At 34.3% G+C, this 60,948-nt stretch overlaps 6 protein-coding genes across 7 annotated transcripts in view; 2 read left to right on the top strand and 4 right to left on the bottom strand.

Annotated features, from left to right (window-relative positions):
* Window positions 1-1,996: 1,996 nt before the first annotated feature.
* On the bottom strand, window positions 1,997-10,335 carry LOC123669557 (general transcription factor 3C polypeptide 5). Its single transcript, XM_045603157.1, has 8 exons — window positions 9,935-10,335; window positions 8,892-9,099; window positions 7,548-7,662; window positions 7,180-7,477; window positions 5,711-5,921; window positions 4,691-4,869; window positions 3,220-3,402; window positions 1,997-2,133 (listed from the first exon to the last, which is right to left on the bottom strand). Exons 1-8 carry the CDS (start codon window positions 10,046-10,048, stop codon window positions 2,014-2,016), a joined length of 1,428 nt encoding a protein of 475 aa, XP_045459113.1. The 5' UTR covers window positions 10,049-10,335; the 3' UTR covers window positions 1,997-2,013.
* Window positions 10,336-11,624: 1,289 nt separating this feature from the next.
* Window positions 11,625-20,818, bottom strand: LOC123669555 (nuclear pore complex protein Nup93-like). Its single transcript, XM_045603155.1, has 15 exons — window positions 20,643-20,818; window positions 19,947-20,127; window positions 19,528-19,830; window positions 18,848-18,990; window positions 18,260-18,493; window positions 17,770-17,911; window positions 17,266-17,434; window positions 16,819-16,924; window positions 15,791-15,876; window positions 15,403-15,529; window positions 13,666-13,831; window positions 13,479-13,559; window positions 13,001-13,240; window positions 12,409-12,603; window positions 11,625-11,813 (listed from the first exon to the last, which is right to left on the bottom strand). Exons 1-15 carry the CDS (start codon window positions 20,810-20,812, stop codon window positions 11,694-11,696), a joined length of 2,463 nt encoding a protein of 820 aa, XP_045459111.1. The 5' UTR covers window positions 20,813-20,818; the 3' UTR covers window positions 11,625-11,693.
* A 2,149-nt stretch (window positions 20,819-22,967) lies between these two features.
* Window positions 22,968-34,971, bottom strand: LOC123669556 (regulator of nonsense transcripts 2). Its single transcript, XM_045603156.1, has 10 exons — window positions 34,109-34,971; window positions 28,693-28,905; window positions 28,282-28,533; window positions 27,863-28,005; window positions 27,437-27,731; window positions 25,930-26,145; window positions 24,811-25,857; window positions 24,344-24,493; window positions 23,741-23,886; window positions 22,968-23,325 (listed from the first exon to the last, which is right to left on the bottom strand). The coding sequence occupies exons 1-10, from the start codon at window positions 34,814-34,816 to the stop codon at window positions 23,151-23,153; spliced, it is 3,345 nt and encodes a 1,114-aa protein (XP_045459112.1). The 5' UTR covers window positions 34,817-34,971; the 3' UTR covers window positions 22,968-23,150.
* A 3,175-nt stretch (window positions 34,972-38,146) lies between these two features.
* LOC123667803 (asparagine synthetase domain-containing protein CG17486) lies at window positions 38,147-49,562 on the top strand. The gene is made up of 8 exons (XM_045601645.1): window positions 38,147-38,209; window positions 46,366-46,617; window positions 47,026-47,197; window positions 47,474-47,694; window positions 47,943-48,346; window positions 48,811-48,982; window positions 49,054-49,295; window positions 49,365-49,562. The coding sequence occupies exons 1-8, from the start codon at window positions 38,147-38,149 to the stop codon at window positions 49,540-49,542; spliced, it is 1,704 nt and encodes a 567-aa protein (XP_045457601.1). The 3' UTR covers window positions 49,543-49,562.
* Window positions 49,563-57,316: 7,754 nt separating this feature from the next.
* On the top strand, window positions 57,317-60,023 carry LOC123669551 (arf-GAP domain and FG repeat-containing protein 1). Its single transcript, XM_045603152.1, has 6 exons — window positions 57,317-57,548; window positions 57,621-58,127; window positions 58,207-58,352; window positions 58,627-58,692; window positions 58,844-58,974; window positions 59,613-60,023. The coding sequence occupies exons 1-6, from the start codon at window positions 57,385-57,387 to the stop codon at window positions 59,658-59,660; spliced, it is 1,062 nt and encodes a 353-aa protein (XP_045459108.1). The 5' UTR covers window positions 57,317-57,384; the 3' UTR covers window positions 59,661-60,023.
* A 714-nt stretch (window positions 60,024-60,737) lies between these two features.
* The window catches only part of LOC123669550 (cell division cycle protein 23 homolog), a 3,948-nt gene continuing 3,737 nt past the window's right edge, over window positions 60,738-60,948 (bottom strand). Inside the window, exons 7-8 of one of the 2 annotated variants that reach the window (XM_045603151.1) lie at window positions 60,945-60,948; window positions 60,738-60,828 (exon numbers count right to left, since the gene is read on the bottom strand). The exon at window positions 60,945-60,948 is cut by the window's right edge and continues 253 nt beyond it. The gene's annotated coding sequence lies outside the window, so the exon portion shown is untranslated. Of the gene's footprint in view, window positions 60,829-60,900 lie in introns of those variants that run through there. The other variant, XM_045603150.1, reaches the window with a different exon arrangement.

Raw genomic sequence — 60,948 nt, 5'->3', positions numbered from 1 at the left:
TTTGTATGAAAGTCCTATGTTTTTGAATGAAGAGACTTGAAATTTAAAATGTATGCTCTATAGATAGTGAGAAGGTGTTCAAATAATGTATCTTTAGAAATCAAGTCCCTTTTGGGGTTAAAACGGGGGATGGTAGGTTAATTCACTCATCACGAAATCTCCGAAACTATAACAGCTATAAACATGAAATTTGGCAGGTAGATTTCTTATAGGGTGTAGACGTTTGCTAAGAACTGATTTTATGATAGTTCACCCCTAAGGAGGTAAAATGGGGGTTAGAAGTTTGTATGAAAGTCCTATGTTTTTGAAGTAAGAAACTTTAAATTTAAAATGTATGCTCTATAGATGGCGAGGAAGTGTCCAAATAACACATCGTAATCTATATATATAAAAGAGAAAGGTCACTGACTCACTCATCACGAGAACTCAAAAACCGCTAGATGGTCCATCCATCCAAAATGGACAAAGATGAAACTTGGCAGGGAGGTAAATTATCGTTAGCAGACGTCCGCTAAGAACGGATTTTACGATATTCCACCGCTAACAGGATTTAATTGGGGTTGATAGTTTGTATGAAACATATACAGCCTGAAAATAAAACTAAAAATGTGGTGTATAGAGAGGTTTTATAAAAATAACTATTAATTATACTAAATTCTGCCTTTTAAAAAGTTACTCAGTTTGATAAACATTTCAAGTGACTGAAATAAAAAAAAATTGCGTTAAACATCTTAATAGTAATGACCATAACCACGCGGACGTAATCGCGGCCAACATTTAGTGTATTATAAAACAAAGTTCCCAAAAGTGTATGTGATCGATTCCTTCAAAATCTACTAAACAGATTTTCATGCGATTTCACAAATGGAGAGAGGGCTTCAAGAGGAAGGTTTGAGGAACGGCAAAGCCGATTTTGATGAGAACACTGGAAGTTTGCCGGGAAAACTTTGTGACAAACTGATTTCAACGCGGGCGAAGCTGCGGGCACAGCTAGTATATATATATATATATATACTAGCTATATTATATATATATATATATATATATATATTTTTTTTTTTTTTTTTTTAATAAAAAAGTAAATTTACGTGATTAAGCATCTGTTCTGTGGCCTACGATTTCAGAAGGAAACAGCCCGATTTTTCACAAGTTCAATTTATAAATGAAAAAGTTGACTGTTGTTGACTTGTCTTTTATTGTTGAAATTATTCTTATGAAAACATGTTACAGCAAAATGCATATGTATGGATGAGGCAAACATGTAGGCTAAAGGGTATGCGGGATGGAAACGTGCCAAGTAACTATACCATAGTAGTAGAACTTTTTTTAGTATTAAGTAAAAAAAGTTATATAGTTCAATAAACATTCTACTTATTGATGATGAAAATTTAACACGTCATTATTCTTGCGATCGTTCTGAACTATTAAGCAATGAGGTGACGGATAGTTCTACTAATTGTAAGTTATTTACGTTGTATTTCTTAAGTATAATCTTTACAAACACATAAAAGCGAGTATTTTATGTTTGTAAACACATAAAAAATACGTGAAAGTAAAACTTTTAACCATTTTGGATTTATAATCACATATAACTGATATAACGTAACCATCATTGCTCATTGTTGGCCTTTATTTAATATTTATATAGAATAAAAATAACACGACCTTTAAATAACAGTTGTACTAATTACTGCCTGAAAGACTGCGGGCATTCAGTCGTGCGTGCGTGCTTGCTAGCGTGCGTGCGTGCGTGTGCTTGTGTGGGTGTGGGTGCGTGTGCGTGTGCATGTGTGTGTGTGTGTGTGTGTGTGTGTGTGTGTGTGTGTGTGTGTGTGTGTGTGTGTGTGTGTAAAAGATGTAATAGGATTATTTAGTAATAATATAAATTAACTTTTGTTGCGATTCATTACATTAATACCCAGTCTTACCACTAACTACCTTAAACATTTTTCTATAGTACTTTGGAAATGAAATTGGTAAATAAAATACGTTAGGGTATTATATCACAGTATATTAATTATTTAAGTCATCCATTTCATCCATTTTGCCACTTGCTGACGATTCATCTAGATCCGCGACCGATTTGTTAGCGTCGTCTCCGTCTGATCCCGAATCATCTCCGCTGCTAGCGTCCTAGGTAATAAAACATTATTATGATAGCAGTCAAATTGAACATTTCAGTAACAATATATATATATATTTCTATTAATTGATTAGTGACGTGTTTCAGCTCTGGTGTAGTGGTGCAAGTAGTCACCTAAAGCACCGACGGTTTGCGGGTTCGATACCCGTTCGGGATAGATATTTGTACAAATATTTCTTTCCGGTATGATTTCGGTAGGACAGACGTCCTTGTGGGTCACCCCACCGTGCCTCGGAAAGCACATTAAGTCGTCGGTCCCGGTACAAATCACAAATACCTAATAGCGATTGTTACTAGTAGTAGGGAATATATCCGCCAACCCGCAATGGAGCAGCGTGATGAATTAAGCTCCCAACTTTCTCCTATATTGAGAAAAAGGCCTATGCCCAGCAGTGGGGGATGTTACAGGTTGGAAGCGATGCGACCCGTGTTTTAGCTAATAGCACAGCATGATAAAATATCTTAATAGCGTCTTTTATATTAACGTAAATAGAGCTGCGAGGCCAGTAAAAAAACAGTAAAATACTTTTAAAATACTTTTTTTTTTATAAAGTTAACCATCCATCTACCTAAAATATAAAAGATTAAACCGCACTTTTAGATCTAATTCATAAAATACGTTAGCAAATAAGTAGGAAAAGGGACGAGATATAATGAGGAAAGGTATTTTTTTTATACAACTAGGTTGGCAAACAAGAGTACGGCTCACCTGATGATAAGCGATTACATCACAAGACGCTTAGACGGTTAGATCACAAGCGCGTTGCCGAGCCTATTCCCTAGTCCCCCCCAGGAGCTCTGGTTACCTCACCCACCACAAGAACACAACACTACTTGAAAGCAGTATTATTTAGCTGTGATCTTCTGTAAGTCGAGGTACTTCCCCAGTCGGGCTACTCATTTGAGCAGGATATTTCCGACTGTACCCTACCGTAGTTAAAAGGTGCGTCCAGTTCTGTAAGCCTACGATTTAAAAAGGATTATACACCAACCAGTAAATTACCATAAAATTACCTATCATTAATAGCCCACAAAATGATACCATAAACGAGACGATTAAATTAAAAAAGGATTACCTCAAATTTAAGGTCAGCTTTGTGAGTAGCGAGTAGTGTCTGTTTGACGTAGCGGAAGATGTGGTCGCGGCACACGTTGTCTATGTCGGGTGGTAGCCAACCGCGTTTTTCATGACAGCGTGCTCCGGGAGCCGGTGGCCGAGATATCAGCTCCTGTACTTCAGGTATTTGCACGTCGTGGTACTGTGGACACATGGCACGTAACTTTTTAGTGTGGCTGACACATGGAGGTGCTTTTTGTCGATACTGTTGTTTTTAACGACGCGGTATTTTTTTTTTATATATACAACTAGGTCGGCAAACAAGCGTACGGCTCAGCTGATGGTAAGCAACTACCATAGCTTATAGACGTCTGCAAAACCCGAAGCATCGCAAGCGCGTGGTCGACCCTATCTCCAATTCCCCCAGGAGCTCTGGACACAATAGTAACACATCACTGCTTGAAAACAGTTTTATCTAGCTATGATCTTCTGTAAGATCTGGGGTACTACCCCCGTCGGGTTGCTCCCTATTTTGAGCAGAAAATTTCTTGCTGTGCCCTACCTCAGTAACTGTCAGTGACTATCACTGCACTGACTTTATAGCTGTTGCGCTGGCGGTCGCAGGCTCGATCCCCGCACACGATATACATTTTTATTCGCCATACAGGTGTTTGCCGAGTTCCGGACTATTGTGCTTGGGTATAGTGTCGTTCCGATCTCCGACGCAAGAGTAAATCCTAGTGGGCTTATGCCGTTGAGTATGAATCGTTTATTTATTTATTACTAGTTGTACCCTGCACGCGTTGGTACGTTTTTTTTTGGTCGTACCAACTCAGAAATCTTTGTGGGCTCATGCTTCACTTTGCTAAAGATCATGAAATGATCAAATGCATAGTTTACGGTTCTATAAAGGACATACAAACAAACATTCATTTATATATATATATTAACATTTACAATTCTTTTTAAGACGATAAATTAGCACAATCAAAAACTATTTTTACCACTGTTTACTTTTAAGTTTTTATTTATATTATAAGATTTAAATTAAAATCCAATTAATTTTAAGTTTGAAGAATTGGCTATAATAGGTATTTTTCCTCAATAGATGTAGTCTTTATACAACAATGAGGTATTTAAGGGCTATTATGGTAAACTCGAATATATTATTAAATATTCACTACTCTTGCAAAATTATTTGACATAAATTTAAATAATATTTTTTAATTTATACTTTATTGTACACCACAAATACATAAGAAACAAAGCACAAAGACAGTTACAGACAGTGAAGTACAACGGGTGGACTAATGACTAATTAGCCATTTCTTCCAGACAATCCACGATAATAATACTTTTAGATACAATATAGTGAAGTAAAAAAAAACTAGTCCAGAATTTTTTTTATTTCCTTTACCTTTACTGAGTAAATTCAATAAACAAAAATCACCATTATGATCCTAATCATCATAAATGTCACAAACATTTACCTGATAGTAAATCTGACGCTGAGATGGGACCATCCCTGGTCTAAAGCAAACTGCTCCCTCTAAAACTATGTCTTCCGGTGATAATTCATCTAATGGTGTTTTCTTAAAGCTACGAATACGATCCGTCTTCTTACAGTGTACAACTTGGTCACGAGTCATTACCATAGTATGCACCCCAGCTGTAAAAAGCACAAGGATGAAAATATTTTAGCGCCAATAGCCTTCCTCAATAAAGATACTTGGGGTCGTCTGTGGAATACGTTCGCAAATATGGGGACTCCCCGTCTTTACTTAGTATGACGATACGATAAAGGGAAGATTGTTTAAAAAAATACCAACAATTTATTTAATCTGTATGGTATTATTCATAATAAATCAAGAAATCATTTCTGGGTGGAGGATCTAGTTTTGTGACGTTAAAATTTGTTAAAGATTGCTGAAAGTGTGCTTTTGCATGACAAAATGGGAAGTAGAAGTCCACAATAGTCAAATTCCGCGTGACGTTTTTTAGGCGCAGCCCCTTTGATTGAAATTAATGCAATTATATTAACTGAACTGAAAAATAAAATGTTACAGTTACTCTCATACTATTACAATTCTGTAACCATAGTATCTTTTGAGTAATTCAAAATAATCAGGTATTTATTAAAATTTATATTTACATTAAAAATAAAATTAATACATCATAGGGTTTGTTTTAAATTTTTCAATTAAAATATTTTGTTTATTAATAATAATAAGGGCCCATTTCAACAGTTTTGAATAAAGTTAATAATGGAACTAAGTAAAAACAGACTTTAACAGCAGGAGGTAGAATAGGTCTTTAAGACCTGTTCCTCCTAAATTAATAGGCTACAACTTTTAAGATTCATATTTGCAATAACAAATATCTCATAAATATAGTTTAATTTGATAGTGAAAAAGAATAATATATACTTTTATCTGTTGGATACTATCATCCACAACAGGTGGAACGGGCTCTAAGAGTTAACTGTCAAAGTTTTTTTTTGTAAATCTCACCTGCATGTCTCATTCTAAAATCTAAAGTTTGATAAATCCTCGCTTCAGGATCCTTCCTAGGGTCATAGCCATATTTAACCCACATCATTCTCCAGGGTCCCTCTCGCATATAAATAGCGAGACAGGGTAAAATAATTCTCAATGATGACATCCTTATTTTTGTATGGAATTTGAGAAGATTTAGCGACCATATTGGCCTTTCTTCAAACAGCTAGAAAATTATGGAAATATAATATAAAATTATGAAAATATACTACAACTATTCCTAAATAATTATATATTCTTTATTGCACTTAAAAACAAATACAATAATTGTGTTTGCAGGCAAACCCGACTTCAATAATATCGACAAGTAATACAACGTAGATAGACGAAAAAATAGTTAAGTAAATACAAAATCCCATTACGAAAACGATGACCTTGAAATTAATTCCTGAAAACAATGAACGATACTAGCGTGCCAAACCTTCAACGTAAAGGGAAACGAACTTAAATTTTTAGCCTACATAAGATAAATCGTTACTGCAAAAAGTACATTCGGTTTAATAATAAACAAAACATCACTAACTGGGTTACAAAAAAAAAGTATTTTAATATTTCTGCAGGTAATATTTATTGCGTTTATAAAGTTTTTATGATAGTTTTATTTCATACTGAACGGTTCGCATTAACGATTTTTGGTTGTATAATTATATTTATTTATGTAAAAAATGTTATACGTAATTGTGTTTGCAGGCAAACGAAGAAAATCCGACTTCAATAATATCGACAAATAATACAACGTAGGTAGACGAAAAAATAGTCAAGTAAATACGCATTTTCAAAGATTACTCAAAAAATTGTAATCAGATCTCGATGATATTTAAATGTGACCACATGATAAACGTCGACTTTCGATTGAATTAAAAATCATCAAAATCGGTACACCTAGTAAAAAGCTTTGCGGATTTTTGAGTTACCCTCGATTTCTCTGGGATCCCATCATCAGATATTGGTTTCCTTATAATGGTACCAAACTAGGGACATCACCTTTCCAACAAAAAAAAGAATTATCAAAATCGGTTCATAAACGACAGAGTTATCCCCGAACATACATAATATATATATATATATATATATATATATATATATATATATATATATATACGGTCGAATTGGGTAACCTCCTCCTTTTTTTAAAGTCGGTTAAAAATATTAGTACAATGGCAGTTGGCAAAGACCAGCTTATCCCTCAAAGAGATCTCTACCAGTTTACCATTTAACTGAATGATGGTGTTGTCGCCGAGTACAGAAGTACAAGAGAACAAAAAAAATATAGTTCTTTTTTAAATGAAATATCTAAAACATACAACACACATGGTCATCTGTTCCTAAGGTGAGGAACTTAATACTTGTATTATAGAATACGTAATAAATAGTAATCTTATGTGAAATTATGTAATATATCATAAAAATAATAATCAAATTACCTTTGCAACCGTTTTGAATTCATTTTCTAACTGTGGATATATTGCGAGTCTATTTTTCTTCTGTTTCAAGTAATACTCATTTGGCTCTATGGGTAAATCATTCGACAAGTTGAAAAGATACCGAGGTATTGGTATACCTCTTTCACTTCTCGATTTATGAATGTCATCATTGATAACACTATCATATTCTTCTTTAACATATTCCTTTGTACTGTACCTCTTATCTGTGTAACAGTAAGCTATGGGTTTATCAGACCTTGTAAAATTGAATGGTGTTACAAATGACGGTGCTGGTTGCCTGAAATATTAATATAGTATGAACAATAAAGAATTATATGAAAATTTAAACAAATCATCAATCTACGTACAATAAAGTTTCTATACTATCAACGCCAGAAGGGATTATTTCTTCTAAAACACATTTGGTATCATCCGATTCTGACGAAGATGCACTTATAGGTAAATACTGGAAATCTGACATAGCTGAAAAATAAAAATAATCAAAATCAAAAACAACTTTATTCAAATAGGCTCTTGAGGCTCATGAGCACTTTCGAATCGTCATTTTACAAATTAAATCTTTACAAATGATTATTACTTTTTAACCGACTTCCAAAAAAGGAGGAGGTTCTCAATTCGACTGTATTTTTTTTTATGTATGTTACATCAGAACTTTTGACCGTGTGGACCGATTTCGATAAAAAATTTTAATCGACGAAACGAACGAAACTAGGATTGATGATGGGATCCCAGAGAAATCGAGGGAAAGTCTCGAAAATCCGCAATAACTTTCTACTGGATGTAACGATTTTGATAATTCTTTTTTTGTTGGAAAGGGAATATCCATAGTTTGATACCATGATAAAGAAACTAGGCACTGATGATGGGATCCCAGAAAAATCGAGGGAAACTCTCGAAAATCCGCAATAACTTTACGGGGTGTACCGATTTTGATAATTTAATCTATAGCTGATGTTTATCGTGTGGTCACATATAAATTTTATCGAGATCTGATAAATACTTTTTGAGTAATCTTTGATAACGCGTAGTTACTTGACTATTTTTTCGTCGATCTTCGTTGTATTACTCGTCGATATAATTGATGTCGGTTTTTTTTTTCGTTTGCAAGCAAACAAAATTATGTAAAAGTAAAGCTACCACCGATTTGGAACGTAGATTCTGCAGAGAAGAATCGGCAAGAAACCCCACAGTTACTCTTTTTAAAATAATAATTAAACCGTATTTTGGTACAAAATTAGTAATATCTTGCATGAAATACAGCATCACAAGTCCACACATCTTTATTAACTATATAATCCTGCACAGGATAATACGTTACGTCTATTAATTTTTTTTTTAAATAAAAACTTTAAATTTATGTTGAGATAATTCCAAAATTGTTATGGGATCTTATTATACATGCGAACACCATAACCTAGAAAGGAGACGTTTACTTTGCAGTCGGAACCTTGGGAGTTACAATTTTGTTATTCCTTCTCATGTTTACAATGTGATTATTACTATTTATTTCAAAACAATGAATATTCTGGTGAATATACATAATATTGTTATAAATTTGTTGCAACATAATTGTTAATGTCTACCTTTTGAAAACATCCCATAGGGAGACCAGAGCTCCAGATTTTAAGAGCCGGAAATAGCCCTTTTTTGCAAAATAAATACAGCCTTCGTGACGTTTAATTGATACTTACATTCAAATTTATTTATTCTTTTAACAGATCCTACAACTGATGTGGATAAAATTTCTCTTTTAACTTCATCGCCTGATTTTGTTTTTTTTACTTTGAGCTTCAATAGGACTCCGCTAGTTGGCTTTGCATCCGCATATATTTTTTTCATAAAAGGATTATCTGGCTGGAAACTTAGTCCTAATCTTTTTTTATTGGCCTGCATATATACCTTTAAAAATACAACATTATTATAATATATATATACTTCTTTAGGTAAAGCTTTAGATTAGGTAAAACCGAATTTCGGGACCGTGGGGGGAAGGGGGGGGAGAGGCTGGGGAACGCTACCCCTGGTACCACTGTCACACCTCAGAACCCCATGGTTATGGAGATATCCATGGTTAAAGTTTTGAGGTTAGAAGAAGAATTTCTAAAGTTAGAGGAACGCTTGGCTCCGGCGCTGCGGGAAGTGCAGCCCTTCCGCCCTTGCGTGCGAGGGCTGCCCTCCCTCCGCGCCTCCGCGGCACAAAAAAAACACTCTAGGGGTAGGACAGACCAAGACCACGTGGACAGTGGGGTGCTCCGATTCGGTTTTGGGTATTTTTCGAATTTCTAAACCTATATTCTAGCACGCAATGTTACTAATTTTATTAGAATATTATGTCTGACGCGTTATTTTGTTTAAAAGTGTCGATTTGTCACACAATGCAAACAGTACGAGCTCAAAGGTATTATAATAGCTTTAAATTCTTCTTCTAACCTCAAAACATTAACCATGGATATCTCCATAACCATGGGGTTTTGAGGTGTGACAGTGTTACCTTGTATAGATTCCCCTACACCCTCCACCCTCCACACCCAAAAACCCCATAATTCGGTTTTTCTAATTCGGTTTTACCTAGTAGTAGATCTTAGCCTAGATTCGCCTACACCTTCCACCCTCCACAACCAAAATCCCAATAATTCGGTTTTTCTAATTCGGTTTTACCTAGTCTAGATCTTAGCCCTTCTTTATTGCGTTCTTAAATAATTTAAATAATAACGTGAAAACAATATTAATTTACCTGTGATATAGCCCTTACACCGCCCAAACATTGTATAGCTTTATCGTCATTTTTAACGTTTCCAGGAAATAAGACACAAAATAATTCTTTATGTAAATTTTCCATATTATCCATTATAATTAGCTTTATTTGTTTACGTTTTAAATAATACAATATTATAACATAAAAATAATCACTTAAAATTTTTAAAATAGTAAACTAATACTAGTAACCTAAGTTTTAGCGTAGTTTGAGCAAAAATTTAACTTATAAAAATAGTTAGCATGATTAGTAATCAAATTAATAATACCGTATCTCTTCAACTTATACAAACTACAAATCAATAGGATCAAGTACCTATGCTCACACGATTTTACCACGATTTAACCACATTTGACATATTTATAGATTATAATTATGTCATTGGTCAATGACAAAGAGACAAGAGTATTGACATTGACTCAATGTTGCCATGTTTAACCATGTGTACTGAAAATTGGCGTCATCGGTATTTTTAAATATTAAAGACGTATTGCTATTGCTACTTGATACGCTTCGGTATTAATTTGTGTGTCGCTACGGTACGGTAGAATATAGCCACCCCCTCTTTACCGTGGGTGTCGTAAGAGGCGACTAAGGGATAACACAGTTCCACTACCACCTTGGAACTTAAAATGACGGCCGATGGCGGGATAACCATCCAACTGCTGGCTTTGGAACACAGGCCGAAGACGGGCAGCAGCGTCTTCGATGCGACAAAGCCAGCCCTGTGGTCACTAACCCGTCTGCCCTGCGTGGTGACTATGGGCAACACGAGTTCACGCCATTTTTGGCGCGAACTTGTGGAAGCCTATGTCCAGCAGTAGACTGCGATAGGCTGAAGTGATGATGATGATGATGATATGTAATTTTAGTTAACATTGTGCTACTTGTTCTTCAAGCAGATTTATTCTTTTTTATTAGGTAACGACTGCTCTGATGTCTGTGTGCCGTGGGTGCCATTTTTTGGCGCGAATTTGTGGAAGCCTATGTGCAGCAGTGGACTGTGATAGGCTAAAATGATCGGTATTCATTTATAAGTCAATAATCTTAAATTAAAAATCTAATGTCTCTTTTATACATTGTACGACCATAATAAAAAAAAATTAATTCACTTGGATTTAAAATTGTTCTTTACTATATATAATGAACTTACGCTTCAGCCTGTAATATCCCACTACTGGGCATAGGCCTCTTTCCCCATGTAGGAGAAGGATCAGAGCTTAATCCACCACGCTGCTCCAATGTGGGTTGGCGGATATATTCCCTACTATGAGTAACGATCGCTATCAGGTGTACATGATAACAACCGGGACCGACGGCTTAACGTGCTCTCCGAGGCACGGTGGGGAGACCCACAAGGACTGCACAAACACCCAGACCACGCCAAACACCTGTATGGCCAATACAAATGTTTGTCATGTGTGGGGATCGAACCCGCAACCGCCAGCGTAACGAGTACAATCCATGGCTGTAACCGTTGCGTCAACGCGACGTCATATATAATGAACTTGAAATTGAAAAACTGCGTTAACTTTCTGAACTTAGAGCTCAAGCTTGTCGCACTATATTGTTTAACAGTACATTTTTAATACTTTAAACTTGACATATTTTTAAATTAAATAATGTAATAAATCCTTGAATTAAATTTAAAAAATCAATAAAAGTGAAATTAAAATGCTTAATATGCTTTATTTTACTAAATTATCGACTGATTACAATAATAACTACGCATAATACATTAATGCATAAGAATCTGCATTTGTGCTAGTTGGCTGTAAGTGTCTCCTGGCATTCTGTACGCAATATTGCCTGCAAAAGTATTGAGAACCTCTGCTTGCTCTCTTAGCCACTCCAATTGCTGAAACATAATTTTGTGATAATTAACTTTATACTTATAATTGATATGATATAATTGAACAGAATGTTATAAAAAAAGTGAGTCCTTATTTTATTTGGTCGAACATGCTTATCGTCAGGAGGCATTTATTATGACTAAAATAATTCTATTTGTTTTGGAATTTAAATGTAAACGTATTTATTTAATTTAATATTAAAACATAATGTATGTTAAAATCCTCATAAAGGCAGTTTATAGTACCTCTATCTTAAGACATTAATTTTCATAGACATGAGCAAATGATAAATTGATTTTATATATTTTGTAGAAGAAAAATATAACTAGTTGCCCAGACAGACTTCGATCTATCAAAATTTGATAGTAAAAAGCTTTGTTGAATTTTTTTTTTTTTTTGTATAAAATCTTCCGTGGCTCTTAAGGAACATACAAAAAAAAATAAGCCGAATTAGTCGACCCATTCTCAAGTTATGCGCTTAGCAACATTCGTTTTTATTATATTGAAAAGAAGATATATAACTTCTGGTATAGAAATGTTTTTTACTTATCAAAATATTAAACTCTAGTTTTACTTACGATTTTATACGAAAACAAATACCTTATTAGCGGTATGCGCGGGGAGGGACGACTGTGCTGAGCGCAGTTTCTGTCTCTGAGCGACGAGGATGTGGCACAGCGCACGCAGCACTGCGGGCAGCGCGCGCAGCAGCTCGCCTCGCGCCGAGCGCGCGCCCGTCACGCGCGCCTCCACCTCGCCCGCGCTTAGCGGGACCAGCTCGCACGAGCGGATCGTCTGCGGACATTCGAGCCTTTTTATTATAGACTACGTTTAAAAAAAAATAGGCTGGTCTGAAAATTATTTTTTTGAAATTCAATTCTGTAAACAAAAATAAATCGTGAATTTGCATTTACACGCTTAGAAACGATTACACCCAATTGCATACTACTGTTTTTTCGTTTATTTAGAACAAAGTTTGTATATAAGAAACTTAAAAAAAAAAAACTAGTGTGCATTAGGTCTGAAACGCGACTGAGACTTGTTTAGTCCTTAAGAACAATTACCGTGATATTCAAAAATATATTTATCTCATTCTCGAGCATTGCATGTCGAGTTTTGTAAGTCTCATTACAGTTCTCTACTCTATTTTAGGAACAGAAAATATGAACAGGAACAGAGAAAATCGACATACCTCGAGTGCACCCTCGTAGTTTTCACTGTGGAATTGATCGAAGAACGTACACAGCTTGCAGAGCTTTGTGTAAGCGTCGACGAGGGCGGCGGGGGGCAAGGGGGCGGAGGGCGAGGCGGGGGCTCGAAGGCGGGCGGCCACTCGAGCACTCAGGGCGCCCAAGCGCTCTCGGAGCCCGCCCGCCCCGCTCACCACCTGAGCCAACAACACGCAGAACAGCTCCAACACCTTCTCCAGGTTCTGCAAACAATAAAATTATCAGTGAGGCCAGTCGAACAATAGCTTGGTTCGTTCACTCTAGAATCTAGAATTCTAGATGGTTGTATTTGTTCTCAAATAAAAAAAACCGACTTCGATTTAATTTACAAGTGTAGTATTATAAATATTATTAGGGATAACTCAAAAACTACTTACTAGCCAGTTTTCGAATGAAAAAAGTATCACAAGTATAGGTACAATCATTTATGAATATACTTACATCAGCAATATCATAGACCATAATAGCATCTTCAAATAGGCCTTTGTTAACAAGCTGCTCAGCTAAATTCAATGCAATAACCTGTAGAAAACATTGCATTAACTAAAGTTAAGTTTTATAACTACCAACACTGAAAAAACTTAATAAGAGAGAACTTAACAATGTCGCAAACAGCTATAGTATTTACCTTACTATCAATGTGAGAATTATTAAATTGATCCAGTAGCCCCTGGCTTCTAATACCAGTGACTTCATCCATAACACCAAACAGTAAGTCGTAGTCGCGACTTTCCAAAGCGAGGTCCGTACAGCAACACATAAACAAGTTTTTTCCACTGGGATCTTTTAGGTTTCTATGAAGAACATAATTATTTAGTATATTATTATAGATTTTTACAAAAAAAATGAAACCAAAGTCTATCCTAGTAGATGAGCTTGTTTAAAACACTATTCCTTGCCTAAATAAAAAAGTATAATAAAGAAACATAACGATAATTAAAAATATATAATAGACAACTTGAACAAGCAATTATTATTAATTTTTTTTTCTTTTTTTTTTTTTTTTTTGAAGGATATAATCCTTAAAAGCCATTTCACAATTTTTCGCTCTGCAAGTTTAGGTAAATTTGGTCGCATCGCGCGAGTCGTACGGGCCACGCGATCTTTGTGCTAGTTAGTATAGTATGATAACTAAAAAACCATCTTGATCCTTTTGTAATGTATAATAAAAATTAATAACTATGGTATAAAATGTTTATTACATAATTAATTTGTTAAAAATTTCAAGTATGTTATATAACAACTGTCAATAAATTTAAAATAAAAATAAGAAAATCAATTTTATGAAACAATATTTTTAAAATTGATTTAGTTTTTTGAGTTTGCGAATGAATCTAATATTTACGATATCAATAAAATAGCATTTTATTATGCCCCAGAAAATCTCTGTGTGAATGTGAGTTGCATAGTTTTGGATGAAAGTAGACCATCAAAATTTTGCCGGTTTTTTTTTTATAAGGTCAATTACACTGACAAACATATTAATTAACAAATAACAAGACAAACAGATTGAAATGTCTATTTGTATCGATAATTAAAAAAAATAAATTATACATTTGTTTACAGAAATTATCATTATATTATTTTACAGTTATTTTCGTAATATGTTTTTATTTTTATGAAAGTATCAAATGCGGTTTATCACACTATAACAACAGGCGCTTGTAAGACACTATAACAACAGGCGCGTGTAAGCGAAAGAGATGGCTGCGCAGAATTTGGCGTGGACCTTACCACTAAGAGCGCTGGCGCTCGACTGATTTACTGGGTTTGATGCGTGGTAATTTAAACTATCTTTTTATTATTTAATACAAAATGTATTAAAAATAATTACATATTTTAATTTTTTTTGTATTCCTTAATGATGAAAGTTTACTTTGATGAAGATAGTTCGCTAAAATTTCTTAGTTTTCTAAGAAAAATATCGCTTTTAAAATTGTACTTATTTGGAAAATATTCGTAACTTCAATTTTTTTTTTTTATCGATTAATAGAGATACAAATGGAATAAAAATCTGTTCTAGCATTCAACAAAATTACATATTTTTTTAAATGGTTTCAACATAGAGGTTATTGAAAAATAGGACTTCAAAGTATACATTGCGACCGTTTACCCAGAGAGGAGGTTGATGAAAAGGTTAATAATTTTATACACATAATATAAATCAAAATTGTTTCTCCTTATTTTACTACAACAAGGGTTGCTCTATTACAATACTAGAAATTATATTATTGCATCCAATACTGAGATTAACGACGTCAAAATGTTTCAATTCTGCAGATTGTTACCTATTTTTGTGAAATGGCTCTTAAATTGTTAGAACGATCAAAGTAATTAAATCATTACAAGTTAATTAGGTTTTTACCTTAGAAAGAAGTAGTAATGCAGAGCATCCGATGGGTCAGACAATTCGAATTTCCTCACGTACAAGAGTATAAGTCTAGCCAAATTCAACCGTCGGAGAGGGATTGGATCATCGGTATCCACAGACACTGAAAAACAATAACATTATAATAGGAGGAAAATATGTTCTATTTTTTTTTTTTTTATTATAAATTAACTAATATTTTTAGCTTTAAGCGAGTGCTTTGACATTAACCTGCAAGTTTCCAAAGAATTGTTACAAGCTATTATTTAACTTGCAATATGTGTTTGTTCTGGTGCAATTTTGCAGCTAGCAATAGAGTAATGTAACTGAAAAATAACTTTAAATTTATTTACTTTATCTTAAACACAAAACAATAATGACATACATAATGGTGCTTGAACGTTGCGTGGTGTGCCCAGCATATAAACGTCGTGAAGCGCTAACGCCATGTGAACACCGTGGACTTGGTATCTGGAAAAACACGGAAATTTTATGTTTGGTCTCCACAACATTTCCGTTCGATTTTTTTTATTTTTTTATTTATTTACTTATATGGGATGGTACACAGTACAGAAAAAATTATAAAACAAACTAGAATTAAATATAAATGAAATATAAGGCCAATTACGACCATCCATCTGTTTAAAATTTAAATTAACAAACGTGAAAAGATAAAATAAAAGGAAAAACACAAAAAAAAAACAAACTTGTTTTCATATTAAACCTATAAATACCCCTGGAAAGTATAATTTAAAAACAATCAACTCTATATGGAAGGAAATATAACATATATTATAATAATGATAATAATAATAGTGAACAATATATAAATATTTCTGAAATATATATAAATTATATATATTTAGTTGCAGTTTTGATTATATTTTTTTAAAGAACTGTTGTTTTATTTTGTTTTGAAAAATATTTTTTGAACCATTGAAAATATCTACGTTTTGAAATTTCAAATTGTATCAGTTAGGTAATCTTGTAAGTATAGAATTCTGTGCATAGTTGGTGGAGCAGTTCGGGACATAAAATAAGGCATTGTGTCTTGTGCGCCGTGAAGGGTTGTTTAGTATAATGCGTTCAAAAAGCTCCGGGCAGTTGATGCGGCCACGAAATATATCATACAATATCTCATCAAGAGCTCATAAGACTCTGTTGTATGTATTTGAGAACCAGTCACTTATGCTTTTGTATTAAAGGTATATGTATCAAGGTATATGTATCAATAGAATTTTAAAGTTCCTAGTTATACAACTGTTTTTAACATCAGAAATTCTAATCTGTAGTTGTAAGCTATAATAAAATAAATATAATATTTTTTTAATACTTGTGTAGCTATGCTTAAGTTATTCCATTTCAGAATTTTTTGTATATATAAAAGAAGAAATATAAGAAACATATTTTTACCTTGGAATTCTTGAGAGAAATTCAATAGCAGGTTCAAACTGTCCAGTGAGAGCCAGAACTTGGAAATAGACCAGAGGTTTCTCATAAGCATGGTAATGAGTTTCACCTAAAACATATCAGAGGTTAAATATCTTAATAAGATAAACAATAAACGCCTTACGCTCAACAGATTATCTCCTGTGTCGGGCTCTGGAAACACACACAATACACAAGTTGAAACGCACAGACAACCATGTGTAAACATTTTATTTTTTTATACAAATTATACATTATGTTAAACTGGAAATTATTAATTACAAACAAAATTATAAATATTCAATTTTTGATTTTAATTAGAAACTAGTTAATCAGATAACTTAAATTTTAGTTAATTAAAGAGTTTTGTTTTATTTTACAGTTATAGTTATGCAATTTTTTATTTATTATACTATTTAACTACGTACATACCGTATTCTTCTAAAATCATTTTTTGTAAATCTGAGTACGAAAATGATTCAGATTCTTTGTTGGAACGTGATTTGATGATAGATAATTTAAGCCAAAGGTAATCATCAGCTGTACGTGCTACTTCTGAATGTTCATCGCTAACATCGCAACAGCCAATTACACAATAAACCTACAAAACAATATTTAGCATCACAAATTATTTATTAAAGAAAGTGAAGCACAAATTAGACCCAAAATTAAACATTTACTAACCAAAGCAAAATTCAAAGTTCAAAATCAACGACCTTTGAAATTTTCTTTTAATCAAAACCTTCTCAATTTGAAAATGAAAATTTTCAGTAACAAAAAGACCCTTTTGCACAACCACTGTCTGTATCCTTTTGTATGTGTAAAGTTAGCTGGTAGAGAATGCTTTTAGATTGTTTATATTTTGTCCAATCAAATGATATATTGTACAATAAATTATTAAAATAAAATAATCTGAGAGAGATTTAAAATACTTACGGCTCTTTTATAGGGATCTGTGGAGTTTCGAACTTGAATTCTATATTGGAAATTGATAGCAGTTTGTATTTTATCACTTAGTGCTTTTTCTGGATCCCTGATATGTTCTTCTAAGGCAGCAATAAATTCTTCATGATCTCGACTAAAAACAAATATAATTAACAGACTTTAATGAAAAACATATATCATTCCATAAGAGACTATGTATATGACTCGCTGCTAAGTAAAGACCACTTTTATTGACAAAATATAAATATTGAAGATATTAATGATTAACAAGTATAAATTAAAAACAAATAAATGAAAGGAATTTTAAGTAACAGACTGTACATAAAATTTAAATTTATAAAATAAAATAGAAAAAAAAACTATTTTTATTAATCAAATTTTATTACTTTACATTTCAAACAGACAAAGATTAAGATATTTGATAAAACAAAAAAAGATAAATCAAATTATGAAGGGTTACAATAACAAATAATAAACCAACCCAGCTTTTCTCAAGCAATGCAAGGCAGCAGTAGCATCACCACTTCTAAGGCAGTAGTAAACCATAGGCCAGAGAGGACGGTCTTCAATCACACCATCTGTTAAACCTTGAGTGTTTTGTCCTTGTAAACGTAAACCCACAAACCCTTTTACAAGTGGGAACGTGCCTGGCTCTCCTCCCCGCATTGCTGCTGCAGGGTTAGCTCTTACCACATCACCCATGTACTGCTTATACCTGATAAATTAATTAATTTGTTATATACAATGAATGATCATTATAATATTATAGTTGAAGATAAGATTTGCAATACAACTAAATAAAATATGACTCTATGCTGCTACCGAAGAAAGAGATAGTGCCAGTCTTACAAATACATATTATGGTGCTCATACAATGTGTTTAATTATATAGCTTACAACACAATACAGTCCTGGCAATCTGTATCTAATAATAATGAAAAAATATTAAATTTGATTGAAAATGTATATGAGGCACTGCACTGATCTGATGTGACTAAGCTTATAAAGTTTCTGCAGATTGCTTATTTAAAATATGTATGAAGTGGAATGGGGACATTGAACATCAAACCTTTTCTCCAAATATTTCTTTCCTTGCGCTATGAGGCACTGTTGAATGGTTGAATTTCCTCTAGCTTTTAGGGGATCTTCATCTCGGACAAGAGCAGGTATGTTTGACATGGTCTTAATTATTTCCCACATTTCTTTCACTTTCTAAAACAACAGTACAATAATAATTAACAGAAATTTTCATTGTTCAATTATATCATATTTCACTTTCACATCCAACAATCTAGAAAATATTCATAATTTACTATCAATTTTTATATTCACACATAGATCCTATATCTAGTTATTATTTTTAGGGGATGAATTTACTATGAATAAATTAAGTTTAAACCAAACAAATAATAATAGGACAGGAATCTAATATATAATATCTATAGATGAATAACCCATTTAAATGTACAACAACACGTCCAGAGAAGTACTTCATTTTATGAATTTTTACTTCTTTTTGTTTTAAAGAAAAACCATTCATAAAAACCTCTAATATTATGTTGCAAAAATGTCATTGAAAATATTGAGAAAAACAAGTTGATATACATAAAGCTAAGTAAACATATTTGTGAAAATTGTGCAAAGCATATCTCATAACCAAGGACAAACTTTTGAATGAGTTTAGTTTTAGAGGTCCATATAAATGTGATTATGTAGATTTAAAATTACTAGATTAAGTTTTATACTTACAGGATCATTAAGCTCATCTGCAACTTGCGAAAACTTTTGGTGCAAAGCAATTCTGGATTTGGCTCCTTGAAATACTAGTTTGTTATACTGCTGCACTTGTCTGGCATATGCAGCTTCTATACTATCCAGCATGGAGTGACCAAATTTCTTGGGAGTGTCTGCAATGCTCGGAGGTTCTGGAGTTCTCTTTAAATCTAGCCAATTTTGAGAAGGTCCAATCATAGCATTCATTAATTTAATTTTTTCTTTAGTCCATTCAGACAACATGTGTTCCCATTTCTGATCTTCGGTAGTTTGTAGTGACTGTTAACAATAAACTCAAAATTAATAAAAATACTTTATACAACAATTTCAAATTCTAACAAAAATAAAATATAATTAAAAACTAAAAGTTGTGGATAAAAAACATTATTACTTACATTTTTGTTAACCTCATCAATTAGTGACAGAATAGCATTTTCTCTCTCATTTTTGAGAAAGCTCTCAATATCCGAATCTGCGATAGGTTGCAAAGGTTCAAAAGTACGCTTTGAAGATAGTGTTTCTAATTTCTGTGATATTTGTTGTAAATCTATGCCTTTTGAACCGAAGAGCAGGTGACTAAAATAGTTTAACAAACATTATAATTGATATAACAACTGTTTAACACATATGATAAATTTTAATACATTATGGAACACTTGACAATTATTTAGAAATACAGATGTATTGTTTTAATTAATTTACAATGTTATAAATTACATCATTCTGATGTAGTGATGCATGCACCGTGTGAGCACACACACACCGGCATTTGCGGGTTTGATTCCCACTTGGGATGGATTGTATTCATACAAATATTTCTTTACAGTTTAGTTGTCTGTCCTTGTGCGTCTCCCTACCGTGCGTCAGAGAGCACGTTAAGCAGTCAGTCCCGGCAGTCATCGGACACCAGACAGCGATCGTCATTCATAGTAGGGAATATATCCCAACCAACCCGCAGTGGAGCAGCATGGTGAATTAAGCTCCAACCCTACTCCTTCATGGAGAAAGAAGCCTATGTCTAGCAGCGGAATATTACAGGCTGAATCGTCGTTTCGTTATAAATTATAATGACTGATAATAAGATAACTCACGCTTGTATATCATTAGCTCCTGATTGAATTACTCTAGAATATAACTCGTGCGATGCTTCTAATACTTGGCCAAGAGATCGTTCTACTCTTGGTAATTCCTCATTTCCTTCAATTTCCGTTGTTAACTGTTCTGCTTGTTGTAAAAGTTTACTGAAATCTTCGTCTCCCATTTTTGTAAGGTTATGGTTAAATATTTACCGGTATTTGCGTTTGCAAAAGAAATATATGTTATGAAAGTAATACAATACAATACAAGAACTACGAAAAGTTAACCATATAGAAAATAGTTAACTAGTGATCGAATTTAATTCATAATATTTATGAAACGCGCCTTATAACCGAATTGTATTATTTGACTCAAAGATTTGACAAAAGAGGATTTGACTTTTGACGTTTTGTTAATTTGTTTGTTCCTATAACTTTTCTCTAATGACAGGCAAAGGTCTTACGTCGTACGGCTCAAAGAGTGTATTTTAAGTTCAGCCTATTTCACTGCTGGGCAAAGGCCTCTTTCCCCGTTTAGGATTTGAATCAGAACTTAATTACCACGCTGCTCCAAAGCAGGTTGGCGGATATATTCCCATCTATGAGTAACGATCGCTATCAGATGCACATAATAACAACCGAAACGGACAGCTTAGCATGGTCTCCGAGGCACGGTGAGGAGACCTACAAGGACTACGAGATGCAAAGTTAATCGATATATTTTTAGACAAAAGTGGAAATACCAACTACTTACGTCAAGTATGCAAAATATACATACGTACGTTAAGAAAAAATAAACATCCAAAAAATACAGTAACTTAGCATTTTGCACTTTTTGCTTCTAGTCTTGGCGTATGACTTGTGGATCTATCGACCGTGCATTTGAGAGTAAGTAAAGACATTGATACTATTGTCACAGATATTTGCTTTAATTATTATTTCTTATCATAAGTGCCATAAGTAATTATTACTTATGGTAATAAAATTATGCCCCTACCCACCGATTTAGCGCCTAGAGCCTTAAGGTTTGCTGTCCCTAAAGACCTAGCAAAAACTAAAATTGCAAAAGCAACGTACGGAGCATCTGTAGTATTACTATAACACAATATACCCATTATTAAGGATAAGTCAAAAACTGCTCGTCAAATCTCGCTGAAATTTAAATTAATAAAATAAAGAGTTTAAAAACGCAGAATTGTCAAAAATCGGCTGCTATAAGAACTATAAGTATGGAGATTGGAGGGTAGAGGTACAATAACTATAAGGTAGCATGACGTAGGTTGAATCTACAATGAAAGAATACCTAAAGTATACTTACTTTAGCCTTTACTTTTTACCTTTTAGATTTGTTCCACTATGATTACCGTGACTTAGTCTGAGCATCTTCAAAGGCGCATTTGAACACATAAAGTGTGCCTTCCTCCTTGGGGCTAATTAGCGCGGACGACGGGTACCCCGACCCACTGCCCCGCGGATGGGGAGTAAAACACGCCACGTCCCAGAGGCGCAACCTCCACGCGCCGCCTCGGCGCCCCAGGCGTAGCCCGGGGTGGAAAGTGCCAACCTGAGTTGGCAAATAACAGGGTGGATAGTGCCAACCTGAGTCGCCAAAGACCGGGATGGCCACGACTCTTTAATGCTCCTGCGGACCGTGGCCTCGGCGCAAGAGAGGGCTTTCGCGCCTTACGGCGAGCGAGCGAACCTAAGGGAGTTGCTGGATCTCCTACTGGGCGCGTTCCCAGGTGGCGGATAGGGGAACGCCATTCGTTTGCAAGTGGTAGGGGTCTTTGGACTCCCGCCGACTAAAACCAGCAGCTGAGTGTGCTGCGGGTACTGTTTGGTTCTCAGTGGACATGTGAGCGCAGGCGTGTTGGCATCACGGAGGTGCGGAGATCTGTTTTGCGCTTTGATCGCGCGGAGATGTGGGGTCAGGTTGGGTGGGTTCACTCGCTCGCCCTTTTTTGAAAATGGGGAAATGCTGTTTACGCACTCGTACTAGCCCCGCCGCCTGTCTTTGTTAATTTTTACTATTTTGTTTTTCTTGTATCGTACCACGCAAGTACAGACCATGCAAAACTAGAGATTTTACAGTGACAACTATTCTAACGAACACATTACGCCAGTATTTTCTTTTATCTTCTAACTGCTTATATAAATTTAACTCAATTTTAGTTTCGACTTGTCGGTTTCTCATTTTAAAATGAATTTTATACGCCAAACTAGGTTCATACATAAAATGTAGTCTTTCAAGTGCATATTTCCAATCACTTTTGAAATGTGAGGGTTTTATTTGTTTTCCTTCATAATTTCAAAATGTTTAGGATATTGAAACAAATTAAATTTCATCTATATTTATTGATATAAAACGTAATAATAATTGCTAAATTAATTCAACATCAGTATTATAATGAAACAACTTTTCATATGAGGTTTGCGACCATGGTTGCTGTAAAGTATCTGAAACGTCGGGCGGTTGTTTCATTATAATGAGTGATTTCGCGTAAGCATTAGAAAACATCAGTATTATTTAAACTTTTTTGGTCCAAATATGAGATCTGCATCTGGAGCTCCTTTCGGATGCTGATATTTTTGTCGAACATGCTGTCCTCTGTTAGGGTTGCCGCTTCCTCCTGAACCACCTCCACTCTCTGCACTGTACTCTTCTTCTTCTTGTCTCTCTGATATATTTAATGTTAAACTAAAATAAAAATTATGGTGAATATAAATTATGTATTTGTACAATTATATAAGAATTTACAACAATAGAGTACAGAGAAAAGATTCAGAAAAGGAGTTATAGTCAACATACATGAGAGCTGAACCTAAAACATGGTCGTAAAAAGATAATGTAGAAACCCTACACCATTTATACATTGTGTTCTCATTGTGAACTCAGTTTGATACTAATAAACAATTTGACACATATAATTTTAAAGGTTTATAAGGTAAATGGTATTTGGTATGAAGCTTATTAAATTATAATTTGAAACATTATTTATTTTCTTGATTTCTAATAAAAATAAAACTTAGTCGTAGCTTTAACTTAGCAACGTAAAAGTTTTATTATTAAATCAGATATTGTGTATGTCAGATTATACTAAAACAATGATTACCGTTTTACTCTTTCCATTTCTTGTTTATCAGCTAATGCTTGTTGTTGCAGGTTGCTGGCCAGCTCAGGTGGAGCACTAAAAGATTTGTATTGTGGTTTTGTTCCTTTCCTAACCATTAATACAAATTCTACGCCTTCTTTGCCTTGCTGTAGAAAAAAATAGCACAGTTTATTAATAATATAACATTATCTATACATCTATACTACAAATAAATATAATTGGATTGTCTGTTTGTAAGATTAAAATAACCGCTTTTTACTAAATGCATATGGATAAATGTTACATATACCAAAATAACATTTTTTACAATTTTTGTCTGACTGTCTGTCTGTCTGTTCTGGCTAATCTCTGAAACGGCTGAACCTATTTTGACGGGATTCTCACTGGCAGAGATAGTTGATGTAGTTAGGAGTAACTTAAGCTACTTTTATTTTAGAAATTTATTTAATTTATAACACTACAAGCTGAGCAATAATTATTTTGTTAAATTTCACGCGGACGAAGTTGCGGGCACAGCTAGTGTACAATATTATTAAGATACATAGTTTTTAAGAATTTTTACGTATCTAAAAATCTTTAGGAAGTTGTGTAAAGATAACTTACCAATAATTGCTCGTATGTCTTTTTTGTAGTTTGACGACAAGTCATTGGGACAGCTATATCTCTTTGTTGCGGTCTACTCTCACGTTGTCTTTCTGCAATATTCTCCACTACCATCTTCTCGAATGCCGACTCGAATTCTACGTCTTCGACCTATGACGAAATTTTTTAGATTTAATTAAAGTATATTTATATGCTAGCTGACCCCGGAAACGTTGTTTTAACATATATGTAATTAGCCCCCTTAATTCCTCCTCCTTATAACTTAGGGGCATGAAAAAAAGATGTTCGCCGATTCTCAAACCTATCCGATATGCACACATACTTTCACAAAAATCGGTCCAACCATTTCGCAGGAGTATTATAATTAACATTGTGACACGAATATTTTATATATAAGATTATAATATATTTATATATTAGATACAAATTACATTAATAAAGTATTATTAAATAACAATAACACATACAGGTTTTGGCGTCGGCCTCCGTGGTTCAATAGTCATTTCTTCTGTTTGAACGTCATTATCATCATTAACGGTATTTTCAGTGATGGGGTCTTCATCTGAACTTTCTTCGGGTATCGTCGGGTTATCTGTTTCGTCATCGGTTTCTATAATAGTATTTAGACCATCTGCAACACTATCTTCACCTTGATCATCATTGTCATATTGTTCCTCTTCACCTAATTCTGGGTATAGCGTCTGTCTAATGTCTTCAATAGCATCCTTACATTGTTGCCAGTCAGAAAACAGTATCAACTTAGGTCTCAAGCTAGTTAAACATTCTTGGTAAATATATTTGACATATATTGGAAATTTATTTTCTTCGGTCCAAAATGGGTCACAATATTTAAACCAATAGTAGTTTTGAAAGAACACTAAAAAATAATCTAGCCTCTTTTTGCTTGATCCACTATTGAAATATGCACCACATGTCTCCAGCAAAGCGCATACTAATCTTATTCTGAACACGTTATCAGGAGGATCTAATGGTGATACATTGCTATGATCGTTAGTAACACCAAATGTAATGAATGAGTAGAGTACTGTAAAAACATCTCGTGAATCTAACAACTTATAGTTGTACAACTCTCCAAGATATCTCACAGTAGCTATTCTTCTTTGATTGTATCTTGGGTGTGGATCCTCCATTGTAACTCGAATTTCTTCCAATATTGTATCAACAACTGCCGGAGCCACAGATTCTTGCCAAGCAGCTAATTCAGCAGTTAATCGAGCCAATGCTCTCCTAGCACTTGCTCTCACCCTCCAACCGCCAGCCAAATGCTGTACTGCTACAGAAGAAATTTCAGGATCATCCCAATTTAATTTTCTCATCAGTCTTAAAATTTTTTCTTCATTACTCTTTTGTAAATCTTCATGTAGGATTTTTCGTATGAACTGATGCATGGGAGGTTCTTCTTCTTTAGGCTGAGCTGGTGCTTCCGGAGGGCAAACATAATAAAATGCGTTTTCTATTTGTGTAACATATCGTGAGTCTAGAGCTGAAACAATCTAAAGCAGCAATTGTAAGTATCACATCATCGTCACATTACAACATGCTTAAAATTTCATTAATAAAATTACCTTCTTTCTCATCATTTGTTGTAAGTAAATCATAGTCCTTTGGTGAGTATCTGGATTGCAGTATAAGTATCTGCCACAGGTTTCCAATAAATTGCATGCCATTTCTATGTGATGATGCTTGAAGTCATGGAGTAGAACTTTTAAGCAATACAATGCTTCTATTTTTGAGTACAAGCCAAATTTTACTAGTTCGCCAATAAATCTGACCACTTTTATCTGCACAATATACAAAATATAATATTTTATTACACTTTGATGGCTTTAGAATAATTAAATGTGAAATAAAAAACAAATCCCTACTAGTATTATAAACGTGCATGTAAGTTTGTTTGTTATGATTTCACGCGAAAACTACTCAACCGATCGTCATGAAACTTTGTACACATATTCTTGGAGGTATTAGAAGTAACATAGGATAACGTAGGATACTTTTTATGGAAAAAAATATTTTTAAAAATTTTTTTTTTGAACTGTATTATCGATGGTCACATCCAATCCAATGCAATCCAATTGACTATAGTTTCAGCTGTTTGGAATTTTTCTATATTTATTGTTATTTTTTTCTCTCATTATATATATAATATCATAAATGTGAATATAAGTTTTTTTGCTATGCTTCCACGCGGAAACTACTTAACCGATCATCATGAAACTTTGTAAACTTTTAAAAAAAAAATTCAATGCGAGCGAAGCTACAGGTAAAAGCTAGTAAACAAATAACTACACAAAATATATTTAATGTTGCTGGCCGGACAGAATTTTAACACGTTGGACGCCATGACGGACACCATATGTCCGACAGCATACTTTCGCCTGGGGCCACACCAATAAATCGAGAATCGTCAAAAAATTGTTAAGGTGTTTTTCTGCAAATATTGTCAGCGAAAACCTCAAAAATAATGGGCGACTGACGGAAACAGTTATTTACCCATTATTTTCCAAGATCTCAAGTGGCAGACACCAGCTATAACATTTTTGGAAACAATTTGTTAAAAAGCCTATAAATTCAAAGTGTTTTCGATTTTTTTTTGTGCTATGTGGCCTTATTGCACTGTGAGGCCGCGCGGGTCACTTGCCTTAGTAAAAACAGTCGAAACACTGTCTGTCGGCTCCCTAGAGGCTTCTGAAGTGATCGAGGGCATGCGGACACATGGTGTCCGACACGGCCTCTTGGACCCAATATAATGGCAGTCACATGGTGTCCGTCGCGGCCCACTGGACTAAACATGGTTTTTGGTCTGGCGTTCAACGTGTTAATAAAATGTTTAACAATAACTACAAATAAGTGTTATTTTTACATAGAAGATTATAGATAGTATTTACAAAAAGTGTTACAATTTATTACAGTTAATTAAGTGTTGTTTTGTAATATTATGTGTAGTTGTGTACAAGAAACAATCTCCATGCTGTGACTAGACGTCCCAAAATAGTAATAGAGTATATACATATACTCTCTCTTCCCATAATAAAGAAGAAATTTATAGCTATAAATAAAAGTATAACTCACCTTGGACTCAATATTTATCTGATCTTTCTTTCTAACATGATATCTAAAATCTTGTTTCAACATTTGACAAAGATCTACACAAACATCTGGTAGAACAGGGTACAATATAGCAGCAAATCTTGAATAAAATGGCAGTAGATCAAGCCTTGTTCTTGCGACACTAAATAAGACTCTTGTCAACTTTTTTCTATTATTTTTCGTGTTAAGATTTAAAACAAAGTCCACTGCTGCATTGTCTATTAACTCTCTGTTAATACAATTTGGCAATTCATTTAAAAACGCATCTAGTGCGAATCTGAAAAAAAAAATCTTTATAATACACAAAACACGCTCAAACTTTACGAATATGCATACCTAACTTTAACTGCAATCCATGAAAGGATCAAATATTAAAATATAAATTGAAATATAAAACAAAATACCAACTTGTTAGACACATTGGTCGGTTGTGCCTCTTCCTGTTCTACGTCAGCTACTACTGGAGGTTCTTCAGGATCGCTAAGCTCATCTTCCTTTAAATCTTCATCTAACATTTCCTCAGTCACTGTTTCTGTTTTACTTTTAACAGCCTGAAAATAAATATAAAATATCCGAGTCTCTGAGTACAAAATTATTTCATAAGTTGTAATACTTGATTTTGAATTGCAGTCAACAGACAGGTAATTATTTTTAATCAATAATCCCTAAAACTAAATAATTACCAAATATTGCTATTGCAAATATACAAAATGTTTGTGCTATTAAAATTAATAACAGACACTAAGATTATTTATTTATGCAAGTCATAAATGGAAGTCACGCATAACAAGTTAAAAAAAATCACAGACTTGTTATTTAAAGTTTACCTCTTTCATTTGATAGTTAGGCATAAAAACTTTCAAATCAGGAAGACTTGTATAAAAAGTTCTTGTATCTTCATCCTGCCAAGGATCGGTGCCTGCTTGCATAATAATCTCCTCATTGCCTCCGATGGTTACGGTCCCCTGAGTCTCTATTACGACTAGTGAAAGAGTGGGAGGCTCTCCTGCTTCCCCTAAATCTTCACCTAACACTTCTGCAAAGTTCTGTGCACCTGTTAGCAGTTTGTCGTATGTTGCCTGTAATTTAGTTGCAAATTTTTAAGTATTACTATAAAGAAATAACTTTTATCCAATTTTCTATAAAATGTTATATTTAAATATATACTACTAGTAAATAAGTTAAAGTCACCATAATTATTTTTAAGCAATTAAATTGTGAAATAAAATAATTTCCACCTGGTGCTGCTCTAATTGGTCTTTCCTTTCTTGAGACAATTCACCTCTAGTGTGTAATGTTCTTTGATTTGCTGCATGTAGAGCTTGCAATTGAGCTCTTTCAGCTAAAAGATGTTTTGTAAGAGATGAGAAATAATCTTTTAGAAGAGACCTAACAGCAGTCTGTTTCTCGGCTGGCAAGAATGTATTTCTTGGTACTGTTACACTGTATTTCTACAAATAAAAAGTAACATTTTGTTATTTATACAGTTAAGTATATGAAATATTTTTTTTTTTTTTTTTTTTTTTTTTTCTTTTTATTTGGGAAAACAAACAGTATTACAATGGGTATCAACAACATCAGTATATATACAAAAAGTACTTATCGTAATACCAACACCGTTTACCACGGATTACCTCAAATATTACAAAATAAGTCGATCACAGTTACAAGACAAACAGCTATAATTACAAGGTAAATCCAATTAATTTAAACATTGCAATACAAGTTTTTTATAAGTGCGGGGACTCGTCACAGCAATATCGATTGCGTTAAACAGATCGTTATAAGAACTAAGCATTCGATGCAGTGGAGATCGTCTACCAGCGTTTGTACGGCAGCGAGATGTGGCAAACATTTTAATAATATTGCGACAGTGGGTTCTATTCGGCACTCCATAACATACTTGGTTCACAAGACCAGGACAATCATATCTATTGTGACACAAATCATACACAAACATAGCTTCAAGTTGACTACGTCTAGCTTCTAGGGTAATGAGATTATACTTCTTAAGCAACTGATCATACGGCATTCGACACAGACAACACCTGTAATGCATACTCTTTAAGAATTTAGCTTGAATGTTTTCGAGTATCGCAGTATATTTTTTGTATAACGGGTTCCACACAAGCACAGCATATTCGACCTGAGAGCGGACCAGAGCATTATATAGAGTAATATAAGAGGATGTCTGTTTAAAATTAATGGATGCTCGCATAACAAAACCGAACATTTTGAAAGCTTTACTTCTAATATTTTCAATATGCATATCAAAATGTAGCTTACAATCCATCAAGACTCCAAGATCTCTGATGGATTTAACAGAATCTAATTGTACATTGCATAACTCATATTGAAAGCGACTAACATATTTCTTTTTCGTGAAAGTGATGTGCTTACACTTGCTTATACTAAGTTCCATTTTGTTGTTTATACAGTAAGTAGAAAATCTATTAAGATCTGCTTGAAATTTGACGTGATCATTAAAACTGTCTATAGTATGGTAAATTTTTAAGTCGTCTGCATATAGTAAGATATTACAAAACTCAAAACAGTATTTTATGTCATTAACAAATAGTAGGAAGAGTAAGGGACCCATTATCGAGCCCTGAGGAACACCAGACGTTATCAAAATAAATTCTGACTCACCACCATTGAAAGCAACTTTTTGAGTCCTATTAGTTATGTAAGACTTAAACCAGCGCCATAAATTACCACGAATGCCATTGAATGCCAGCTTTTCTAAAAGGATTTTATGATCAACTCTGTCAAAGGCCTTCCTAAAATCTGTGTAAACACAGTCGGTCTGTTTATTTTCATCAATGCTTTTAAATAAGTATGTTGTATAAACTAACAAATTCGTGTTGGTTGAACGACGGTTAACGAAGCCATGCTGTTCAGGAATTATTATGTTGTGCAGCGAAGGGTATATGGCATTATGAACAAGTTTCTCAAAGAGCTTTGACAGGGCCGGCAGTATTGATATTGGTCGATAGTTCTCAATATTTGACCTATCGCCACATTTAAAGACTGGTGTGATTCTAGCGGACTTCCAAATTGTTGGGAAAACGCCTTCACTTAGGCTTAAATTGAACAAATGATGTATCGGGCGGTACAAGACGGAAGCACAGGACCTAAGTAGAATAGGAGGTAGATTATCCAGACCAGAACTTTTAGTGACATCCAAGGCTCGCAATGCAGTCAAGATATCAGTTTCGGATATATATAAATCTGTTAAATTAAGATCTGAATTTACATTAACATCAGAAATATTATTTACGTCGAAATCACATGGAACATTATTTGGTCCAAAAACTGATCTGAAATGCTGGGAGTATAACTGGCTTATGCTATCTGGACTACTTGCTGTAATACCATTATAATGAAATGTACTTGGAGAGTTGTGGTTTTTATTTTTATTATAGATATATTTCCAGAAATAATTAATATTTTTATTTACTTTTTCCTCCACTTCCTTCATATAAAGTTTATAGCTACTCTTTGATATGCTTCTAAATCTATCCCTGTACACAGCAAATTCTTCATAGTCAGACGGATTTTTGTAAGTTTTCCACTTTACCCAGGCTCTATTTTTATTCCTAAATATATGAATCAACGCTGAATTAAACCAAATGGGAAACTTAGTGGTCTTAACTAATTTTGTAGGCACATACTTCTTAATAATATTATAAATAACTTCATAGAATGCCGAGGTAGCGTGCTCAGTTTTTTTACCGTGAAATATTAATGCCCAATCAATCTCGTCAAGTGCCTCAGATATAGCAATAAAATTAGCCTTGTGAAAGTTATACTCAATCCTAGGTTTATTAGGAGTAGATATAAAATTACTACTTATAGGGACAAGCACGTAAAAGGGCGGATGGTTTTTATCAGGAGGTACCAGTGGGACGGGAGCAGCATATGATTCACAATCACTTATGTCAGTAATAAACAAGTCAAGTATGCGGTTATTGTTATTTTTGAATTTATTCATTTGGAAAACAGTAAAACAGTTAATAAAATGATACAGGTACATGCACGATGAATTATAATTATTACATAATATGGGTGTTAAATATTTTCCAGTGTCCCGCCATTCCATTCTAGGTAAATTATAGTCACCCAATACAATAAATCTGTCAATATCACCAAACTGAAACACTGACTCCAAATCTTCCAGATGCTGTTTATAAATATGAGAGGGTACATTAGGCGGTATATAACTAGCACTGATTACACAGCAATAGTTACGCGTGTGTAGTTCAATAAAAAGACTATCAACAAAAGGCGATGAGGACCCCAATGAAGTCTCTAAGTTGCTTGACTTGACGCGGCTCGTTGGGGTAAATGGCCGCGCGCCCATGCCGATGCGAACAGCTACCAGCACACCGCCCCCGTCACGTCGTCCGCAACCGTCGCGGTCCCGGTCGCAGCGGAATACGTTATAACGAGCATCAATAAATTCACTATCGCATATATTACTATTTAACCATGTTTCAGTAAGAACAATGACATCGTAATTATGAGAGAGAATATTCATATAAATAGTATTAAGTTTTGTTTTCAAGCCACGACAGTTCTGATAAAATACTGATAACACATATTTATCCATTGTTAAACCGAGTATATAAAACGTATTTAATAACATAATAATGCCGCCTACCCGCAAATCTCAAATAAAAACATAAATAGTAAATATTTAATCGCAGCTGATTTAAAAAAACATAGAACCTAAATACAATATACTTAATATTCCTAAGTTTGCCTGCAATACAAAATATATTATAAAAATATGATAATATAAAAATAAATATTTTATCACACTGCCAGTAAATACATAAAAGTTCATCATAGTAAAAAAATACTAATCGAAGACGCATAGCCACAACAAAAGCAACCGCAAACACACCACTCCAGCCACCAATAGCTGTGCTTGCATAAAACGCGACGGAGACATAATAATATAATAGTCGTATAAAAATTAAAAATAACAAAAAACTATGTATGATAAATATATTACAGTTATGCTTTATATATAATAAATAAAAAATAATTACATTGCTATAAGGGTACAAGCCCACCACTACAAGTTCACAATGGTAATAAAGCAATAAGCACGCCCTGAAAGCAGTAACAGAAGCAGACGTAAACATGTTACTCAAGCCACTCATAGCTATGTTTGCATTGAACGCAACAGAGCCGTAATATAATAGTTTTATACAATACAGAAACAACACAACGACACGTATTACATGATAACAAAGCTTTATATGTACTAAGGGAAAAATAAAAATATTATTATAGGAGTGCGAACCCTCTACTTGTAAATAGTAAGAAAAGATGTTACTTGAACTTGGAGATGTCAGCTGATGTTTTAATAGCAATAACGGGCGATGTATCCGATTTGCGAGCGAGAATTGTGCCATGCTTAATCCATACATATTTATAATCACACTGCTTAGCAACTTCCCGACACCGGCGAAATAATAGTTTGTAGTGTAATGTTAAGTGTTCGTTTATGTACACAGAGTTTGGTGATCCTGATACGGATAGCCTTGCTGAGTCCAAGCCTTTCATGGTGCGACACGCAGCCAGTACATTGTCGCGTTTTAGTTTACTGGTAAACTTAACAACAATATTTTTTGGTCTTCGATCCTTTTGATCACCATGAGGTACTCGATGAATGGCTACAATATCCGTGGAACGTATAGGATGTTTGATTTCGTTTCCTAGGCATTCTAATATAGACAATAGGTTTTCACTGCGTCGCTCCGGGAGATTAGAAATTTCAATATTGCAATCCCTTGCCTGCTGTTCCATGTTTAAGATTTTATTTTCAAGGACTGATATTTTACCCTCGCAGTCGACAGATGTCTTTGTTCCACTCTCCAATGATTTGATACGAGTATCAAACTCGTCCAGGCGATCCGACGAGAAATTCAATGATTTTTCGAATTCATTTAAACGGTTGTTAAATAGGGTGATAGAATTGTTTATTTTGATATTTTCAGCTTTCAACTTGACTATGTTATTATTGATATCACTTAACAATGTAGATATTTTGGATAGCTCTGTAGACATAGCCGAGCTTACTGCTGTAGCAACACAGTTTGAGATGCATTCATTAATATTTGTATTCCATAATACCATTTGCTGCTTGAACCTTTCCTCAAAGATGCCAAAAAGTTCACTCATATCTGGATCATGGGGTACTTTTCGTTTTCTAGAATAGGTGTAATCGATTTGTTCATCACATTTTGACAGGTCACCGTCCGATAAGACTTTGTTTGGTGGCGTTCTTTGCAAAGACATTATCAATATAAGATCCTGGGAGTTAGAGGAAAACAAAAAATATTTGTTGTCTCTTAGTCTAGCGGTGAGGTGGTGAGGAAACCGCACCGCTGCGGCCGACAGATGCGATGCCAGAAAGAGAAACCTCGCTTAGATGTTACTATCGCGATTAACTTAACACAGATTAGTTTCACAGCAAAACAAGTTATCTGCTTATTACACTACGGAAGTAAATCGTATGCACTTTATCTTTTTATTGTTAGTATACCAGCAGCACGTCCGTCTCAAACAAGTGACCGACGATGAATGATGATTAACTATTAAATTGGAAAAAATAATTTAAATTTGTAAAATATATCATACCTCTGCTATATCTTTAATTTTCTTTGGAATCAGTCCAGCATAATCTTCTCCACAATGTTTACAAAATGACAACAATATTGAAATATTATTATGATCTTCTTTGTCCATGTTTATCAAAACCGTAAGTACACTGCCGAGAAGTGGAAGCCCCATTTTATTAGTAAATATACCTACAGCAATCAATTCTGCATAGAATCTTAAATCTACACGCAATTTTGATGAATTTGTTATTTTATCTGTCGCTTTAAATGTTAAGATTTTTTGCCAGTTTTCAAAAAAGAATGTGGAGAATTCAGAATATGTTTGATGAAGAACAGAACACAGATTTATAGCTGCTGGGATATCAGACATTTTAAGTTTAGCTTCAGCAATAGCTGCAGCTACTTCAGAAATGTATTTAGTAAGATTGAGAGCTCCTAAGTCTTTTAAAAGAACGTCTACTTGCGGTGCACTGAAAGATTTTAGTTTTTTAACAAATGTCGTGTTTTTCTTTAAGCCAGAGTCTAATTTAGAAAAATAGTTATCCGGTGGTCGGACACAGTTTAAATTTTGACTTCGCAATTCTGACTTTTGTTTAATCCTAGATTCTAGGTTAGAAACGTATTCACTAAGTGCAAATTTCTCATTTTCATCCGTTTCTTCCGGAGCAGCATTCTCAGTTGCAGTATCTTCATTATTATCTGCTTGTTTTTCGTTTAAAGTCATCATTTCTGTTCCATTAAAAACAGGTTTATATTTAAATACCTCTATTTTAAGAGCATTAGAACTTCTTTAAATCAAAAAAAAAAAAACTCGGAACATCAAAATATAACAATGTAATGGTAATTTTATATATTCTGATGGTAATCTAAAGTTTTGAAAAGTCAAATGTCAAATGTCACACGTTTTACTACGTTTTACTACTGTGACCATGGAGCATGGAGAAATTTCTCTATGTTCCATGACAGTGACAAAGAGTATATTAAGCATGGAGCTTTGTGCTGTATGGCTACGGCACTAAAGAATTTAGCCACCCCCTCTCTTCCCGTGGGTGTCGTAAGAGGCGACTAAGGGATAACAAGGTTCCACAACCACCTTGGAACTTAAGAAGCCGACCGATGGCGGGATAACCATCCAACTGCTGGCTTTGAAATACACAGGCCGAAGACGGGCAGCAGCGTCTTTGGTGCGACAAAGCCAGTACTGCGGTCACCAACCCGCCTGCCCAGCGTGGTGACTATGGGCAAAACACATGAGTTCACGTTATTTTTGGCGTAAACTTTTGGAGGCCTATGTCCAACAGTGGACTGTATAGGCTGTAATGATGATTGGAGAAAAATCTCCATGATATAAAGATAAGTGACTTTTACTCAAACCTTTTTTTTATGGACTGCACTTAGTGCATTGCCAATGACGAGCAGGAATTAAGAAAAATGTTCAAAAATTGAGGATTACGGACAAGAGGAATTTATGACAGGATTCAGAACAGGATAGGAAGAAACAAAATAATATATTTTATGATGAAAAGGAAAAAAAACATATATGGAATATAATATTAAATGTCTATATTATTAAGAAATATATAATCCTATACAGTTTTAAATATATCATATTTATTTCGTTCAAAATATTAGTAGAAATATAAGAAATATATTGTAGCGTAAACAAAAGGGACCCTCCGACCAGACGGAAGTTGTGTCCGGCGGGCTACTGCGCCCCGACGGTTGTTGTCGGGTTCTTGTATATATACTTAACTACTTTGAAAACTCTGATAGCGCAATGTAGCATACGTCAGTTTTTCTCTAATTACGTAGTTTCGTAATCGTTCGTATTTTCGCGTGATAGATGTCGCCACATCACTCCCCTCCGAGACCGGAGGTCGATAGTAGGTTTGACATCTTGTGATGCTTGCCGGGCCATTGGAATGTTTCAAGGCGTCGAAACCAGGTACCGCATAGTTCATGCTGCGTCGGTACTGTCTGCGGTAATGCGTAGTGGCTGACTGACACGTCGACAGGGAGAGAAGAGCGTCTCTGCTTTGTGACCGGCCGAAGAGCAGTGTGCGGTGCCAAAGTCGCTGAGAAGGCTGTGGGTGATGACCAGGAATGCGCGTTTTGCTGCATGCTGATGGTCAGGATACCCGTAGTAGTCGTGGATGCTGGCTGGCTGTGCTTGAAGCTTGAGGAAGTGATGATGACGATGAAGGTTGCGCTGCTGTTCATGCTTTGGGGTCACCAATTTGTAGCGTGCGGAAAAGGGAGGATCCTCCGACCAGACGGAAGTTGTGTCTGGCGGGCTACTGCGCCCCGACGGTTGTTGTCGGGTTCTTCTATATATACTTAACTACTTTGAAAACTCTGATAGCGCGATGTAGCATACGTCAGTTTTTCTCTAATTACGTAGTTTCGTAGTCGTTCGTATTTCGCGTGATAGATGTCGCCACAATATACTGACACAAAACACAAAAATATGGCGTCGGATCTCATCATCAAACTTTGTGTTACACTTTAACTTGCACTTTTCTGTACATCCTGGTCCCAATCGTCTTTGTCGTATAACTTTGTTATTTTTGCCTACATATTCTTTCCCTGCATTTCGTAGACTTTTTGCTACATTCGATTTCCAAAAATCTGGCTGCGCTTTCCTCTTTCTTCTAATACTTTGGTTTGATTTACTTGAAATATTTTCTTCTTTATCCTCTTCTACTGTTTCGTCTGAATCTGAGAAATCATTATTTTCAATTTGATAATTAGGATCTGCGATACTATCATCCGATGAAAAATCTTTTTTTCCCTTATCTTCTTCACTTTCAGCATTCATAGTGGTCAATTTTGGTTCCCTTTCTATTTGTAAATTACTATCTACTGCAGTCTCATCTTTCTCATTATCATTTACTGACTCTATACTTACCTCATTTTCTTTGATTTTATTTTCTAGGCTATGATCGTGGAAATCTTCTTCATTTAAATTTATCATGCTATCAGGTTCTTTATTACACTGTTCAGTTTCTCTATTTTTGGAATCGCTTGAATTACATTTTGTACAGGAAGACAAAATAAATACCAAAATAAACAGTTATTGTATTGGCATGTATTTCACAGCTGTCTTCAAGAAAAAAAAAAGCCATTGTGTAATATGTACACTCACATTTTTGTAATTCTCGGGAATCGAATCCAGGAGGAACAACACAATACATATATGAATAATATAATATCAAAAAAGTGTTTTAATTAATTGAATTCAAATATTTTCTTTTATGTGTTTTATTTCTATAATTTATATCATTTTCGATATTTTCTTCGCGACGTCTTGCATAATATAACGGTAAATTGCTTTTATATACATTGGTACCTAAAATATTTTTAATAGTTGAAATAATAAATAACATTGAGACAAACTGCAAATATTTGTACTGAACTGCAATTTAATTGTAGAGACATGTTCACTATTCGCTAAATCGTGTTGATCCTCATTTTCTTTTTTTTACTAGCCGCTTTCAACTTTTTCAAGAATAATATTCTTTCTGCCATCTCGAATAGCATCGCGAATATAAAGTTAATTGTCTAAAACAAATAATTTAACGTAAATAATTAATTTTCAATGAATATAACGTAAAAATTAACTCAATATTTCTATCTCAAATTTTTTTGAACAGAGACGCATTTCCCAATTAGAAGAAAACATACCCATTTTTTTTTCAAAAATAACGATGTTTCTTTTTTACGACAAAATAAAATCTGTCTAATTTACGTGAATATAGGCTCAAGTAAGACAATGTCCGTGTAAAATAACATAAATCATAAGCCATACCCATAGTTATTCAAGAATACAGGCGTAAATAAAAATAAAACATAAAAATATACTTACTTTTATCAAAAACAACGACTAATCACTAAATATATCACTATTCTTGAAAAATTTTCTATAACTACTGCAACCGAACTGTAAATACGTCGGTTTTTACGAGAATCAACCGTACGTTCACTCTGTTGTGATCGGCTCAACTGAAATGAGCCTTTATTTATGATATATGCTAGAATGTTTTGTCTCAACTGAATAATGACACTTCCTCTTTCTAACGAAAGTTGGCGCGAAATTGACGTTGCATCTCTGTTCACGAAGGTTCACGATAAAATATCATTGATTTATGATCGTTTGGCATACATAATTCAATTTGACAGAATTTTGAATTACGTCGATATTCTCGCAAACCAGCGAATTGTGCTGTGTCTTTTACAATGATATTTTCTCATTCAGGTGAGAATGTATATTATATTAATTATGAATTATTAATTATATCATTGTATTTTCTGATATTTTCCCTTACACCGTGGACACCGTGGTCAAACGTCAAAGTTACGGGTCAAAATTCCCAATGGTATATATATATTTCTTACCTCAATGTAGGGATGGGCAAATGAAAAAAATATATCGATATATATCGTATCGATATTTTTAAAAAGTATTGATATATACTGAATAAAAAATATCGATATTTCGATATATCGATATTTTTACTACAAATTGAAAATTAATACATATTTGGCTAGTATATTAATTTTATTACATATTATTACAATGAAGGCTTAAGTATTATGATAACAATGAAGAATATATATATTATTGTATATATGAATTACATATTATTACTAGCTGCTGTCTCGGAGAGCACGTTAAGCCGTCGGTCCCGGTTGTTATCATGTACACCTGATAGCGATCGTTACTCATAGTAGGGAATATATCCGCCAACCCGCATTGGAGCAGCGTGGTGGCTCTGGCGTTAAGCTCTGATTCTTCTCCTACGTGGGGAAAGAGGCCTATGCCCAACAGTGGTATATTACAGGCTGAAACGAACGAACTAGCTGCTGTGTCCGCGACTTCGTCAGCATGGAATTTAACAAAAAAGTTATTGTTCAGTTCGCAGTTATAAAAAAAAATGAAAAATAAAAGTAGCTTAAGTTACACCATATTACACCAGCTATCTGCTAGTGAAAGACCCGTCAAAATCAGTTCAGCTTAATGAACATGTACGCACACGTTACACCATAGATTAGCATTAGATTCACACTATGGTATTTGATCACACTTAAATTAAGTCTAAAGGGGCCTACTCAAAGCACTGCCTGCAGGGCCCTGCTTGCAGTGCCACTGCCGATCGTATTGTATGTATGCATGCAGGGCCGATATTTTAATTGTTCACCCTGTCGCAGGGCCGCAGTGTCGTTCTGCCAGCCCGACACACGATCTCCCCACTCCGTAAACTGCAATCAGGGACATGTGTAGCTAGGTCGGGCCGATTTAGACCACCATTTTGTTTACGTCGGTACATTGCGACGTTTGTCTACTTAATTTGACCTGGGGTTTGTCTTGTCAGTGGTTGTCATTTAGCAATTAATCAGTTAGTTGGTTTGGTTTTATTATATTATTTGTTTGGCTCTGTTTTCTTCAAGAAAAATGAGCCAGCGAGAAAAAGACGTGTGGAGGGACGTAATCTAATTGTATAGGGATTTGCCATGTCTTTGGAAAACTAACCACGATCATTATCATAACAAAGATATGCGGTCGCAGGCTATGTCGCTTTTACATGAAAAATATAAAACTTTTTTACACCAGTGCTTCCTTTTTTTCTTTTGAACGCTACAACTACTCAATACAGTCAAACCCAATGCTATTTTTTGGTGTTTGAATAATGTAGGAGCCATTTATAAAAACTGACGAATTTAGGCAAGGACAAAGAGAACACAAGTGAACACGACAACGTATGCCGCGTAAATGATTTGCAGTGCTTTGTGGAGCAACATCCTCTGCGGCAGTAACTGCAAGCAGGCCCTGCAGGCAGTGCCACTGCCGATCGTATTGTTTGTATGCATGCAGGGCCGATATTTTAATTGTTCACCCTGTCGCAGGGCCGCAGTGTCGTTCTGCCAGCCCAACACACGATCTCCCTACTCCGTAAACTGCAATCAGGGACATGTGTAGCTCGGTCGGGCCGATTTAGACCACCATTTTGTATACGTCTGTACATTGCGACGTTTGTCTACTCTATTTGATCTGTGATTTTTCTTACATAGTAACTGTGGAGAGGTCATTGATCTAAATTTCAAGTCTTCATAACTGGCCCAGTAGCAAGGAATCTTAAAGTAACAATTAATCTTTCTCTTGCGCTTACAGTATCTCTCATCAAAATACTTTTTTTTTCAATTAGTGGTGTCACCATTTGCAATAAATCTTAAAAGACTGATTCATCTATTCTAAGATAGTTCTTATAGTCATGAGGTTCTAATTCTTTCAATAAATTGGCGTGACTCAATGTCTTACGCAGTAGTAACCATTTTTTACACCAGTGCTTCCTTTTTTTCTTTTGAACGCTACAAGTACTCAATACAGTCAAACCCAATGCTATTTTTTGGTGTTTGAATAATGTAGGAGCCATTTATAAAAACTGACGACTTTAGGCAAGGACAAAGAGACTGCAGGGCCTGCTTGCAGCTACTGCCGCAGAGGATGTTGCTCCACAAAGCACTGCAAATCATTTACGCGGCATACGTTGTCGTGTTCACTTGTGTTCTCTTTGTCCTTGCCTAAATTCGTCAGTTTTTATAAATGGCTCCTACATTATTCAAACACCAAAAAATAGCATTGGGTTTGGCTGTATTGAGTACTTGTAGCGTTCAAAAGAAAAAAAGGAAGCACTAGTGTAAAAAAGTTTTATATTTTTCATGTAAAAGCGACATAGCCTGCGACCGCATATCTTTATTATGATAATGATCGTGGTTAGTTTTCCAAAGACATGGCAAATCCCTATACAATTAGATTACGTCCCTCCACACGTCTTTTTCTCGCTGGCTCATTTTTCTTGAAGAAAACAGAGCCAAACAAATAATATAATAAAACCAAAGCAACTAACCACCAACTAACTTATTAATTGCTAAATGACAACCACTGACAAGACAAACCCCAGGTCAAATTAAGTAGACAAACGTCGCAATGTACCGACGTAAACAAAATGGTGGTCTAAATCGGCCCGACCGAGCTACACATGTCCCTGATTGCAGTTTACGGAGTGGGGAGATCGTGTGTCGGGCTGGCAGAACGACACTGCGGCCCTGCGACAGGGTGAACAATTAAAATATCGGCCCTGCATGCATACATACAATACGATCGGCAGTGGCACTGCAAGCAGGGCCCTGCAGGCAGTGCTTTGAGTAGGCCCCTTTAAGGGGCCTACTCAAAGCACTGCATGCAGGGCCTGCTTGCAGTTACTGCCGCAGAGGATGTTGCTCCACAAAGCACTGCAAATCATTTACGCGGCATACGTTGTCGTGTTCACTTGTGTTGTCTTTGTCCTTGCCTAAATTCGTCAGTTTTTATAAATGGCTCCTACATTATTCAAACACCAAAAAATAGCATTGGGTTTGACTGTATTGAGTACTTGTAGCGTTCAAAAGAAAAAAAGGAAGCACTGGTGTAAAAAAGTTTTATATTTTTCATGTAAAAGCGACATAGCCTGCGACCGCATATCTTTGTTATGATAATGATCGTGGTTGGTTTTCCAAAGACATGGCAAATCCCTATACAATTAGATTACGTCCTTCCACACGTCTTTTTCTCGCTGGCTCATTTTTCTTGAAGAAAACAGAGCCAAACAAATAATATAATAAAACTAAACCAACTAACCACCAACTAACTGATTAATTGCTAAATGACAACCACTGACAAGACAAACCCCAGGTCAAATAGAGTAGACAAACGTCGCAATGTACCGACGTAAACAAAATGGTGGTCTAAATCGGCCCGACCGAGCTACACATGTCCCTGATTGCAGTTTACGGAGTGGGGAGATCGTGTGTCGGGCTGGCAGAACGACACTGCGGCCCTGCGACAGGGTGAACAATTAAAATATCGGCCCTGCATGCATACATACAATACGATCGGCAGTGGCACTGCAAGCAGGGCCCTGCAGGCAGTGCTTTGAGTAGGCCCCTTAAAAGGGGCCTACTCAAAGCACTGCATGCAGGGCCTGCTTGCAGTTACTGCCGCAGAGGATGTTGCTCCACAAAGCACTGCAAATCATTTACGCGGCATACGTTGTCGTGTTCACTTGTGTTGTCTTTGTCCTTGCTTAAATTCGTCAGTTTTTATAAATGGCTCCTACATTATTCAAACACCAAAAAATAGCATTGGGTTTGACTGTATTGAGTACTTGTAGCGTTCAAAAGAAAAAAAGGAAGCACTGGTGTAAAAAAGTTTTATATTTTTCATGTAAAAGCGACATAGCCTGCGACCGCATATCTTTGTTATGATAATGATCGTGGTTGGTTTTCCAAAGACATGGCAAATCCCTATACAATTAGATTACGTCCTTCCACACGTCTTTTTCTCGCTGGCTCATTTTTCTTGAAGAAAACAGAGCCAAACAAATAATATAATAAAACTAAACCAACTAACCACCAACTAACTGATTAATTGCTAAATGACAACCACTGACAAGACAAACCCCAGGTCAAATAGAGTAGACAAACGTCGCAATGTACCGACGTAAACAAAATGGTGGTCTAAATCGGCCCGACCGAGCTACACATGTCCCTGATTGCAGTTTACGGAGTGGGGAGATCGTGTGTCGGGCTGGCAGAACGACACTGCGGCCCTGCGACAGGGTGAACAATTAAAATATCGGCCCTGCATGCATACATACAATACGATCGGCAGTGGCACTGCAAGCAGGGCCCTGCAGGCAGTGCTTTGAGTAGGCCCCTTTAAGGGGGCCTACTCAAAGCACTGCCTGCAGGGCCTGCTTGCAGTTACTGCCGCAGAGGATGTTGCTCCACAAAGCACTGCAAATCATTTACGCGGCATACGTTGTCGTGTTCAGTTGTGTTCTCTTTGTCCTTGCCTAAATTCGTCAGTTTTTATAAATGGCTCCTACATTATTCAAACACCAAAAAATAGCATTGGGTTTGACTGTATTGAGTACTTGTAGCGTTCAAAAAAAAAAAAGGAAGCACTGGTGTAAAAAAGTTTAATATTTTTCATGTAAAAGCGACATAGCCTGCGACCGCATATCTTTGTTATGATAATGATCGTGGTTAGTTTTCCAAAGACATGGCAAATCCCTATACAATTAGATTACGTCCCTCCACACCTCTTTTTCTCGCTGGCTCATTTTTCTTGAAGAAAACAGAGCCAAACAAATCTTTAATATAAAAATGAGTCGCTGAATGTGTTGCTAAGCGCAAAACTCGAGAACGGTTGGACCGATTTCGCTAATTCTTTTTTTTTAAATATTCCTTGAAGTACGAGGATGGTTCTTACGGAGAGAAAAATTCAAAAAAAAAAATTTAAATTTCCTGAAAAAGTCTAAAAACAACACTTTTCTATACTCCCATACAAAAGATTTGTGATAATACTTAAAAGTCAATTTAAACTTTAATACCATACGATAAAGTTTGTGTTAGGCGATACGAAGTTCGCCGGGTCAGCTAGTAATATAATAAAACCAAACCAACTAACCACCAACTAACTGATTAATTGCTAAATGACAACCACTGACAAGACAAACCCCAGGTCAAATAGAGTAGACAAACGTCGCAATGTACCGACGTAAACAAAATGGTGGTCTAAATCGGCCCGACCGAGCTACACATGTCCCTGATTGCAGTTTACGGAGTGGGGAGATCGTGTGTCGGGCTGGCAGAACGACACTGCGGCCCTGCGACAGGGTGAACAATTAAAATATCGGCCCTGCATGCATACATACAATACGATCGGCAGTGGCACTGCAAGCAGGGCAGGGCAGGGGATATTTTAATTGTTCACCCTGTCGCAGGGCCGCAGTGTCGTTCTGCCAGCCCGACACACGATCTCCCCACTCCGTAAACTGCAATCAGGGACATGTGTAGCTCGGTCGGGCCGATTTAGACCACCATTTTGTTTACGTCGGTACATTGCGACGTGGGTTTGTCTTGTCAGTGGTTGTCATTTAGCAATTAATCAGTTAGTTGGTGGTTAGTTGGTTTGGTTTTATTATATTACTAGCTGACCCGGCGAACTTCGTATCGCCTAACACAAACTTTATCGTCTGGTATTAAAGTTCAAATTGACTTTTAAGTATTATCACAAATCTTTTGTATGGGAGTATAGAAAAGTGTTGTTTTTAGACTTTTTCAGGAAATTTAAATTTTTTTGTTGAATTTTTCTCTCCGTAAGAACCATCCTCGTACTTCAAGGAATATTTTAAAAAAAGAATTAGCGAAATCGGTCCAACCGTTCTCGAGTTCTGCGCTTAGCAACACATTCAGCGATTCATTTTTATATTATAGATTTGTTTGGCTCTGTTTTCTTCAAGAAAAATGAGCCAGCGAGAAAAAGACGTGTGGAGGGACGTAATCTAATTGTATAGGGATTTGCCATGTCTTTGGAAAACTAACCACGATCATTATCATAACAAAGATATGCGGTCGCAGGCTTATGTCGCTTTTACATGAAAAATATAAAACTTTTTTACACCAGTGCTTCCTTTTTTTCTTTTGAACGCTACAAGTACTCAATACAGTCAAACCCAATGCTATTTTTGGTGTTTGAATAATGTAGGAGCCATTTATAAAAACTGACGAATTTAGGCAAGGACAAAGAGAACACAAGTGAACACGACAACGTATGCCGCGTAAATGATTTGCAGTGCTTTGTGGAGCAACATCCTCTGCGGCAGTAACTGCAAGCAGGCCCTGCAGGCAGTGCTTTGAGTAGGCCCCTTTAAGAAACTACCCATAGACATGTTTTTTGGTTGCGTTCACAAACTACAGAGGGATATAGACAGCACTAATACCAAAACTCGCAAACTCTCGCGCGCTCTGTTTTATATTCATTTACAGATAAAACGGACCATATGTTGAAATAAAAGTAGAATACATAATTCATTTAAAATATAATATAGTTTAAAAAAATATCGACTTCGATATTAAAAATAAATAGCGATTATCGATATTTTGAAATTAAAAATATCGCCGATATTTATCGATATTTTTTTGAAAAAATATCGATATTTCGATATATCGATATTTGGTGCCCTTCCCTACCTCAATGCAAAAATCCACTCTCCGTCTTCGTCAGTGTTGCCGTTTTAGCCATTTTGTGGCTAGATCTAGCGGATTTTCAACGGTTTTAGCCAAAAAACAATCCATTTTAGCCACCAAAATAAATCTAGCTACTTCTAGCTGCTTTTTAGATTGTTAATACATACATATTTTTATTACTATAAAAAGTCTACCGACTAATACATACCACCATACGGTACCAATACTACCAAACTAAAATACATAATTAATTTTAGGCAGCACCAATAATGTCCGCTTTATGGCAGGGGGCTTCCCGAATGAATGTTTATCTTTAACGTAATTTAGGTTTCGATCGAATGAAAATGGACCGTATTGCTATTGCTGTTGAGCCTAGTTTGTTTTGCATAACGTCAATACTACTCGTGTCAAAATGTCAAACGGAGCTCAATGTTGTTATTGTTTACGCATACGCAACACGCATTTTTTTTTAAATTAAAGCGTGTGAAACCGCGGGGCACAGCTAGTAATATACTAATAGTTAGTAATTCAAAGTAAAGTAAAGTCGTCGTAGTTTTTTTAGGTGTATTTCAAAACTAATTCAAGTTCCACTGAGTCACATTATGCTCTGTAATTGGAAAACGCACACTTTAGCCACTTCTAGCGGAATTTCGAAAGTGATTTATTTACAAAACTGGCAACTTTTTTCTTTGATGTAGCCACAAACTAGATTGTCCTAACGGCAACACTGGTCTTCGTTCATCCATTGTCAAAAGCACAGAGTACATTATATATGGTCAAAAGCAGCTAAAATATGAAAAAAAAAAAATACGTAATTATATTTCGTGGTTATATTCGTGTCCCACTGGCACAATTGAGTCTGAAACCCATTAAATCAATCACTCGATTAATCAACACTTTTTGATAATTGACATGTAATTGACATGTTTATACTTTTTTAATACTTACTGTGTTAATATAAGAAGAAAGTAATTCGCCGATTTATTAAAAACTTTTTCTTTATCTCTCATTATATGTATTCGATTAAACAATAATTTATTTATTTTTCTTGTAAAATTATTATTTTGAACATGTGTGGAATTTTTTGTGAAATTCGAAATTCCAAGCAGTCAGTCTTTCATGTTTGTATTTCTTTTTAATAAAATTATTTAGCGTGAACGTAACATATCTTTCTCATTGTTTTATTCATTATTCTTATTTTTTTAGGATGATCACATTATACAAAGCTTAAAAAATAGAGGTCCAGATTGCACGCATTTCATTAATATCGAAGTTAACAATACAATAAGTCTATACATGTGCGGTACTGTGTTATGGATGCAAGGTGTTTTACTTACAAAGCAGCCTGTTGAGAATGATCACGGTGTTCTATTATTTAATGGTGATATTTTTTACCATAAATGGTCTATTAATCAAAATTTAAGTGACACACAAATCTTGTTAGACAAGTTAAGTAATGTAAGTTTTATAAATTATATATTTTTTAATACACCTTAATACAGGTATAACATCCTGACAAGGATAATATAATGGTTTCTTTATATTTTAAACTTTGTTTTGAATAAATTGAAATCAAAAATTACTTTAGTAGGCTTCAAAAGCACTTTTCCTCAAGCTATATGTATATATTTTAACTAATTAATTACAGCTAAAAGTGAAGCTATCACAGATTCAGAATGTAATTTTTAATTGCAGAGAAGAATCGGCAAAAATTCCATAGTTTTTCTTTAAAAAAAAGAAACTATTTTAGTAAAAAATTGGTAATATCTCGCATGAAATACAGTGCCACTAAATTCACAAAATAATTTGTTTTTGTTGCTAACATAATGCAATTTGTTCATTACAACCACACGTTATGTATTTCAGTGTTCCTCTTCTCAAGAAATTATTTCAACTGTAAAATCATTTAAGGGCCCATTTAGCTTAGTCTATTATGACAAGCAAAGACAAATTCTATATTTTTCAAGAGACAGAATTGGACGTAACTCCTTACTTTTCCATAAAACTGATAACTCTTACATTATTAGTAGTGTATTGGGTAAGTTCACACAGTTTTTTACTTTCTTGTGTTCAATTTACAAAATGAAACCTTAAAAGTATTATATGTACATTTAAATAAAATTTGAGTTACTAGAAATATAATTTAGTATTAAAATAATATCTATAAAATTTAATTACTGAGAGTCTTTTATTCTGAGTCAGCCTAAATTATTATTAATATTATTTTATAAAGTACTAAATATTTTATTCTGATCTGGCAGTGCTACTTATGCAGTATGCCTCCATCATAATTTTTATGTAATTTACTTTATAGGTAGAAAATATCCCTGCATTGAAATATCAGCTGCCTACATTTATGAACTCGAAATATGTAAAAACCAGTTAACTTTGTATTCTTGGAAGAACAGTATTGACATTACCAGTATGTATTCACTCAATGATTGGCTACAAATAGCTCAAGAACAACAATATTTAACAGACGATGAGCTTGTTGCTGACATTGGAAATGTTCAAGATTTTAATGTAACTGATGAGGTTTGTATAAAAAATATTAAACTACAACAATCACCTAAAATATCAACTAATTACTATGCATTTTGGTGCGGTGTTTAACCCCACGTAATTTCTGATCTCTGAAGAATGTGAATAAAAAGTTGCCTATGCGTTAAATAACACAAGTTTTATGACAACTAGTTAAGTTCAGTTCTAGTACTTTCGCATTTAGAATATTAGTAGGATTATAAAAGCTTAAAATAACAAAAACAAATTTTTTAATATTTCAGGAAGATATTGTAAAAGAAATAGAAGATATTACTAAGTGTGAGAAAAACAAATTAATAATAATGAAAAAATTGTTATTAAATCGTATAATTTTAAAAACAGTTGAAGATATATCAAAATTATTAGAAAAAAGTGTAAAAGTTCGAATTGAAACACAACCACAAAGATGTAAAAACTGCATAAATAATGATGAGTCATGCAGTCACTGTACAACAGGAATATTATTTTCCGGTGGTTTAGATTGTACCGTTCTAGCACTAATTGCAGATAAATATGTACCAAAAGATCAACCAATTGACCTTATAAATGTTGCATTTAAGAATAACAATAATGACTCTTATGATGTGCCAGATAGAATAACTGGCAGGCAATCATTTCAAGAACTTAAAACAATTTGTAGTTTAAGGTAATTAGTTGTAAATACAAAACATCAAATATTTTTTATTTCAAGCATTTCAATTATAAAAGCAAATACAATAGTAAGTAGCAAGACAAGATTGACAAGTAGTTGTTACGGTTGTGAAAGGATTTTTTATGTTAAAGGATATAATCATATTATTAATAAGGTATTAGTTAATAAGTTATTAGCAAAATAAATATCACAATTGTTTGTACTACTATACAAAAATTAATAAATCGCTCTAGCAGCAAAACATACAGGTTCTGTTCTAATACTTTTTAATATTGTGTCCATTAGGATTTATTAGGTATTTATACCTTTCTTTACTTTTTGCCAAGTTTTCACTATTTTTTATATATTTTAGATAAATTAATTAATGAAGGTTTCATTTAAATAAATAAATGTTATATAAGGTAAATATTATAAATAAAATAATATTATTATTAAATGAATATTATAAAATATTTTAGGAAATGGAATTTTCGGGAAGTAAATATACCCAGAGAAAAATTAGAGAAATATCAATGTTCAATAATTGGAGATCTCGTGTATCCAAGACGTACTGTATTAGATGAAAGTCTTGGATCAGCTTTTTGGTTTGCTGCACTAGGAGAAGATGAATTAGATGTATCACCTTGTAGGGTAATTTCTCATTTAAACATTTATTACCTACAAATTAAAAGTATTATTGCATATCAAAGATGTCTTTTTAGGTACTGCTGCTAGGATCTGGTGCTGATGAATTATTTGGTGGTTACATGAGACATAGACAAGCATTTAGACGTCGTGGTTGGGTTGGTTTAGCTCAAGAATTGGAAAAGGATTGGAAGAGAATTTCATATAGAAATCTTGCAAGAGATAACAGGGTAATATGTGATCATGGCAGGCAGCCAAGGATGCCATATTTGGATGAAGACCATATTGATTATGTATTAAAACTAAAACCATGGCTTAAGTACGTATATTTAATGGTATTGAAAAGTTCAACAACAGTAGGTTGTAACATTTTAAGATTTTATTTCAGATGCTTTCCGAGTGACAAGCTGGAATGTGGATTTGGTGACAAGTTGATATTAAGACTTGTATCACTACATCTAGGACTAACTAAAGTAGTATCTCTTCCAAAACGAGCTCTGCAATTTGGCTCAAGAATTGCCAACAAAAAAGAAAAAGGAAGCGATTTATCTAAAACATTTTTATAAATAAATAAGGATATTAGAAATATTTTTGTTTAATATTTGGTTTTTTTTAATAAATAAATGTTTTAATTATTCATTAAAGATGGGCTTAAATTACTTACATCTGAAACTATTGAGAATAGCTAAAAATATTTTTTACGCGCAACGGGCAAATTTTCATAAAACTGGCACAGCATTTCATTAAATCTATAAAATATCTTTCAAAATTAATCAAAAGGAGGGAAGGTATAAGTAAGACCTTTACCCTGCACAGAAACCAGAAACGAATTCAGGGTCTCTGATGGTATGAAATGAGGTACATATATATATATATATATATATATATATATATATATATATATATATATATATTGATAGGATTATAATTATTATAAGATCTCAGATCCTAGACCGTCTAGGTAAATCTCATGGTGGGGGGTCAATCGCAGTCTTATTTGTTGTCCTCTTATATAGAGCAACATGGAGGGGAATAGCCATACACAGGCGTTCCCCTCTGTCAAAGTATAAGTCCAAGTGGTCCTACGCGAACAATAAAACTAGTTGGAACCGCACTAAACTAAATCTAGTTGCGCGATTGAATTAACGTCCTTCAAAAAAATGTCGAATTGTTCTGTTTTTTGCTGCAAAAAGAGATCGCCACGTCAAATTTACTAAAAAAATGGCGTGACCTTTTATATGTAAGTATTTTTTACTCACATTATTACTGTATATTTCTTAATTACAAATGTTATCGGTCGTGTAGTTTCGGATTTGTTTATCAAACACAGGCCGTTCGCCCTCATACAATATGCGGATCGGTCGAGCGACTGATCCGAGTATTTCCGTGAAGTTGCTGTCGCCGAGCGATAGTGTTTTTACCGGTTTGTTTGTAGATCGTTATCGATAAAAAAGGCAAAGAAGACATTTTTGAGACCTTGATTTATTTCTAATATAATATTGCGAGCTAAATTTTAATATACATAGTTTTATAATAAAATAACATTAAATCTATAAAAATAAATAAAATTGGAGTGTATGTTTGTAATATTAAAATAACCGCTTTTTACTAAATGCAGATGGATGTATACACGGTTCATATAACAAAATAACATTTTTTACAATTTTTGTCTGTCTGTTCCGGCTAATCTCTGAAACGGCTGGACCGATTTTGACGGGACTTTCACTGGCTGATAGCCGATGTAATAAGGAGTAACATAGGCTACTTTCTAGAAGTTTATTTATTTTAAAATTCTGCGAATTAATTTTTTTTTGTTAAATTCCACACGAACTAAATCACGGGTACAGCTAGTTAAATATAATACAATACTTACGAGTATCAACACATTTTACTAGAATGACTTAGCGTATGTTCCAATATGCACTGCGAGCACTGCACAGTGCTATCACTGTAGAAAAATTCGTTCCGTTATGGACTACCAGTGTACTGTAGCAGTACCCTAGAGAAATATATGACATCATAAATCGCCGCCTTATTCTATTGTGAGCACTGGCGTTTTCAATGTAAGGTATAGTTCGCGTCATGTAAAAAGAACGCTGAAAGAAACTGGCGGGGGTGCGTTTGCGCATGGGTATACTCGCGCACAAAAGTACGACTGTTTTATGTTTTAATTGGGCTTTCACTTGCGGCTTCGTATAATGGTTATTGGTAGGTACATTAAAGAATACTAGAAATAATAGTGCGAATAATTCGGACTAAATAAGTATAATAATTATCACTTTACAAAATTACAATTTTTTTTAAACAAAAGCAATAACAAATTGTTTAGTTATTGAAATGTCGTATTCAAAAATATTAATTATCTGTACTCTCGATATTCGTATCTTAATAGTTTTTATGTGTTTAAAATGATAAATTGATATTATTTTGTTTTTTAGTGAAATAAATAATAGATAAATGGAGTTTTACAAGTGTCCGTATGCTCATGTGTTGTGAAAGTGAGTGATAAATGCGGAAAAAACGTGAATTACGATTGACAGTGGTTTGTTTTTTTTTTTTATATGTCACTAGGTCGGCAAACAAGCTTACGGCTCACCTGATGGTAAGCGATTACCGTAGCCTATAGACACCTGCAACACCAGAAGCATCGTAAGCGCGTTGCCGACCCAATCCCCAATCCCCCCCCAGGAGCTCTGGTCACCTTACTCACCAACAGGAACACAATACTGCTTGAAAACAGTATTATTTTGCTGTGATCTTCTGTAAGGTCGAGGTACTACCCCAGTCGGGCTGCTCCGTATTTTGAACAGGAAATTCCTGCTGTGCCCTACCTCAGTTGTTTACCAAATAAGACTGTTCCAAAAAATGGACAGTACGAAAAAGTTTTTTCAAGAGTTGGCAGCACTGTAAATCGCCTTTGCGCATTTTGACAACCAGCGTTCTTTTTACATGACGTGAAATTTAAACTCTACAATACAGTCCATTCACAGTTTTTTTACCTCTGACAGATGTCATAATATGTTTTCTTTATGTTGGCTAGACTTGCGCAAAACAGTGCGTCAAAATGTAATGTAATATTATTATACATTACATTTCGTACTGAGTAATATGGCATCACACCATAACACCGAACATTACCCGAAATGTGTACTGTTCGGCGTGAGATATTTCTTATGAAATGCTATATATCACGTAATTGTCATCACGCCAAACATTCCATGAGATTTTGTACTTATAGTATGTTTAAGTGTACGGTGTTCGGTGTACTACGTAGCAGACCAAACATCACTTTAGCATAAAAATGGTAAATGAGAGGTGGAAACTGGCTAAAAATTCATAATATTTGTTTTGTTTTTTTTTTTGTTTGGTTTTCAAAAGTTTGTTCTAAAATTAGCTTTGATTTGTAAAAAAAGTTGGTTTCCCTTCATACTTAAGTAAACCCCAAGGAAAATTGGGATATTTATTCCAGGCTTAGGACTGGCAATACACATGGACAACTAAATTAATACTAGCCGTGATCCGCGATTTTACCCGTTTAGTTTCGGTCCCCATGTGATTATTGATCCTCTTCGGATGTCCCATCGATCACTATACCAAATTTCATCAAAATCAGAAAACGTAAAAGGTAGATAGAGTTACTTTCGCATCCCTACTAATATTATAAATGTGTGTTTGTTTGTTCGTCCTTCTTTCACGTCAAAACAGCTGAACCGAATTTGTCAAATTTTGGTATACAGATAAAACAGACCTTGGAGAGGCTATATATACCGGGATAAAAAGGCTACTTTTTATCCCGGAATCATCACAGGAACGGGAACTACGCGAGTGAAACCGCGGGACGCAGCTAGTTTATAATATAAATTAGGTATAAACTAATGACTATGAATACTGGCGTATTTAAAAATCAACTTTATATACATACAATGATTACTTTTTTTATGTCAATACTTCATTTATAATTTTATTTTCACAAGCAACATAAACAAACAAAACATTTTAATAAATACAAAAGCAGAAATTTGAACTCGAATTTTAGCGGCAGTCAAGTGCGTAACGCATTATTAAAAAGTATTACGTACAGTGTTGTGCTATATTAAGCCTTAGCATTATTAAATACGATTCATATTTCACTTAAAAAAAATGACGGAAACACGCCACGGCTCAGTAGCTCGCTCTCACTCATACTAACGAGAATAATGTAGAGCTAGAGAGTGAGGTTACGACTGGTCGCAAAAGTGCGCCGCGCATCACCGTGTCTCACTCAGTAAGTGAAGTTAGACAGAGCAAATAGATAAGAAATCCAACATTCCGACCGAACAGAGCGCGTAATGTCAAGTGTGATGTGTAATACTTCATTTCGTCGCGTAATGTGTGATGCCATATTTCATGTTCGAGTAATATCACGCGTAATGTATCAATTGCATTACTTACACATGTCAACTACAGACATGCGATTTGTGAATGTTTGATTGTAATAGGTGCATGAATTATAAAATTAGACGAAATCGGTTATACCTACTTCCTATTATTGTAAAATGTTACTTGTAATTGTTAGACTGATAAGATACTACTGAGAAATGAAAAGGCGAGGTTCATTCAGTATAGTTATAGTTCAGTATAAGAATACTTAATTTAATTTAATACATACTAATAAATCGATCGATGTTTTATTTGCTCACAAAAAATGTTGGATATTTTCATAGAGTGTAATACAATAGTAGGTAAGTATTCATTTGTAAAAAATATCCGGTTTTTTATCAAACCATCAACTAAATATTCATTAAAATTTCATAGTTTTTTAAAGACTATTTTTTCTAATCCAAAATATAATAAGCTAAAATGAAATAATATATAGAAGTCAACAAGAAATATAAATTACCGACTTATAACAGAACGTCACTAGTGCAGATGATCCGAGAATGCCATCACCGTAATTTTATGTGCGGCTCATGATCAACTATTTTAGTCATATTTTGAATAAACGTCGGTTGCGCTAGCGCCGTCGCCATGATAACACGTGCACACTTTATGATTAGTTCTTTTCTAGTGTCTAGTAGTTGTCGATGATGTTATACGATGACGAAGAACTAATAAATATAGGTTTAAAGAACTTAACATTCAATTAAAATGAGATATATTTCAGAAATCAAACAATGCTATTTGTAGTAGTGGCAATTCAATGGAGAGTGATATTGAATCGGTAGGTTTTTTTTCCATATCTGTCATAGGTGTAGGTATATGAACATCATTTTAATACGTAATGCTCGTGCAAAAGACTTAACACGAATTAACACAAAATTAAGAAACTTTCAGACCTTGTCCATCTGCAGAGTATTAATTTTTTTATGAAGAAATAACAATCAAGACTGATTAGGTGTGTTTAAAGACTGATTAACGTATGTTTGAAGATTAATTTATGTGCGATACTATACTTAATAAAGAAATTAAACCTTTGATTAAAATATTGTAATTTTTATTTATTTTATTACTTTGTTTATCGATAACTAAACTTTACCACACTATGTAATATTGCACCTAAAGGTTGCTGGCGCTACAGGCACTTCACGCGAATTATGACATGGTGGTTAAAGGGTTAAACAATACCTCCAGTTTAATCACAAGAGTATAAAGTTCTGTAATTAGTTTAGATTAATAAATAAAACATCAAAGAATTGCAAAAATTAGTCATATGACTATTAAAAATGTTCAATATGAGCTGAGAATTATGCAGTAAATTTTTGATCATGCAAAAGAAACGTAAACTTGCCATTTTATATATTAATTTAAAAAAAAAAACCTAAATTTTACCCTACACATCTGTACACACAAAGTTAATATAAGTTGAGCAATGAAAAACGTACTTTAAAAAAAAACTACTTACTTTTATTATATTATAAATTCAACTTACTATACTATTAATTAAAATATTCCACCGACGTACCACGCCGGCCTATGTCCAGGTGTGAACTGCGATAGGCTGAAGTGTACTCCAACAACATTTTTTTTAATGAACTATAAAACTTTAATATGCTCATTTGAAATTTGAATGCTACGTCAAAAAATGCGGCTGACAGTATACAGGATTGCGTTTCGCTTTAAATAGTAACCGATATAGCCAATATAGGAACGGTTGTACAGTATACCAAATTGACGTCACACTGTAAAGTGGTCGCAGTGCATATTGGAACATGAGTGACTTTTCTCGCCATACTATATAACTAGGCCGCAACAACTTCCAACCACTGGCTTTGAAATACACAGGCCGAAGACGGGCAGCAGCGTCTTCGGTGCGACAAAGCAAGCCCTGCGGTCACCAACCCGCCTGCCCAGCGTGGTGACTATGAGCAAAAGACATGAGCTCACGTTATTTTTGGCGTAAACTTGTGGAGGCCTATGTCCAGCAGTGGACTGTATCGGCTGCAATGATGAACAACTTCCAGAAGGAGGCCAATAGGAGGATTCGGTTGGGCTGGGCAGCGTTTGGCAGGCTTCATCGAGTCTTCACTTCGAAGGTTCCGCAATGCTTGAAGACAAAAGTCTTCGAGCAATGCGTCCTGCCTTTTTTTTTACGTGGGGAAAATCCATCATGTTATGTCAGACTCCTACTGACTAAAAACCACCACGTGTTAGCAGTCATCCGCCTGGGTGGGGCGAGAGGGGTCACGCTAGCATTCGCTACCTCGCCTCAGCGGTAGGCCCGGACAAAGCTTCCAGGCCTCGGCATGATGGTGGGGTGGCCTCGCTCATAACAAGGCCACCCCCAGACGTATGGGGTCGTGTCGTCCGGCTGGCCGAAGTCCACCGACTATCGGCCGCCGACCCCACTATTACGAGGGGGGGAGGAGGTGGGCAAACCGCCTTCTCCTTGCCCCGTACAATGCGTCCTGCCTGTATTAACATACGGAGCTGAGACGTGGACACTGACAAGGGACTGGTCCACAAGTTTAAAGTATCTATGTGTGTGTGAAGAATGTAAGTGTGTTTTTAATTTAGCATGTGTGAATTTCGTAGTGCCAGACGATTATTTTTATGTTGGGAATTAGATAAAGTATGCGTGTGTGTGATTTCCTCCGCAATAATGACAGATAGTTTTGTATCAGTAAAAAACGCTATGGCTACTCCCCTCCGTGTTGTTCTTTGTCCCCTTATGACGAAACGGCTGCTACCACCAATATTAAACTACTATATAACACCATTCGTACTTCGTAAATTTATATACATAAAGATTTTTAATAAGTAGGCATTAAATTAACACTACCTACTTATTAATTTTTTATACTGAGCAAAACTCGGACTAAGAATCAAGGAACAAAAGTATTTTCTTATATTTAAGAGCGAATTTTTTTTAACTAGCAATACCCGAACGAATAAATCATTTTTTTTAAGTTCTGGATGCCGGTAGAAAAAGCCGTTATCTATAAAATGATGTATAATTTATGTGGCATAATTGTGGGGTTTTTCCTAAAAAGGGAGGCAAACATCTTAGCCTTAGCGTATTTATATATTTTATCTACACTAATGTTGTAACATTCTACTTATGTTTCCAATACTTGACTTATAATTACTACTGTTATAGCGCAGACAACAAAACACTCAATTTAAGCAATTTCACATGATGGTATAATATCCACATCGATATCGTAAAATCTCATTATAACATCGCGCGCATGCGCGCAGCTGCGCTCTCATTGGTTAGATTTTAATGGCGGCAAAATCACTGTGACAATACACGTACGCGTGAATTTAATTTAATAAATTAAAAGTTAAAAATGGATAGCGACGATGATATTTGTACGCCTCCGGATATTCTAGATCTGGCAACAAAATTAACTCACAATCTTTTGCCGAAAAAATCTAGAAAATTATATGAAAAAGAATATAATAACTTATTCCGACTCCGTCTACGAGCTCTACTGCTTGCCCCGCGACCGCTACAGCTGCTGGATCAATAATTAACATTAACTTTCAAAATTGTACCATCCAAAATTTGAACAATTATTATAAATAAACTATTGTCAGCTTTTACTCTTGTTGTTTGATTAATTGAATTAGTGAAGATAAAGTAGTGTATGCAACTGCATATAACACGGGTATTAAAACACTCGTTACTATTATGAAACTCGCTGCGCTCGTTTCATAAACTCACACTCGTGTTTTAATACCCTTCATTATATGACAGTTGCATAAACTACTATTATGGTTAGGTAATTTTGGTATATAATTTTCATTACTTCTAGATTTTAATTCAAAATTATTATTAGCTATTTTTATCGAAGTGTTATTTTGTATCTTTAATTATCATTATGACATTTGTCAGTCGTGACAGTAAGTACTAGGTAGTTAACAATTCTCATAGACAAAATAAAATGTAACATACAAACTGAAGTATAAAATTTAACATATCGAAAATGGCTGCAAGCCGTCGTAAACAAGATGACAAAAATTTAGAAATTTTACGTGAACTTATATCTCAAAATGGCAATAAATATTGCTTAGATTGCAATCAAAGAGGACCCACATATGTAAATACTACGATTGGTTCTTTTGTATGTTCAAAATGTTCGGGAATGTTGTAAGTATTTTTACTACGTTATTCGCTGCTCTACTACATCAACAAACTGACTTATAACTTATTGTATTTCAGGCGTGGTCTTACACCTCCTCATCGTGTGAAGTCCATCTCAATGGCTACATTTACGCCAGAAGAGATAGAATTTATAAAAGTGAGAGGAAATGATTATTGTAGACGCGTGTGGTTAGGCCTTTATGAGGGTGAAAGTGTAAACTTTACTGATGAACAAAGCGTCAAAGATTTTATGTCTGATAAGTATGAAAAGAAACGATATTATTTGGAATCCTCATTGAATACGACTGTTACGAATGGAGGTTCTTCAGTTAAAAATAAATCGAAGACGAAATCGTCAAGTAGTAATATGATCGGAGTAGCCACTCCTCTGATATCGATTTCATCTCAGGCGAAAACGTCCAGCGTCAATAATAATAATATGGTTAATACCGCGAAAGTAGTAAGCAATGTAATGCCTGTAAATGAAGTCAACCATAAATTACCTAGGCCTGTAAACAATTTAAATCAGCCTTCATTTACAAAAATTACACAAATTCCAACTGCGGTTCAAAACCCAGTCCCTGAGTAAGAATCATTATAATAATTATACAATATAATTAAAAAACATACACAGTTGAATGTTAGATAAGCTTTTTTTTTACAGTTTTCCTGTTGATTTCTCTACCGCAAATATATTTAACAGTGCACAGTACAATAGCAATATGAATAATATGAACAATAATTCTATGACTCAACCGATACCTTCAAATACTGCTTTTCATGCATTTGGGTCCTCACCTGCTTCATCAAGTAAGTTTTATCATATGTTTCTATAAAACCCAGAGACTGTTTTTATTTAGTTGGATTAGTTGTATGTATTTTCAGACAGTGAGAGCTGGTATTTTGGCTGTGGAATTCTTTCAACTTAGGAGTTCGCAAATTTTAAACAGAATAATTTTTTTGAATATTATTTCTTTTTTTTTTTTTGTTTGTCTTTTGAAGTATAAGGTTTTTTTCTAATTAATTTATTTTTTACATTCCTCTATAAAGAATTTAGAAGAACAATGATTTAACTTTATTTTAGATGATCGCTATGCTGCATTGGCTGATTTAGATTTAGCCCTTCGACAGCAAAATATGAAAAATATGGGTGAGCTAAATATAGAATCAACTTATCAGTTCATTATTAATTACATAAGGAAATATTTATTGAAAATATAATATCTGCTGATTTTATTGTTTTCAATGTTAATTTTCATAAATTAATTATGTGATGCCTTACATTTGTATTATTATTTTAGAGGAGACTAATAATGTAAATAAGAATCCATTTCAAAGCCCAACAAGCACTGATCTATTTGGGAATAAGAATCCTTTCTTTAATGGAGGTTGGAGTACAGCTACTACCCAAATGCCTGTCAACCCATTCATGGTAAGATTTAAGATTATTTTGATAATTTTTTAAAACAATAATGTAGATAATAAATGCCTGAAATTCATTGGACCCCCGTAAGATAAGAATCAAATATCAGTGGTATTGGACACACTTCATAAACACAAACACATAGACACCAACAAATATTTGTATGTCCTATACAATTGTTAGTCGTGTGCGGTGATCAAACCATTGACTTATATAGCTAGCTAGTGAATGCGCACCAGTTGTTATACTTATATGTATTGCATTATTTATTAATAACAAAAAATTTATTTTGATTAATAATATATTTTTATAGGTTAGAAAATTTAATAAAGGAATCTTATCTTTACCATATTATAAATAATATTCTAGTTTCATTCCATAAATATCAAATGAAAATAAATGAACAATGAATGAAATGTGTACTATTGTGATAAGTTACAGGAAACATTTGAATGTGTATATGATATTGCAATATTCACTTCCTGATTACTAAAACAGTTTTATCGTCAATGTAAAAGTTCATAGAACTCTTTATCAGTCATTTCATGTTATATATTACGTGTCTTTGGATTATCTTGTGACTCAGTGACAAATAATATTCAGAGATTCAAGACTATCTGTGTTAAATGAAATAAATTGTTTTCTAGCCAGCGAACAATGGGACCTACATCAATTCCAAGAATCCTTTCCTATGATAAACATCTGCGTTACCCACATGAGTGAGTCCAGAACAAAGAAGAGCTTATATAACAAAAGCACAAACAAAGCTATAAATATAAAGTTCATTTTTTCAAATAACAGAATAATAATTAAGTATTTACATATTACTTAGTGCTTGTATAATTTGATAAACTTAAGTGCCTCAATCTGCCTTAAAATTTGAAAATTAATATATTCTTATATGCTCTTTTAATGTAGAAATTGTGAAAGTATTAAAAAAAAAATGAATGAAACTAAGGGTAATTAAATGTGTATGTTTGTATGGATAATTGTTGTTATAGTTGCTGGTATTAGCTTTATTATATAAATATATTATATAGTATTTAATGAATTTAAAAGCCTTGGCCTATTTATTACGCATGACAATATGTAATTGTCCCTATTTGGCATGTATTTGTTAACAGTAAGCATTATCAAAATGTCCAAATGTCTATAGTTATCTTAGGCATGAATCAGTTTATGAGTCACTAGAATAACATACAATGCAACTATGATGTCATTGCGACGTTGTGAATTTTCAACATGGGGTACAAACCATTTTCTAATCATGACATTAGTCTAATAGCACTATAGCAAATTATTGTAATTAATAAGAGGCTAGTATTAATTGTAACTTTAAATTTTTTGTTCTTAAAGCTTTGGATGTATTATTAATAAAAGTTAACTTTGGTAGTTAATAGTAAAAGAAAAAGTTTAATATATATCAGACTTAATTAAAGTAAAACTGAGAGTAAGTCACACAAATAAGACTATAGGATTTAAATCTAAATGCAACAACTATTTACATATAGTGCACAAAAGGTTAAAATTGTAATTTCAACGCTTTAGTATAAAAATATAAGTCAAATATGCACAACTGAGTTTAAATCGAATTGAGCTCTCAAATTTCGTGCTTCTTCATCTGTGATTTTATCATTAGTTTTATTTTTTCAACTTTACTAATTGAACAATTCTCTTCGATCAATGCACAACTATTTATTTAATGTAATTATTATTACTTTTGAGCACTGAGATCTGTTAATTTTTATAAAAAAAATAAAAAAATACCAATATTTTGGTTTAAATCATTTATACTTCTCCTTACCTTACACAAAGATTTACTGGTATAATAAGCATTTCAAGTAGTAATTAAAAATATAGTATCTGTGAACAAAAAGGCTTCTTTTTTGTTATTTCAAGTAATATTGATGTAATGTAAACAGAAAATGATAGTAATTAACATCTGTACAAACAGTTTATTACAGTAAAAATAGTCTTACATTT

Source organism: Melitaea cinxia, chromosome 3 (assembly GCF_905220565.1).
Source record: "Melitaea cinxia chromosome 3, ilMelCinx1.1, whole genome shotgun sequence".
Lineage (NCBI taxonomy): Eukaryota > Metazoa > Arthropoda > Insecta > Lepidoptera > Nymphalidae > Melitaea > Melitaea cinxia.
The sequence above is the reverse complement of the archived record's forward strand: the minus strand, read 5'-3'. Positions and strand labels throughout refer to the sequence as shown.

Excerpts from the sequence above, each read along its gene's own strand:
- LOC123669556 (XM_045603156.1), bottom strand. The coding sequence starts at position 34,816 with ATGATGACTTTAAACGAAAAACAAGCAGATAATAATGAAGATACTGCA. Across the intron at positions 28,006-28,281 it reads CTAACTATCAAATGAAAGAG|GCTGTTAAAAGTAAAACAGA; the intron begins GTAAACTTTAAA and ends ATTTATTTTCAG. Across the intron at positions 26,146-27,436 it reads AGATAAATATTGAGTCCAAG|ATAAAAGTGGTCAGATTTAT; the intron begins GTGAGTTATACT and ends TATATTGTGCAG.
- LOC123669551 (XM_045603152.1), top strand. The coding sequence starts at position 57,385 with ATGGCTGCAAGCCGTCGTAAACAAGATGACAAAAATTTAGAAATTTTA. Across the intron at positions 57,549-57,620 it reads TCAAAATGTTCGGGAATGTT|GCGTGGTCTTACACCTCCTC; the intron begins GTAAGTATTTTT and ends ATTGTATTTCAG. Across the intron at positions 58,975-59,612 it reads TGCCTGTCAACCCATTCATG|CCAGCGAACAATGGGACCTA; the intron begins GTAAGATTTAAG and ends ATTGTTTTCTAG.
- LOC123667803 (XM_045601645.1), top strand. The coding sequence starts at position 38,147 with ATGACACTTCCTCTTTCTAACGAAAGTTGGCGCGAAATTGACGTTGCA. Across the intron at positions 38,210-46,365 it reads TTGCATCTCTGTTCACGAAG|GATGATCACATTATACAAAG; the intron begins GTTCACGATAAA and ends TTATTTTTTTAG. Across the intron at positions 47,695-47,942 it reads ATTTTAATGTAACTGATGAG|GAAGATATTGTAAAAGAAAT; the intron begins GTTTGTATAAAA and ends TTAATATTTCAG.
- LOC123669557 (XM_045603157.1), bottom strand. The coding sequence starts at position 10,048 with ATGGATAATATGGAAAATTTACATAAAGAATTATTTTGTGTCTTATTT. Across the intron at positions 7,478-7,547 it reads GATAGTATAGAAACTTTATT|GCAACCAGCACCGTCATTTG; the intron begins GTACGTAGATTG and ends TTAATATTTCAG. Across the intron at positions 2,134-3,219 it reads AAGCTGACCTTAAATTTGAG|GACGCTAGCAGCGGAGATGA; the intron begins GTAATCCTTTTT and ends TTTATTACCTAG.
- LOC123669555 (XM_045603155.1), bottom strand. The coding sequence starts at position 20,812 with ATGGGAGACGAAGATTTCAGTAAACTTTTACAACAAGCAGAACAGTTA. Across the intron at positions 19,831-19,946 it reads TTGATGAGGTTAACAAAAAT|TCACTACAAACTACCGAAGA; the intron begins GTAAGTAATAAT and ends TATTGTTAACAG. Across the intron at positions 17,435-17,769 it reads CAGATCCCTATAAAAGAGCC|GTTTATTGTGTAATTGGCTG; the intron begins GTAAGTATTTTA and ends ATTGTTTTGTAG.